We start from the raw sequence: 69,177 nt of genomic DNA, 5'->3' as shown, positions 1-69,177 counted from the left end.
GTTTATGGAGTTATATTTATCAGAAGAATATTATATGTATATATTCTTATACATAGGGGGCAGTATTATAGTAGTTATATTCTTATACATAGGGGGCAGTATTATAGTAGTTATATTCTTGTACATAGGGGGCAGTATTATAGTAGTTATATTCTTGTACATAGGAGGCAGTATTACAGTAGTTATATTCTTGTACATAGGGGACAGTATTATAGTAGTTATATTCCTGTACATAGGGGCAGTATTATAGTAGTTACATTCCTGTACATAGGGGGCAGTATTATAGTAGTTATATTCTTGTACATAGGAGGCAGTATTATAGTAGTTATATTCCTGTACATAGGGGGCAGTATTATAGTAGTTATATTCTTGTACATAGGGGACATTATTATAGTAGTTTTATCCCTGTACATAGGGGGGCAATATTATAGTATTTTTATCCCTGTACATAGGGGGCAGTATTATAGTAGTTATATTCTTGTATATAGGGGGCAGTATTATAGTAGTTATATTCTTGTACATAGGGGGCAGTATTATAGTAGTTTTATCCCTGCACATAGGGGGGCAGTATTATGGTAGTTATATTCCTGTACATAGGGGGCAGTATTATAGTAGTTATATTCTTGTACATAGCGGGCAGTATTATAGCAGTTATATTCTTGTACATAGGGCGCAGTATTATAGTAGTTATATTCTGGTACATAGGGAGCAGTATTATAGTAGTTATATTCTTGTACATAGGGGGCAGTATTATAGTAGTTATATTCTGGTACATAGGGAGCAGTATTATAGTAGTTATATTCTTGTACATAGGGGGCAGTATTATAGTAGTTATATTCCTGCACATAGGGGGCAGTACTATAGTAGTTTTATCCCTGTACATAGGGGGGCAGTATTATAGTAGTTATATTCCTGTACATAGGGGGTAGTATTATAGTAGTTATATTCTTGTACATAGGGGGCAGTATTATAGTAGTTATATTCTTGTACATAGGGGCAGTATTATGGTAGTTATATTCTTGTACATAGGGGGCAGTATTATAGTAGTTATATTCTTGTACATAGGGGGCAGTATTATAGTAGTTATATTCTTGTACATAGGGGGCAGTATTATAGTAGTTATATTCTTGTACATAGGGGGCAGTATTATAGTAGTTATATTCTTGTACATAGGGGACAGTATTATAGTAGATATATTCTTGTACATAGGAGCAGTATTATAGTAGTTATATTCTTGTACATAGGGGCAGTATTATAGTAGTTATATTCTTGTACATAGGGGGCGGTATTATAGTAGTTATATTCTTGTACATAGTGGGCAGTATTATAGTAGTTATATTCTTGTACATAGGGGGCAGTATTATAGTAGTTATATTCCTGTACATAGGGGGCAGTATTATAGTAGGTATATTGTTGCACATATATATATATATATATAAGGGTAGCACAGGCACAGGAGGAGCAGGATCCCACAAACTCCCGAACATCTTTGACCAGGTTGGGCCACCAGTAGTAGCGGGAGATGAGGGCCACAGTGCGTTACACCCCAGAATGCCCAGCCACACCGGAAGAATGTCCCCAAGACAGAATCCTCTTCCGGAGAGCAGGTCTAACATATGTCTTGCTGAGAGGTAGCTGCCGAAGATCCACCAAAGCTGCAACAACAAACTGGTAGGGAGAAATTATGTGCTGAGGAGCCGGTTCTTCTCTAACTAAATCCGAAGCACGCGACAGGGCATCAGCCTCGACATTCTTGTCAGCCGGACGAAAATGAATTAGGTTGAAGCAGTAAAAAAATAAAGACCATTGGGCCTGCCTAGGATTCAGGCACTGGGCTGTCTGGAGGTACAGTAAGTTCTTGTGGTCGGGGTACACACTCACGGGATGGAGAGCTCCCTCCAGAAAATACTGCCATTATTCAACAGCAAGTTTGATGGCCAACAGCTCTCTGTCTCCAATCGAGTAACTTCTCTCAGCTGGAGAAAAGGTCTTGGAGAAGAAGCTTCATGTGGAAGTTCGGCCCTTGGACCCTTTCTGGGTGAGCACTGCTCCAGCTTCTACAGAGGATGCATTCACCTCAAGACGAAAGGGCTTGTTAGTATCAGGCCCAGTGAGTACTGGAGCTGAGGCAAAAGCGGACTTCAACTTGGAGAAGGCCTCTTCAGCCGTAGGAGACCAGGCACGTGGATTGGCACTCTTTTTGGTGAGTGCCACAATGGGAGACACCAGAGTTGAGACATGTGGAATAAACTGCCGGTAATAGTTCACAAAACCCAGGAACCTCTGTATGGCTCGGAGGCCTTCTGGGCGTGGCCACTGAAGAACTGCAGACAGTTTTGCAGGGTCCATCTGGAGACCACTGTCAGAAATTATATAACCGAGGAATGGAAGGCTGTGTTGGTGAAACTGGCATTTTTCTTACTTGGCGTAGAGATGATTGGCACGAAGTCGACCAAGAACTTGACATAGGTGTGTCTGGTGGGATTCAAGGTCTGGAGAGTACACCAAAATGTCATCTAGGTAGACCACGGCACACGTATAGAGAAGGTCCCGGAAAATGTCATTAACAGCAGGGGCATTACACAGCCCAAAGCGCATCACTAAATATTCATAATTCCCGTCACGGGTATTAAACGCCGTCTTCCACTCGTCCCCTTTGCGGATCCGGATGAGATTGTAAGCAATACGGAGATCCAACTTGGAGAACACCCTGGAACCTCGCAGGTGATCAAAGAGTTTCGTAATCACCGGCAGTGTTTTTTAACCTTGATCTTGTTCAGCCCACAATAGTCTATACAGGGACGTAATTAGCCGTCCTTCTTGGTGATAAAGAGGAAACCTGGGCCAGCCGCAGAGGAGGACTTGCGTATGAAACCCCTCTGCAGGTTCTCCTTGATGTATTTGGACATGACAGCCGTCTCGGGAACAGAAACCAGATAGACACGACCTCTAGCAAGAGTGGTACCCAGAAGTAGATCCACAGGGCAATCATAGGAACGATGAGGTGGCAAAGTCTCTGCTTGCTTTTTACAGAAGACATCCGCAAAGTCCCCTTAACAAGCTGGCAGACCCTCCAGAGACTTGGAAGACACAGAAGAGATTAGGACCGGAAGTGGTGCCACTATGCATCGAGATTGGCATTCTGGGCCCCAACGCAGGATCTCACCAGTCTTCCAATTGAGGACTGGAGCATGGAGTTGAAGCCAAGGAAGACCCAGAAGAAGAGCTGATGTGGAGCGAGGCAGGAGACCAGTCTATCTTGAAGGCGGATGGGTTAAGTGCGGTACCGGACCAGATCGGAAAGAAGCTGTCCACTCACGGAAGAAATGACCAGGGGTGACTTGAGGGGAACCACCAGAATGTGATGCTGGGAGACCAGAGCGGCATCCACAAAGTTCCCCGCAGATCCAGAGTCCAGGAATGCTGAAACTTGCAAGGGAGGGCCGGTACCGACACCGAGGAGCACTGGAACAGTTAGGCGTGGAGAAGTTGAATTCACACCTAAGGACGCTTCTCCCAGAAGCCCTAGGTGCTGGCCTTTCCCAGACATTGGGGATGGACTGGACAAGTCCCGATGGGGTGCTTTTGGGGTGCTTGGGACTGGCACAGTACAAGCAGAGATTTTATTTGAACCGTCTGGATCGTTCCCCAGGCATAAATCGGGCTCTGTCAACCTGCATAGGTTCATCTGCAGACTGTACGACCAGAGGCGTGGAAGCCGGACTAGAGGTCACTCGTGCCGCAACTCTTAAGCTCGTTCCAAGAACCGCATGTCTATCCAGGTGGCCAAGGTGATAAGACCACTCAGAGTAGCTGGCAGATCACGGGCAGCCAATGCATCTTTAACTAGTGAGCACAGTCCTTTCTTAAAGGTTGCACATAAGGCCGCGTCATTCCAACAGAGTTCAGGCGCCAAAGTGCGGAACTGGACAGCGTATTCACCCACAGATGAGTCCCCTTGGCGTAGGTTCAGTAGCGCAGTTTCAGCTGAGGAAGCTTGTGCTGGTTCTTCAAACGCGCACCGGAACTCCGCCAAGAAAGCGGTATGTGTGGCCGTAACAGGATCATTCCTGTCCCACAGAAGAGTAGCCCAGGCCATGGCCTTCCTGGACAGGAGGCTGATGATGAATGCCACCTTGGAGTACTCGCTGACAAACTGAGATGGCATTAACTCTATATGCAGTGAGCACTGGGTGATGAATCCTCTGCACAGTTTGGGATCAACATCGTATTTATTAGGCATAGGTAGTGTCACCCTAGGCTCTGGTGCCGTTGGAGAAGCCGGGATGACAGGAGAAGTCGCAGGGGCAGGCGCTGAACTGCCGCAGGAGTAGTCACAGGGGCCTGATGCTGAGGCTGAGTTGAGCAGCAGTTGGAGAGCGGAAGCGACTTGGCCTAAAAGTTCTCCTTGGGCAGAAATCTGCTGCAACTCCTGGGCGACAACACCAGAAAGTTCTGCCAGTATCTGACGTGGCTCCTTGGCGGGGTCCATGATCTTACTGTCAGGGGTGGTACTAGACGACACCTGGGACTAGAGGCTAAGTGGCACCTGGCCTTCACTAAAGCCCGCCGCAAAGCAGGGTGGTCTCGCTGCGGCGGGGTACCACCAGGTCGTTCCACAGGTGTGACTAGCCCGCGGTGGCTGCCAAGGTAGTAATGCAGGAGACAGTCTGTACCCAGGGTGATAGTGGGAGAACAGTACAGGCAGACACACTAGTACTCACGTCAGGAATCGCAGGAGCTAGCACACGGATCAGGAACACAGCAGCGGACTGGCACACAGATCAGGAACACAGGAACGAACTGGCACACGGATCAGGAACACAGGAATGGACTGGAACACAGATTAGGAACACATTAACGAACTGGCACACGGATCAGGAACACAGTAACGGACTGGCACACGGATCAGGAACACAGTAACGGACTGGCACACGGATCAGGAACACAGTAACGGACTGGCACACGGATCAGGAACACAGTGACGGACTGGCACACGGATCAGGAACACAGTAACGGACTGGCACACGGATCAGGAACACAGTAACGGACTGGCACACAGATCAGGGACACAGTAACGGACTGGCACACGGATCAGGAACACAGTAACGGACTGGCACACAGATCAGGGACACAGTAACGGACTGGCACATGGATCAGGAACACAGCAACGGACTGGCACACTGATCAGGAACACAGGATACACAGGAATCTTTGTAATCTTTCTTTATTATCTGATTTTCTTAGCTTTTTATCCCTCTCATTCCAATGAAGCCTCATTACTGCATCATATGACCATTTAGGTACATAACCCTCTCTAGTGGGGGTATGCACTGTGATTATCCAAAATACTAATGTGATATATCATGTGATGTATATTTTATCTTTTGGCTGCAGTGTCCCATTTAGGATTTGGGAGTAGATTTCCTTCCAGGTCTCCTTGTAGTTGTTGTTCCTGCTCTCAGGGAGTCATCACTGGGTGTGTTACACTGAATGCCCGATGTGTCAGATCTGCAGTATCTCTGCACTCCAGTTTGACAGCTGAAAGCGGCTGATGTTACACTGCAGGAACTGGTTTGGATGCAATGATTTCATGATGTGCCAAAAAAAACCCGGGTCATGTCACATTGGCTTGGGCTGTGCCACTTTTCATTGACTCTAACTACAGGGACTCCTTGCCTAATATTCTAGATATTATTTCCTGATATCGGATTCCTCATATCTAAATATCACTACTGGGGATCCAGTACCCCCGTTCTTGTGATCTGTATGATACCATCACTGAGGCCCCCACCGATCAGCAAGTTTGCCCCTATCTTGTGGATAGGGCCTTAATTGATTCATAGGAAAACCCCTTTAATTGTATGGTTTATAGAAAACCTGTCAGGTCGATTTGCGATCCTAAACCAACTACAGGTCCTTATGGACCTGTGACTTAGGGTCCCAAATCGACTTGTATGAGGGTTTTATGTGATGAACCCCTTTGCTTTGTTGGCTACTTATGTGGCAGGGTCTCCTTTTCTTGGTTATTAATCATCAGAAAGGGGCACTGAAGTGTAGGCACAATGGACCATTCCCACATCCCACTGGGGGACTGTATGTTGCAGTGGTGCATTGTAGTGTCAAATGAATATGAGGTGTACTTCTGGCCATTATATGACTTGCTTTCTATATATGTTATCAGTTTTACCCTCTGCAGGCTCTACCTCTAATTCTCAGATGTCTCAGAGTTGGTGGCCGGGGACTAGCTGCTATCAGGTCTCCTTTACACTGCACACAGAGAGTGGAAGAGAATCTGCAGTTATCATAATTGGGCACTTTGTGTTACATAAGCTCCAGCAGCCTCTTCTGCTCCTGTGTCTCTCCTCTCTGACTCTGCCCCTACTCTGTCCTCCCCCTCCATAGATGTGTATGGGCACATATAACGCACTAGTAGTGGTAGTGAATAACAGCCCGTCTTATGGGAACCAAGATGAACTCAGGAGAGATTTTAGAGTGAGTGGGTAGATGAGGGAAAAAGCCTACTAATTGCAAAAAGAAATACTTTGATAACATAACTTATGTTTCCTATATTCATTTGAGCTACTAATTTATACAACTTAGTGACCATTTAAATGTTTTACCTTGCACAATATTCTCCCACATATACGTTTATGTAATTGATTGAAAATTATTTGGAAATTAGATCGGCAGCAACAATTGCTTCTCTAAGATCATTGCGGATGTGTTACCTCCTTGGCATTGTGTTGACGCAAGCCTGAATGCTCCAGGCCAGCAAACTGCCGTAACTTCTGCTGTTATAGAGGTGGTCACACTTGCTGATGATCATTTGATAAAGAGAGTTCAATTGGAACTCTCTGGCTGCTACTTACCCTTTTAATTCTTATGGATGCATTAAGGATGTACTTTTCTTCACACATTGGGACACATTTACTTACCCGTCCCTGCGCGATCCCCTAGGTGCGTTCCCCGACCAGAATGCACATCTGCCGCAATTTACTTGCCCGATATCCTGCATGTGTCGCTTCCCCAATCAGGCCCACCGGAGTTCACCTTCTTCTTCCTGGTGCATGTAAGTGCTTGGCTTGCGACACAATTTGAATGTTAAATCCCACGCTCAGTTCGAATCAGTCAGAACGTCCGACAGACCGCCCCCCCCCATTTCTGTCGCATGAAAGCTGTGGCCGATGCACCAAAATCCGATCGCGTGTGCCAAAATCCCCTGTTAAATGCGGCGCAAATTGGGAATTGTCGGAATATTCGTTGATAGTGCGGTCCGCAGACCCTTAGTAAATGAGCCTCATTGTTTCTGAATTGTGGCTTTATTTTTGGTTTACACAGCATTCAGGTTCTAGCTAATAGGCAGATAAAACTGAAAATATATCACTTCAACACTTTGTATGTCATTCATACAGAAATATAGATGTGGGATAGATATGTTATGATAGATAGTAGTTAGATAGATAGATAGATTTGAGATAGATAGATAGATAGATAGATAGATAGATAGATAGATAGATAGATAGAGAGATAGATAGGATAGATATGAGATAGATAGGAGATAGATAGATATGAGATAGATAGATAGATAGATAGATACTAGAAAGATATTGGATGGTTAGATATATAGATAGATTGCTGTGCTCTACAGTAAAGCAGAATTTCTCTTCTAGTCATCCGTCAGATGCAGCTATAAATATATCACAGGAGCCGCAGCCTCCATCGCTTTGGATGTGATTTACAATGGAATGAAGAATAAGCCTCTCAGCTGGATGAAATAACTGCATCGCTGCTAATAAATGGAAATCTCCGGGTGTTTATTCTGATGCTGAGAGGCCGAGGGCCATCACTATTATTTATAGAGATACATCACTCGGGAATTGGATTATAGTGGAGAGAATGTAAACACATTAAATGGGTTTTCCTGTTCTTTACAATCGATGGCTTGTCCTTAGGATAATTCCTTAATATTAGATTGTTGAGGGGCTACGACACTTGGGTGAGTGTCTTGCATCTTCTGTATACCTCAGTGCTGTACATGTTGTAGCGGCTTTGGAGGATTTTCTAACTTTGTCCATAAGCAGTTCAGTAAGGAATTATACAATTTTTGGTGTTCTATAATTTTAGTTCAAGTTTAGTTTGTTCAGGCTACAGCATTAAGCAGAAATGGGCATTAGTTTGATATCTGCCATGTCACCCTTATCTTCTTTGCAATGCGGACGACTTATGAACCTTCTGTTGATCTGGGGCTACTCCTGCCTTTATTGTCCCCTGCTATTCACTCTTTAGCCTTGGTACAGAAATGTGGACTTCACATGAAACCTGCAGGTTGCCATCTCTATAGTTGTCCCAGTACAGTGATACACAGACAGGTGTAAGCTCGTCAGTGCTTGGCACCAAAGGGACAGCTAGAGAAGTTGTCGGTAAACAAGCCAAGGTCAGGACAGACAGAGTTCTTTCATAAAAATATATCAAGCTAGAGTTCAGGGCAAATGAAACAGGTTCAGGCATTGGACGGACATCTAACTCCTACTGTAGGACACTTGTACCCTACTGCTCAGGCACCTTCTCTTTGGAGCCAATTCATGGCAGGTAGAGACGTCATCAGTAATCAAGCCAAGGTCAGGACAGACAGTAGCACCAACAAACTATGGAGATAACTTACGCACATTTTATCCGTTATTAGCCTGAGAAAGAGGCAAGGTTAGCCTCGAAACGCGTTGCTTAAGGATTTTATATGTATTCCAAATTTTATATTTTTTATGTTGTATATTTTTATTTACAAATAAATTAAGCTACATTTTTGGAAAGAAGATCGAGCTCTTGATTTTGGAAGTATTTCAAAACTAGGAGCGCTCTGTTGGATCTCCAAATTTTTCCTACATACTATCGACGTGACAGGCCCGATCGAGGATCCGAGGAGAGGAGCAGACCTGTGATAGCAACCACTTCCTAACACATACTGTAAACCCACAAAGTTGTTATGCACCTAGCATAACTACACCAGATTTTTACCTATCACAAACGGTATTGCCCTATGTGCCCTATTTTCCTTTTCTTCAGCTATGCACAGAGTTCTTAGTTAATAGTGCAAAAAGTTAGAGGTCAGGGCAGACAGAATAGGTAAAGACATGGGTAAAGAAGCCGAGCACAACTAGTGTACAGACATCTAACTCCTACACCTTCTCTTTGGAGCCAATTCATGGCAGGTAGAGGTGTGATCAGTAAACAAGCCAAGGTCAGGACAGACAGAGTTCTTATATAACAGTGCAAGAAGTTAGAGGTCAGGGCAGACACAGTAGGTTGAGACATGGTAAAGAAGCCGAGCACAACTAGTGTACAGACATCTAACTCCTACTGTCGGACACTTGTACCCTACTGTTCCGACACCTTCTCTCTGGAGCCAATTCATGGCAAGTAGAAATGTGGTCAGTAAACAAGCCAAGGTCAGGACAGACAGAGTTCTTACTTAACAGTACAGCAAGTTAGAGTTCAGAGCAGATGGAACAGATTTATGCATGGATAAAGAAGCCGAGCACAACTACTAGACAGACATCTAGCTCCTACTGTAGGACACTTGTACCCTACTGCTCAGGCACCTTCTCTTTGGAGCCAACTCATGGCAGGTAGAGATGTGATCAGTAAACAAGCCAAGGTCAGGACAGACAAAGTTCTCTCTTGACAGTACAGCAACTTAGAGTTCAGGACAGATGGAACATGTTCAGACATGGGTAAAGAAGACAAGCACATGTAACTCCTACTGTAGGACACCAGAACGTTACTGCTCAGGCACCTTTCTATATTGAAGGTGCCATAAATAAGCTAGATGGACAGGGGATAGGCTGACAACAAAACACAGGGTAAAAACAGGAGGAGTGCAGGGATCAGTGAAGAGATAGCCCCACCCAGTGACAAGTGGAAATACTGGTGCCTAGGGGTCACCAGTGCCATGTTCTATATAAATCCTTAGTCCTTAGTCCAAAAAGCTGGGGGCAGTATACAAACAACGTATTATTACATTTCACAGAGATATATCCACAATCCTAGAAATAGCCATAGAGGTGCATCATCTGGGAACATTCCTATTAGATAATAGGATCAGAAGCTCGATGTGAGTCTTTTATGTCCTTTAAGGGGGATTTCAGTTTTTTCTATTGACTCGGTGTATTCCCTTGTGACTCATTTGTGCACACTTCTCATTTTCAATGGTGAAATTTCGATTTGAGTCAAATCAATGTTAGTTCCCCATTGTACAATGATGAAGGCTGTTCATTAGGCGCCATCACCATCCAGGATACACTTGTTGTGCAATTGTCAGATAGTCAGTGGTCAGAGGCAGCTTTGATATGTCAGTAAATGCAGAGATGAAAACGGGCAGAAATCCACTTCAAGTAATTCTAATACACATAGGGGCACATTTACTAAAAAATCGTGCTGTCTGTACTATGTGCAGTTTGCCTGTGTAGTGTGCAGGGGGAGCCAGATCCATGAACTAAAGCTCCCTGAACTGCTCCGATGGACTGCACCACTCTTTTTGGTGCACCTTAAACTTGGGCCGTGCAGCACAATTCTGTTGCATGATAAATGTGGCACAAGGTCCGACTGTGCACCGGAACGCCCCCTTCAGGGCAGAAATTTGTGTTGCGCCGGGTATGGTGCAGCTGTGACACAAGGGTGATTGAAGTCTAGGGAATATCTTAACCCCTACGCGCACCTGGACGTTATAGTAAGTCCCTGCGAGAAGATCCCGCACAGGAACGTTCTATAACATCTAGCTTCTGACACCGGTTCACGAACGGAGCCGGCACCAGAAGCAGCGGCTGTCAGCTGTATATTACACCTGACACCGCGCTCTAACACCTGCGATCAGAGCATTCCTCAATCTACGGCGTCTAGTCCAAGCCCTCATGATCTCTCGCATGGGCTACTGCTTCACTCTTCTCTGTGGTCTCCCAGCTAACTCTCCTTCGAACCACAAAACCGGGTGAGAGTACAACCACGTACTGGAGAGTTGGAGGGATAAGCGCTACTCATCCCTTCTCCATAGCGAGGCATGGTGTCCGGTCATAAACAAGGGAAAAGATAGAGCATGTTCTATCTTTTTCCAGTGCGGTACAGTGGCACATGTTTGTGCCAAATTTGTGTGATCGGATATATGTCCCCGCAATGTACATGTGAAAGGGGCCTAAGTCTGCTGATGGCTCATCCATCTATCTCCTGGCTAAAGCAAATACCTCCATACCTGAAAAACCCTTCATTGACCTCTTCACATATTCCTGTTAACATTTGATATCTTTTCATAATTGTAGGATATGTGATCCGTGCCGTCTCTTATCCTCTGCAATATCCTATGCAGGACTCCTGGCCCTCCCCTGTTACCTGGCGGGGACCGGCTGTATATTATTACTTATAGTAAGGTCACCCGTCTCGCAGTGTATCGATAGTAGAGGTTGTGCCTCCGTCTATGACGTCCCATTCTCCAGCAGTTCCTGTCTCCTCTCCCTGTCTGTCTCACGTCTTACGACTAAGATTACATTTCCACTATTCTGAGTGTCCTTCATTCCCTGCAGATTACATGAGTGTGAACCAGGACCTGGATCCTATCGGAGTCTGGAGGTCACCACTCTGGCTGCGACCTGGGTCATATAAGGACATAGCCTCCAACACCCCACTAAGGTCTCCTCTGTGTCTCCGCAATGAAGAGATGGTAGGAAAAAAACACTTCAAGACTTGTATAGTTACAGTTTTTGATCATGAAAAACCCTAATAAATAAAAAACGGCACTCTATACTACAAAGAAATAATACAGCAAAACAATCCATGTCCCAATCGTGCCCCAAACATTTGTTGTGCTTCAGACAGTATTAGGGCACCATTAGGTCTAAGTGCCCCCCCACACACACATCTATTATTCTATAAATGGATTTTTAATTCAAATGTTTAATTCTGATGTAATAATATTTTTTACATATGTGCCCCCCACACAATAATATTACGGCTGTATACAATAATGCCAACTGTTGTGTCCCCTACAATGTAATAATGGCCATTTTTGCCCCATTGCACCCATCTGTGCCCAATAAACTGTAATTATGCTCACCTTTTTGGCCCACACAAAGTAGTAATGACTTCATTGTGCTTTGCAGACTATGGTAAATGGTGGCAGTTATATTGTGTGGGGCACAATAGGGTTTTATTTCTGCTTTGGAGCATTAGAAGATTGTGAGCCCCATTGGGGACAGGGACTAATGTGACAAGCTTTGTGCAGCGCAGTGTAATCTGTGTGCGCTATATAAATAAAGAATTATTATTATAAGGAATTATTTTATTATTTTTTTATTTTATGATTATTATTCATTTGTATTTTATGCTTTTAAAAAAACCAAACTATTCCATCATGGAACTCTCTGGATCATTTACAGTGTCCTTATGATTTATAGTGTCCCCACATAAATAGTGCTCCTTTTTCAGTTATAGTGCCCCCTTATACACAAAGTTCACTTTAATTAGTCATAGTGCCCCTTTATTTTTTATAGTCCCCCATAATACCCATAGTGCCTTCTCATTAGTCATGGTGCCCCTTTATTGGTTACGCTGCCCCCTCATACACATAGTGCCCTCTCACTAATGATAGTACCCTTTATCTGTAAAAGTGCCCCTTCATAAATATAGTGCCTACTCAATCATAATGCCCCCTAATAAACATAGTGCCTCTTTCACAAATATATCAGTTTTATCAGTTATTGTGCTTTCGCATCAGTCACAGTGCCCCCTCAAAAACAAAGTGCCCTCTCCTCAGTCATAGAGCCCCTATATCGGTTATAGTGCCCTCTCCTCAGTCATAGTGCCCCCTCAAAAACAAAGTGCCCTCTCCTCAGTCATAGAGCCCCTATATCGGTTATAGTGCCCTCTCCTCAGTCATAGAGCCCCTATATCGGTTATAGTGCCCTCTCCTCAGTCATAGAGCCCCTATATCGGTTATAGTGCCCTCTCCTCAGTCATAGTGCCCCCTCAAAAACAAAGTGCCCTCTCTTCAGTCATAGAGCCCCTATATCGGTTATAGTGCCCTCTCCTCAGTCATAGAGCCCCTATATCGGTTATAGTGCCCTCTCCTCAGTCATAGAGCCCCTATATCGGTTATAGTGCCCTCTCCTCAGTCATAGAGCCCCTATATCGGTTATAGTGCCCTCTCCTCAGTCATAGTGCCCCCTCAAAAACAAAGTGCCCTCTCTTCAGTCATAGAGTCCATTTATCGGTTATAGTGCCCTCTCCTCAGTCATAGAGCCCCTATATCGGTTATAGTGCCCTCTCCTCAGTCATAGAGCCCCTATATCGGTTATAGTGCCCTCTCCTCAGTCATAGAGCCCCTATATCGGTTATAGTGCCCTCTCCTCAGTCATAGTGCCCCCTCAAAAACAAAGTGCCCTCTCTTCAGTCATAGAGCCCCTATGTCGATTATAGTGCCCTCTCCTCAGTCATAGAGCCCCTATATCGGTCATAGTGCCCTCTCCTCAGTCACAGAGCCCCTATATCGATTATAGTGCCCTCTCTTCAGTCATAGAGCCCATTTATCGGTTATAGTGCCCTCTCCTCAGTCATAGAGCCCATTTATTGGTTATAGTGCCCTCTCCTCAGTCATAGAGCCCCTATATCGGTTATAGTGCCCTCTCCTCAGTCATAGAGCCCCTATATCGGTTATAGTGCCCTCTCCTCAGTCATAGAGCCCCTATATCGGTTATAGTGCCCTCTCCACAGTCATAGTGCCCCCTCAAAAACAAAGTGCCCTCTCTTCAGTCATAGAGCCCATTTATCGGTTATAGTGCCCTCTCCTCAGTCATAGAGCCCATTTATCGGTTATAGTGCCCTCTCCTCAGTCATAGAGCCCATTTATCGGTTATAGTGCCGTCTCATTAGTCGTAATAACCCTTTATCGGTTATAATACTCCCTCATATATTATAATCAGATCTAGTGCTGCTTCTCAGTTATAAAACCCCCTTCATAAGTGCCCCCTTTATAAATAATATTTCCTAGGGGTCTCCACTCCAGATCCCACCCTAAGAGCCAGAATGGAGATCGTCTTCGCGGTAGTAACGCTATTCTGGTGACATTGAACTGACTTTTCCCTTGTTGAATGAAATTTCTGGCAAAATTCTTTGGCAAAATCAGCTTTTTCACCGCCTTTCACACTGCCCAATATACGTCCACATAGACGGCTATGGTGCCCAGTGGCAGGACAGTGACCAACACGTGGGGCACCGTAATATGCACAGGGAAACGGTGGACTATCTAATGCATTCACATCATCAGTAGGTGTAACAGAGTCCTCACAGATAATCACTGGGTGTGCAGGGCACATAATAACACCATACACTTCACTTATCCGAAAATAGAAGTTCACAGATAATGGAGCAGCAATAAACAACACAGAAGTCCAGTCTGTGCAGCCACCACTGCTAACCCTTCATTTAATAATAATTCTTAATTTATATAGCGCACACAGATTATGCAGCACTACACAGAGTTTCCCAAATCAGTCCCTGTCCCCAATGGGGCTCACAATCTAATCATCCTACCAGTATGTTTTGGAGTGTGGGAGGAAACCGGAGGATCCGGAGGAAACCCATGCAAACACAGAGAGAACATACATATCTTTGCAGATGTTGACCCTGGGACTTGAACCCAGGTCCCTAGCGCTGCAAGGCAGCAATGCTAACCACTGAGCCACCGTGCTGTCTTACCCTGGATCAGACTGCCGAGTGATGGACGTGGTATAAACAGTGAATGTGAGGAGCCATGTCACTTCCCGGGCACCAAATAAGTAATAAAACTGGTGATTCCCTGACCAGGGAGCAGAATTGAAAGTTATATTTTCTGGTTTTGTGTTTGTAAGGAGGGGAGAGCGCAGAGAAAGACTGTAACCTCCAGGGGTTACATAAAGAACATATGTGCTGCAAGTTTCCCACAGTGGGATTAAAGGAAATCTACCATCAGAATCCATCCTGATAAACCAGGGACATTACACATAGATCCAAGCACCGGGACTGTGGTATCTTCTTATATTTCTTATCCATGGCCTCCTTCCTAATAAACTTTTATAATGATGCTAATGGGACAGAAATGCTTCAAGGGGTGTTACCAGAGCCCTTCCGTGCTCTTAGACTTTCTCTCCTTCCCCCTGATCCCTCAGCGTAACTAGTACATCTGAGTTGGCGTCTTCCACTGCTTCATTGTTTGAAAAAGGGTCCTGCGTGATCCGAAACGCGTTACATAGGACATTTTAATCCTTTGTTTACATTTAGAGAATAAAGTAATTTTTACAAACTTACTTAGGAGTGTTTTGTTCAGTTTGACTCCATTCCCCTTTTAAGTTGGTTTGAGCCCTATTCGTTTCTCCTTTTTCCCCTTCGTTTTTGCCGAAGGGAAAACATTCTGCCGCCAATGCCATTTGTGGCATTTACATGCCGGAGGCGCGTGTGTTGCTGCCATTTTCCTTAGGAATGTCGCTCCCACGATGAAGTCAAGACTCTGCCAGCGGCATTTAAAGGGTTAACACCCGCGATCAGTGCTGACAACTGGCGTTACGGTGGACGTTTGTGTTCGAGTACGGGTAAAGGGAACTTAAAACAAACTTAGGCTGGTGCCACACGTGCCAGTTTGTCTGCGTTTGTCGGGCTCATTCCCGATTGCAGGCGTTTCCATAGAAACGCCGATGCGATCGAGCCGTGGCCCGCCCCGGTGGGTGCGGCTTTGTCTGCGTTTGCGTCACGTGTGGCACTAGACTTAGCCGGAACTCGTGTGGCACGTGTGGTACCAGACTTAGCCGGAACTCGTGTGGCACGTGTGGCACCAGACTTAGCCGGAACTCGTGTGGCACGTGTCGGCACCAGACTTAGCCGGAACTCGTGTGGCACCAGACTTAGCCGGAACTCGTGTGGCACCAGACTTAGCCGGAACTCGTGTGGCACCAGACTTAGCCGGAACTTGGTGAACCCGAACCTTAATGGATCCGCTCATCACTAGCCAGGAACTGATGTTATTGTATGTAAAAGTTAAAGTCCCCTCCAACATGTAGAATGTGCTCACCTTATGACTTGTCCTGCCCTGGTCCTGAATCACCTCCATCAATGATAGGAAAGTAGTGAGTCTTCCTAGATCTGCTGCTGCTGTGGAATATGATGGCGTTTTCTCTATATATATTTATACGGTAATAATAATGATTATATATAATAATGATTTATTATTTATAGAGAAGATAAAACTGTGTACATTCGGTTACTTGGATGTCCCAGCCAGAGACTGGGCAGGAGCGGGTTAGTGTCCAGTCAGGACAGTAGACGCCTTTATCGTCTGTCCTCTATGATTGATGTTTCCTCCTCTGGCATTTAGTGAAGGGCAGGAAAGCTGCGCCCATCTCTCAGCCTGTACTTTAAGGGTGAAGACACACGTGGCGTTTTGGGGCCGTTTTTAGTTAGTGCGTTTTCAGATTGTAAAAAACGCATGTGTCCGTTTTTCCGAAACGGATGCGTTTTTTAACGCATGAGTTTTTTACAATCTGAAAACGCACTAACTAAAAACGGCCCAAAAATGCCACGTGTGTCTTCACCCTATGGCATATACGGCTCCCTGACCACAAATGCTGTCGTCCTGCAGTGTGCTCTGCGCCATAGGATGATTGGGAAGTAGTAATAATAATGCATCCCACACAACTGCCAGGGACTTGCCGACCATAAGTCCCTAACACCTTGCCATGGTGAGGTTTCATTATTTATCCTCACAAGTCACAACTCGCTGCAGTCCTACATCTAGCAGAGAGCGGGCGAGTGTGGGCGAGGGCCAGGAGTTTTATAAACTTTGCTCTGCCTTATACCATTTCAGCAAATAAATGTTATTGTTTCAACTTAGGAAAGTTATACGATTTTCCAAGATACTTTCTGTATTAATTCCTCACGGTTTTTTAAATCTCTGCTTGCTGTCAAGTTATGTGCAGCGCTGCGTAATCTGTGTGCGCCATATAAATAAAGAATTATTATTATTCTATAGAAAGCTTCATTGTTTACAGAAACTGACCCTGGTCACACAGATGCACGGCTCGTTAGTATCACAGAGGGTAATCAGAGCTGTGTGATATAATGAGCCGTGCACCTGTGTGACCAGGGTCAGATTTCTATCCACTGGAAGTAAACATAGAAGCTTCCTATAGAATGACAGCAAGCAGAGATCTAGAAAACTGTGAGGAATTGATACAGAAAGTATTTTGGAAAATTGTCTAACTTCCCTTAGTTCAAACAATAACATTTATTGCCAGAAATGGGAACACCCCTTTAATGTTCTCCATAAGGGACCAATAGGAGCGGTTGTTACTGCTTCCTCCCAGCTGTACAACTTGTACAATAGTTACAAAGAGTGACAGACATTGATTAAGTTACAAAAATTATAAAGTTGTTTTGTTACTTTATGTAACATGGCGTGGATGTGGCACAGACGTTATTATAATCGCTGGGACACATTTACTAAGAGCAGTGCACTGTGTACTATGTGTGGTGTGTACTAGATGCAGTGTGTACTATGTGCAGTGTGTACTATGTGTAGTGTGTACTATGTGCTATGTGTATAATATGTGCAGTGTGTACTATGTGTAGTGTGTACTAGATGCAGTGTGTACTATGTGCAGTGTGTACTATGTGCGGTGTGTACTATGTGTAGTGTGTACTATGTTCAGTGTCCTGTGTACTATGTGCAGTGTCCTGCGCAATGTGTACTATGTGCGTTGTGTACTATGTGCAGTGTGCACTATATGCAGTGTGTACTATGTGCAGTGTTCTGTGTAGTGTGTACTATGTTCAGTGCACTGTGTACTATATGCAGTGCGAACTATGTTCAGTATGTACTATGTGCGGTGTGTACTATGTGCGGTGTGTACTATGTGCAGTGTGTACTATGTGCAGTGTCCTGTGTACTATGTGCAGTGTCCTGTGTAGTGTGTACTATGTGCAGTGTGTACTATGTGCAGTGTCCTGTGTAGTGTGTACTATGTGCAGTGTCCTGTGCAATGTGTACTATGTGTGGTGCGTACTATGTGCAGTGTGCACTATGTGCAGTGTTCTGTGTAGTGAGTACTATGTGCAGTGCACTGTGTACTATATGCAGTGCGTACTATGTGCGGTGTGTACTATGTGCGGTGTGTACTATGTGCGGTGTGTACTATGTACGGTGTGTACTATGTGCAGTGTCCTGTGTACTATGTGCAGTGTCCTGTGTAGTGTGTACTATGTGCAGTGTCCTGTGTAGTGTGTACTATGTGCAGTGTGTACTATGTGCAGTGTCCTGTGTACTATGTGCAGTGTGTATTATGTGCAGTGTCCTGTGTAGTGTGTACTATGTGCAGTGTCCTGTGTACTATGTGCAGTGTGTACTATGTCCAGTGTCCTGTGTAGTGTGTACTATGGGCAGTGTCCTGTGTAGTGTGTACTATGTGCAGTGTGTACTATGTCCAGTGTCCTGTGTAGTGTGTACTATGTGCAGTGTGTACTATGTCCAGTGTCCTGTGTAGTGTGTACTATGTCCAGTGTCCTGTGTAGTGTGTACTATGTGCAGTGTGTACTATGTCCAGTGTCCTGTGTAGTGTGTACTATGTGCAGTGTGTACTATGTGCAGTGTACTGTGTCCAGTGTCCTGTGTAGTGTGTACTATATGCAGTGTCCTGTGTAGTGTGTACTATGTGCAGTGTCCTGTGCAGTGTGTACTATGTGCAGTGTACTGTGTACTGTGTCCAGTGTCCTGTGTAGTGTGTACTATATGCAGTGTCCTGTGTAGTGTGTACTATGTGCAGTGTCCTGTGTAGTGTGTACTATGTGCAGTGTCCTGTGTAGTGTGTACTATGTGCAGTGTCCTGTGTAGTGTGTACTATGTGCAGTGTGTACTATGTGCAGTGTCCTGTGTAGTGTGTACTAAGTGCAGTGTCCTGTGTACTATGTGCAGTGTCCTGTGCAGTGTGTACTATGTGCAGTGTACTGTGTACTGTGTCCAGTGTCCTGTGTAGTGTGTACTATATGCAGTGTCCTGTGTACTATGTGCAGTGTGTACTATGTGCAGTGTCCTGTGTAGTGTGTACTATGTGCAGTGTCCTGTGTAGTGTGTACTATGTGCAGTGTCCTGTGTACTATGTGCAGTGTGTACTATGTGCAGTGTCCTGTGTACTATGTGCAGTGTGTACTATGTGCAGTGTCCTGTGTAGTGTGTACTATGTGCAGTGTCCTGTGTAGTGTGTACTATGTGCAGTGTCCTGTGTACTATGTGCAGTGTGTACTATGTCCAGTGTCCTGTGTAGTGTGTACTATGTGCAGTGTCCTGTGTAGTGTGTACTATGTGCAGTGTGTACTATGTCCAGTGTCCTGTGTAGTGTGTACTATGTCCAGTGTCCTGTGTAGTGTGTACTATGTGCAGTGTGTACTATGTCCAGTGTCCTGTGTAGTGTGTACTATGTGCAGTGTGTACTATGTGCAGTGTACTGTGTACTGTGTCCAGTGTCCTGTGTAGTGTGTACTATGTGCAGTGTCCTGTGTAGTCTGCAGGGGGCGCCATATTCAGGATTTCTAGTGCCCCTTCTTCATGAATCTGGCGCCCCCTGCAGTGTCTCGACAGACTGCACTTATTTACCTCCAGACTTCCATACCCTCCTCCAGTGCTTCCATTGTTGTGGTGTGAAGTAACAAACTCTAGTGACCTGGTAACACCCAGATGTTAGGTTTTAAACATCTCCACGAGGTATAACAGAGGAACCGCATAAAACTATAAGAAATGATTGCAATATTGTTTTGTCACCCAGCTTTCTCAGAAACTCCACATTGACAGATGTTTATCATATTTTATTAGACTCTTTTGTTGTTAACAACTTCCTTTTTGGTGAAGAAACAAAGAAAGGCTGAAATCGATCAGAGTTTAGAGCCATCAATCTCTGTACTTCCGTGTTCCCCTGACACCCTTATATATTATTTACACCCTGATGATTAGTGTTGCTGTATACAGTGCAATTACCCATATGTCATCATCCTGCTGAGATCACTGGTGCATCCCCTGCAGCCTCTGCATGACATCATCCATAGATTCTGGCAGTGTGCAGACTGATGGCGCCATCTAGTGTTCTGTTTGAAGCTTTACATATGGAAAATCCAATGATATAAATTCCAAGATAAACCCTTTCTATGTCAGCACTGTCCTTTTTGATATTAAAATATCAATTTAATTTGTGTTGTAACATTTTCATAAATTCAGAAGAGACGTTACCTAAATTGATTGCTTAACTAGTGAGTGTAATATTGTATTTTGGCTTAGTCTAATGCAAGGTGTCTCGCCAGGTTTATATACATGACGAGTAGTGGCAGTTAAAGTCACTAAGGTTGGAGGATGGAGAGCTGTCAGAAGATAGTCCTGTGTGATCCAACATGTACTCTTCCTGAACCTAAGTCCCTGATCCAGACATACTACATGTAGGATGTCCAGGAAGTTTCACCTTTTTCTGGGAAAGTCCAAGACTTTCCAGGATTTTTGTCTAAGATACTTAGTATTAAATAAAGTTGGATTTCTGTAAACCTACAGATTCCTCATTCCTGATTTTCTGATATATTTCACAGCTATAACTGACTTCAACCATTACATAATCACAGCAGATGCAGAAATAGGACAAACCAGGGAGATATGGAAAATATATATGATTAGAAAAATGAAGATAAATTCTACAACCTGAAAAAAAGAATGAAAGCCACATTAGATTTCTCTGCTGCGAAAAGCCTCTTTCAGACTGATGCATTAAAATACAGATTAAAAATAATATAGTCCAAAAAAAAAAACCTCAAGCCCCCCCCCCCCCCCATCATTTTCCACTCAATACCCAATAATGATAAAGTGAAAGCAGAATGCAAGAAATGTTTACTAAGCTATTGAAAAGAAAAAGAATAACATCCTGCATTGACCTAAGTGTTCAGACCCTTTGCTGAGGACTGGATACAGTTTCCAAGCTTCTTGATTATAATGGAAAAAATAATTTATATTATTATATTGTATTATAATGATATAATACCAAGGATTTCACATTCTGTATTTTGAAATTTACTGCAGATCCCCCTCAGGAAGGTCTGGACCACTTAAGGACATTCACAAAGCTGTCACAAAGTCACTTCTGTGTTGTCTTGCCTGTGTGCTTAGGTTTACGGTCTTGTTGGAAAGTGAATCTTCACCCCATTCTAAGGGTCCATAGCACTCTGGATCAAGTTCATTAAGAATACTGCTCCTTTCCTGTATATATGGTCACAGCACAGTACTACTACTCCTATCCTGTATATATGTGTACAGCACAGTACTACTAATCCTATCCTGTATATATGAGCACAGCACAGTACTACTACTCCTATCCTGTATATATGGGCACAGTACTACTACTCCTATCATGTATATATGGGCACAGCACAGTACTACTACTCCTATCCTGTATATATGGGCACAGCACAGTACTACTACTCCTATCCTGTATATATGGTCACAGCACAGTACTACTAATCCTATCCTGTATATATGAGCACAGCACAGTACTACTACTCCTATCCTGTATATATGGGCACAGTACTACTACTCCTATCATGTATATATGGGCACAGCACAGTACTACTACTCCTATCCTGTATATATGGGCACAGCACAGTACTACTACTCCTATCCTGTATATATGGTCACAGCACAGTACTACTAATCCTATCCTGTATATATGAGCACAGCACAGTACTACTACTTCTATCCTGTATATATGGGCACAGTACTACTACTCCTATCATGTATATATGGGCACAGCACAGTACTACTACTCATATTCTGTATATATGGGCACAGCACAGTACTACTACTCCTATCCTGTATATATGGGCACAGTACTACTACTCCTATCCTGTATATATGGATACAGCACAGTACTACTACTCCTATCCTTTATATATGGGCACATCACAGTACTACTACTCCTATCCTGTATATATGGTCACAGCACAGTACTACTACTCCTATCCTGTATATATGGGCACAGTACTACTACTCCTATCCTGTATATATGGATACAGCACAGTACTACTACTCCTATCCTTTATATATGGGCACAGCACAGTACTACTACTCCTATCCTGTATATATGGGTACAGCACAGTACTACTACTCCTATCCTGTATATATGTGTACAGCAAGGTACTACTACTCCTATCCTGTATATATGAGCACAGCACAGTACTACTACTCCTATCCTGTATATATGGGTACAGCACAGTACTACTACTCCTATCCTGTATATATGGGCACAGCACAGTACTACTACTCCTATCCTGAATAAATGAGCACAGTACTACTACTCCTATCCTCTATATATGGTCACAGCACAGCACTACTACTCCTATCCTGTATACACGGTCACAGCACAGTAATACTGCACCTATCCTGTATATATGGATAATGTGCAGTGTTAAAAATATATATATATATATATATATATATATATATATATATACACTCACCGGCCACTTTTTTAGGTGCACCATGCTAGTAACGGGTTGGACCCCCTTTTGCCTTCAGAACTGCCTCAATTCTTCGTGGTGCTGGAAGCTCCTCAGAGATTTTGGTCCATATTGACATGATGGCATCACACAGTTGCCGCAGATTTGTCGGCTGCACATCCATGATGCGAATCTCCCGTTCCACCACATCCCAAAGATGCTCTATTGGATTGAGATCTGGTGACTGTGGAGGCCATTTGTGTCCAGTGACCTCATTGTCATGTTCAAGAAACCAGTCTGAGATGATTCCAGCTTTATGACATGGCGCATTATCCTGCTGAAAGTAGCCATCAGATGTTACAGGGTACATTGTGCTCATAAAGGGATGGACATGGGCAGCAACAATACTCAGGTAGGCTGTGGCGTTGTACCAAGGGGCCCAAAGAGTGCCAAGAAAATATTCCCCACACCATGACACCACCACCACCAGCCTGAGCCGCTGATACAAGGCAGGATGGATCCATGACACCACCACCACCAGCCTGACCCGCTGATACAAGGCAGGATGGATCCATGCTTTCATGTTGTTGACGCCAAATTCTGACCCTACCATCCGAATGTCGCAGCGGAAATCGAGACTCATCAGACCAGGCAACGTTTTTCCAATCTTCTACTGTCCAATTTCGATGAGCTTGTGCAACTTGTAGCCTCAGTTTCCAGTTCTTAGCTGAAAGGAGTGGCACTCGGTGTGGTCTTCTGCTGCTGTAGCCCATCTGCCTCAAAGTTGGACGTACTGTGCGTTCAGATATGCTCTTCTGCCTACCTTGGTTGTAACGGGTGGTGATTTGAGTCACTGTTGCCTTTCTATCAGCTCGAACCAGTCTGCCCATTCTCCTCTGACCTGTGGCATCAACAAGGCATTTCTGCCCACAGAACTGCCGCTCACTGGATGTTTTTTCTTTTTCGGACCATTCTCTGTAAACCCTAGAGATGGTTGTGCGTGAAAATCCCAGTAGATCAGCAGTTTCTGAAATACTCAGACCAGCCCTTCTGGCACCAACAACCATGCCACGTTCAAAGGCCACAAATCACCTTTCTTCCCCATACTGATGCTCGGTTTGAACTGCAGGAGATTGTCTTGACCATGTCTACATGCCTAAATGCACTGAGTTGCAGCCATGTGATTGGATGATTAGAAACTAAGTGTTAACGAGCAGTTGTACAGGCCAGGGCCGGCGCTATGGGTAGGCAAAGTGGGCAATTGCCCAGGGCCTGAAAGAGGAGAATCTCTTCTTTCAAATGATTCTTGAATGGTGTTTCTAGGTGCTATGGATCCAGAGATATTCAGGTTTAAAGTGAGAATATCAGGTGCCATTTTTATATATATAAACATCACTTCTGACGGCAGTTTAACAGTTAATACCATCGTTTTCTTGACACTTAGAAACATAAATTTTGATTCATATAATAGAGGAGACTCTCTTCTTTCATAGAAAAGAAGAAGTGAGGTTCTATGTGTCACAGAGCCAGAGATACAGCCCCCTGAAGTGTCCCCCCCTCCAGATTCTTAGCCATCAGGATACAGGAAGAATTTGCTGCACACAGGAGCTGCTGCACCTCACAGATAATGGAAACAATCACTTTATATGTTACTACATTCTGAGAAGGAATAATATCAACTAATATTCATGTTTTTAATAATTCTCTATGCAGAACTATCTAAGAACACACTTTTCTCTCTTATTGCTTTTTATTTCGCGACAGTTTTTTTTTTTGGCAAAAATTTACTAATACGATGAACAAATATATATTAACAACCCAGAACATGTCCATAAAGTTATATGTAACACCAAAAACACACACATGTTCTGGAATAAAGTTTTTATTTCCCCCCATCCTCCATTATTTATACCCATGTTATGATGTTTTCACTCTCATTCTTATGATCCGCGGAGGGTTCTGTTATTGTGCGGATAATACAATGGCGAACATCTAAACGTGACTTTTGCTATCTCATTAGCTTGGTTTATGGATGTATAGTTAATAATTTGGGTTACCATTGTCTAAGGTAGCATACATTGATACTGTAGATCTATGTGAAGCTCAGTAAAATTTTCTGCAAAAATAGTTCGGTGTCCCCTGTGGATTTAACGTTCCCTTTGCTGCATATTTAGGTGAATATATTGGTGTGGGGTCTGTATGATCTCCTCACATCTTGCTGTTTTATGAAAGTATTTTTCTTTATATAAGTACCGTATATACTCGAGTATAAGCCGACCCGAGTATAAGCCAAGACCCCTAATTTTACCACCAAAAACTGGGAAAAACTACTGACTCGAGTATAAGCCGAGGGTGGGAAATGCATTGGTCAAACCCCCCCAGTAGTATATAGCCTGCCAGCCCCCAGAAGAATACAGCAGCCCCTAGTAGTATACAGCAGCCCCCAGTAGTATACAGCAGCCCCCAGTAGTATACAGCAGCCCCCAGTAGTATACAGCAGCCCCCCTGTAGTATACAGCAAGCCCCTAGTAGTATACAGCAAGCTCCTAGTAGTATACAGCAAGCCCCTAGTAGTATACAGCAGCCCCTAGTAGTATACAGCAAGCCCCTAGTAGTATACAGCAGCCCCTAGTAGTATACAGCAGCCCCTAGTAGTATACAGCAGCCCCCCTGTAGTATACAGCAAGCCCCCCTGTAGTATACAGCAAGCCCTTAGTAGTATACAACAGCCCCTAGTAGTATACATCAGCCCCCAGTAGTATACAGCAGCCCCCCAGTAGTATACAGCAGCCCCCAGTAGTATACAGCAGCCCCCAGTGGTATACAGCAGCCCCCAGTGGTATACAGCAGCCCCCAGTGGTATACAGCCTGTCCCTAGTAGTATACAGCCTGTCCCTAGTAGTATACAGCCTGCCCCTAGTAGTATACAGCCTGCCCCCACGGCCCTTAAAAAAATAAACTTAAATACTCACCCTCCGATGTCAGCGCGACTTACCGATGTCCCCGATGTCAGCGCTTCCCGTCTTCTTTCTTCTCCGCGGCTCCTCTTCACTCTTCTCGCGCCCATGCTTTCTTCTAGCAGGCGCATACTATGACGCGGCCGCTGCTGACGTCATAGTATGCGCGGCCATGAAGAAAACATGGCCGCGTCGATGATAGAAGAAAGAAGAGTGAAGAGGAGCCGCGGAGAAGAAAGAAGACGGGACGCGCTGACATCGGGGACATCGGTAAGTCACGCCGACATCGGGGAATCGCGCTGACATCGGAGGGTGAGTATTTAATTTTATTTTTTAAGTGGGTAATTTTTTTGGGGTAATACACTTGTGTATAAGCCGAGGGGACGTTTTTCAGCACATTTTTTGTGCTGAAAAACTCGGCTTATACACGAGTATATACGGTATACTGGATTTGTACATATTCTAGGGGAAATTTTAATGTTAATTACTAGAGATGAGCGAACATACTCGTCCGAGCTTGATGCTCGGTCGAGCATTAGGGTACTCGAAACTGCTCGTTGCTCGGACGAATACTTCGCCCGCTCGAGAAAATGGCAGCTCCCGCCGTTTTGCTTTTTGGCGGCCAGAAACAGAGCCAATCACAAGCCAGGAGACTCTGCACTCCACCCAGCATGACGTGGTACCCTTACACGTCGATAGCAGTGGTTGGCTGGCCAGATCAGGTGACCCTGGGATAGACTAGCCGCTGCCCGCGCTGCTCGGATCATTCTGTGTCTGGATGCCGCTAGGGAGAGAGCTGCTGCTGGTCAGGGAAAGCGTTAGGGTGTTCTATTAGAATAGTGTTAGGCAGGAGTGATTCTCCAAGAACCCAACAGCCCTCCTTAGGGCTACAATAACGTTCTACTTTTTTTTTTATTTATTTGCATCTAGTACCATTTTGTGAGGAATTAGCAGGGGGACTTGCTACCGTTGTGTTTAGCTCTTAGTGGCACACATATCCACCTCAAACACCAAAGTGGGAAAATTTAGTAGGGGTTGGATTTCAATTAGGCACAGTCTGCCATTTTTCCTTTTTTATTTTACGTTTATTTTGTTTAATAACTCAGTGTCATCTCATCTGGCATAGTAGTGTGCTTTCATACTTGGCTAGAAAATAGCCATAGGAGAATCCAAACGGCTTACGCCTACAGTAGCGTTATATATTTGATTTCTGGTTGATCTGCTGGTGGCTGTACTTGCTGCAGTGCATCTACTAGCCAATTGTGAGCAATTTGTAGTGAGACTTGCGACCGCTGTGTTTTGCGCTTAGTGACGCACATATCCATTGCAAAGACCGAAGTGGGAAAATTTAGTAGGGGTTGGATTTCAATTAGGCACAGTCTGCCATTTGTCCTTTTTTATTTTACGTTTATTTTGTTTAATAACTCAGTGTCATCTCATCTGGCATAGTAGTGTGCTTTCATACTTGGCTAGAAAATAGCCATAGCAATAGGATAGCATCGTTTGGTTTTAAAAACTCAAAAACAGTTAAAAAGTTAAAAAAAAATTAAAGCTATAACTCTCATTTTAAAAATGTTTAACCCGAGGGCTAGGGGTAGAGGACGAGGGCGGGGACGTGGGCGTCCAACTACTGCAGGGGTCAGAGGCCGTGGTCCTGGGCGGGGTGAGACACCACCTGCTGATGAGGGAGCAGGGGAACGCCGCAGAGCTACACTCCCTAGGTTCATGTCTGAAGTTACTGGGACTCGTGGTAGAGCACTGTTGAGGCCAGAACAGTGCGAACAGGTGATGTCGTGGATTGCGGACAATGGTTCTAGCCATTTGTCCACCAGTCAGTCTTCCACGCAGTCCACCCATGTCACCGAAATCGCCACTCCTCCAGCTCCTGCACCTCAGCCTCCTCCCCCCCAGTCTGCCCCCTCCCAGGAAAATTTGGCATTTGAACCGGCATACTCTGAGGAACTGTTTTCTGGACCCTTCCCACAGTCACAAACCACTTGTCCGGTTGCTGCTGAGCAATTTTCCGATGCCCAGGTTTTCCACCAGTCACAGTCTGTGGGTGATGATGACCTTCTTGACGTAGTGGAAGTGTGTAAAGAGGTGTCCGACGATGAGGAGACACGGTTGTCAGACAGTGGGGAAGTTGTTGTCAGGGCAGGAAGTCCGAGGGGGGAGCAGACTGAGGGATCGGAGGATGATGAGGTGACAGACCCAAGCTGGGTTGAGAGGCCGGGTGAACACAGTGCTTCTGAGACGGAGGAGAGTCCTCGACCAGAACAGGTTGGAAGAGGCAGTGGTGGGGCCAGACGGAGAGGCAGGGCCAGAGCTGGTGCATCAGCGCCAAATGTGTCAACTAGTGAAGCTCCCGTGGCGAGGGCTCTTGCGGCGAGGGCTAGATCTTCAGAAGTCTGGAGGTTCTTTAAGGAAACACCGGATGACCGACGGACTGTGGTGTGCAACATTTGCCAAACCAGGCTCAGCAGGGGTTCCACCACTACTAGCTTAACTACCACCAGTATGCGCAGGCATATGAATGCTAAACACCCCACTCAGTGGCAACAAGCCCGTTCACCTCTGGCCGTGCACACCACTGCTCCTTCCCCTGTGTCAGCTGATAGTCAGCCCCCTGCCCAGGACCCTGGCACAAAAACCCCATCGTCGCCTCCACGATCCTCCACAGCATCCACCAGCGTTCAGCTCTCCATACCCCAGACGCTGGAGCGGAAACGCAAATATAGTGCAACCCACCCGCACGCCCAAGCCCTTAATGTGCACATCTCCAGATTGCTTAGCCTGGAGATGCTGCCCTATAGGCTAGTAGAGACCGAGGCCTTTCGCAACCTCATGGCGGCGGCCGCCCCTCGGTATTCGGTCCCCAGCCGCCACTACTTTTCCCGATGTGCCGTCCCAGCCCTGCACCAGCACGTGTCAGACAACATCATCCGTGCCCTGACCAACGCCGTTTCTGACAAGGTCCACCTGACCACGGACACGTGGACGAGTGCTGCCGGGCAGGGCCACTATATATCGCTGACGGCACATTGGGTTAACTTGGTGGAGGCTGGGAGCGAGTCTGACCCTGCGGCTGGTCATATACTGCCGACGCCGAGGATTGCGGGGCCTACCTCGGTCCAGGTGTTTCAGGCCTACTATGCCTCCTCCTCCTCCCACCCCTCCTCCACCTCCTCCTCCGAACTACCATCCGTGGGCACGGCGCCATCAGTCGGTAGCTCTAGGCACAGCAGCAGTGCCGTCGCTAAGCGACAGCAGGCGGTGCTCAAACTGCTGAGCCTAGGCGATAAAAGGCACACCGCCCAAGAGCTATTACAGGGCATCACGGCGCAGACTGATCTGTGGTTGGCACCGCTGAACCTGAAGCCAGGCATGGTTGTGTGTGACAACGGCCGTAACCTGGTGGCGGCTCTGCAACTCGGCAGACTGACACATGTGCCATGCCTGGCCCATGTGTTAAATCTGATAGTTCAGCGTTTCCTCAAGACATACCCCAATCTGTCAGATTTGCTCACGAAGGTGCGCCGCATCTGTGCGCATTTCAGGAAGTCCAGCACAGATGCTGCCACTCTCAGGGCAGCGCAGCGCCGCCTCCAACTGCCCGCTCACCGACTGTTGTGCGACGTGCCCACGAGGTGGAATTCAACACTGACCATGTTATTCAGAGTTTACCAGCAGCGCCGAGCGATTGTAGACTGCCAGATGTCAACTTCCACCAGAACTGGTAGTCAGGTCAGTCAGCTTCCTCAAGTCTACAATGAGGAGTGGACGTGGATGTCTGATATCTGTCAGGTGCTGAGTAACTTTGAGGAGTCAACACAGATGGTCAGTGGCGATGCCGCCATCATCAGCCTCACCATCCCGCTGCTTGGCCTGTTGAAAAACTCTCTGATCAGCATGAAGTCGGAAGCTTTGCGCTCGTCACAAGAGACGGGGGAAGAAGATTCCCTTGTTGATAGCCAAAGCACCCTCAGGTCTGTTTCTCAGCGCATATCGGAGGAGGTGGAGGAGGATGAGGAGGAAGAGGAGGAGAATGTTGGCGAGACACAAGAGGGGACCATTGTTGAGTCCTTCACTGTTCAGCGTGTATGGGCAGAAGAAGAGGAGTTGGAGGAGTTGGAGGAGGAGGAAATGGACAGTCAGGCCAGTGAGGGGAGTGAATTCTTACGCGTTGGTACTAGGCTGCCTATCCCGTGACCCTCGCGTTCAAAGAATTTATTCCAGCACCGATTACTGGGTGTTCACTCTCCTGGACCCACGGTACAAGCAAAATCTTTCCACTCTCATCCCTGCAGAGGAAAGGAGTGTGAGAATGCATGAATACCAGCAGGCCCTGGTGCACAAGCTGAAACAGTATTTCCCTTCTGACAGCGCTAGCGGCAGAGTGCGTAGTTCAGCGGGACAAGTAGCGAGGGAGAGTAGGCGAGCAGGCAGCTTGTCCAGCACTGGCAAGGGTACGCTTTACAAGGCTTTTGCCAGCTTTATGTCACCCCAGCAAGACACTGTCACCTGTCCCCAGTCTCGGCAGAGTAGGGCTGATCTTTACAGAAAGATGGTGAGGGAGTACGTAGCTGACCATACCATCGTCCTAAATGATCACACAGCTCCCTACAACTACTGGGTTTCAAAGCTGGACATGTGGCATGAACTGGCGCTGTACGCCTTGGAGGTTCTTGCCTGCCCTGCCGCTAGCGTCTTGTCCGAGCGGGTTTTCAGTGCAGCTGGTGGCATCATCACCGATAAGCGTACACGCCTGTCGACTGACAGCGCTGACAGGCTGACGCTTATTAAGATGAATAAAGCCTGGATTTCTCATAATTTCCAATCTCCACCAGGTGAAGGAAGCTCAACCTGAATAATTGATCCACTCCTCCTCCTCCTCATTTTCCTCCTTCTCCTCCTCTTTGTACAGTAAAGCAGAGGAAACTGGCTATTTTTTGACAGGGCCCACTGGCTCTAGCTATAGTACTTTATGCATTTAATTTTTCTGGAGGGCCACCGACCCGGTCCTCTGTTTTAAACAATTTTTGGGAGTGCCACATACAGGCACTCAATCTATTCAATTTTTCTGGAGGGCCACCTACCCGGTCCTCTGTTTTAAACAATTTTTGGGAGTGCCACATACAGGCACTCAATCTATTCAATTTTTCTGGAGGGCCACCTACCTGCTCCTCTGGTTTGAAATTTTTTTTGGACTGCCACATACAGGCACTCAATCTATTCCATTTTACTGGAGGGCCACCTACCTGCTCCTCTGGTTTGAAAAATTTTTGGGACTGCCACATACAGGCACTATCCAAATTAAATTGTCTCCATAGCAGCCTCCACACGTTGTCTCCATTGCTACCTCCAAAAGTCGTCCATATAGCTGCCTCCATACATCGTCCCTTTATCAAACGAGGTGTGTCAGGCAGAAATTTGGGTTGTTTTCATGGATTCCACATCAAAGTTGTTAACTTTGTCGCCACCCTGCTGTGTTATCCACAAAATATACTGGCAAACTTTTATCATTTACCAATATTATTTCAGCGCTTCTTGCGCATCTGTTTACATTCCCCTCACCTGGCATATCCTAAACTTATAAGAACGCTACTACACTTGATCTTATACAAAAGGTTCTTAGAAGTGCTGTTTGGGGAGTAGCCTAGAGACAGGGGCTTGGATTGGCGAAAGCTCGCCTGGCAGCGGAGCGCCAGCTCCATGCGCATCAGCCGCTTCTTGCGCATCTGTTTACATTCCCCTCACCCGCCATATCCCAAACTTATAAGAACGCTACTACACTTAACTTGGTGCAGGCTGGGACCGAGTCTGACCCTGGGGCTGGTCATATACTGCCGACGCAGAGAATTGCGGGGCCTACCTCGGTCCAGGTCTCAAAGGTCTAGTATACCTCCTCCTCCTCCCACCCCACCTCCTCCTCCTCCGAATTACCATCCATGGCCATGGCGCCATCAGTCGGTAGCTCTAGGCACAGCAGCAGTGCCGTCGCTAAGCGACAGCAGGCGGTGCTCAAACTGCTGAGCCTAGGCGATAAAAGGCACACCGCCCAAGAGCTATTACAGGGCATTCCACATCAAACTTGTTAACTTTGTCGCCACCCTGCTGTGTAATCCACAAAATATACTTGCAAACTTTTATCATTTACCGATATTATTTCAGCGCTTCTTGCGCATCTGTTTACATTCCCCTCACCCGCCATATCCCAAACTTATAAGAACGCTACTACACTTGATCTTATACAAAAGGTTCTTAGAAGTGCTGTTTGGGGAGTAGCCTAGAGACAGGGGCTTGGATTGGCGAAAGCTCGCCTGGCAGCGGAGCGCCAGCTCCATGCCAAGATCCAACTAACATAGTTTTAACTGCAGCACCTTTAATCTACTACTAGTTCACTGCCTCCATACATGGTCCCCTTATCAAACGAGCTGTGTCAGGCAGAATTTTGGGTTGTTTTCATGGCTTCCATGTTAACTTTGTCGCCACCCTGCTGTGTAATCCACAAAATATACTGGCAAACTTTTATCATGTAGCGATATTATTTGAGCGCTTCTTGCTCACCTCCTTTGGTTCCTCTCTGACACCCATTGGTTTGAAGCCTGAGTCCATTTAGGGTATGTCGCCATGCCACTCTCTAGCCTTCCGCTGCTGCCGCTGCCTCTGCATGCCGTCCCCTATAGTGTCAGGGTCAATTATTGGATGTTTTAGATGCTATCTAGCTTCATTCTGTCACTCTGTCATGGCCATGCTGTTGCCCATAATTTTGGCATAATGGTGCGATTAGGCAGCCTCAGAGGCATCCATGCATGCTGCCCCTGCTGTTTCCTGTCCATTTCCGTGGTGTTTCCATCCTTTTCTGAGGTTCCCAGGTGTTTGGCCAAGCTTCCCTGTGCAGAGCCTTGGTCCCCTTGAAAAATGCTCGAGTCTCCCATTGACTTCAATGGGGTTCGTTATTCGAGACGAGCACTCGAGCATCGGGAAAAGTTTGTCTCGAATAACGAGTACCCGAGCATTTTAGTGCTCGCTCATCTCTATTAATTACCAAATGCATCGCCTGGTTTCAAAATTCTATAGGTTTTATGGCGCCTTTTACTTTTTATTCTGTTTTATTGCTATATTTTACAGGTTGTGACTGTTTAAAAATTTCTAGCTGAAAAGCAGATATCTAGTTATTACAGTTTTAGTGATATTATGTGGATTTATTTATGTGAACATATCAATATGGGACATTTGTGACCTCTACACATGTCCATCTACTACATTTAGGAGTTGTGAAGGTAAATATTTTCTGTTTGGAGCACATTTTTTTCCATCAAAGTCAAATTTAAATTTTTTTTTAAATTTTTTTATAAAGTGTTTCAGTTTGAATCAAAATTGCATGAAGGCGCCTATGTCTATAAAATCTTTAATGCAATTTTGAAAATGGGGCAAGTGTCTGCTTACAGAAAAGCTGTGGTTGGTTGAGTTTACTTTAATTCTTTTTGCTGTAATTTTAATTTTAAACGTCAAAATTGTAAAAACATCCAGAAATGCCCGGCAATGGAATGGTTAATACCCCTTGGTTGAATTCCCTGGTGGAGATGCTTATCATCTATCTCTAGTTATCTACCTCATACATATCTCACTTTTTCTCTTTCTATTTATTAATCAATCTTATTTTTCTCTTCTACTGTATTTATCTCTCATATCCGTCTACTGTATATATCATCTACTTTATAGCTTTGCATCTAGAAATCTCTATCATCTTTCATATTTTTCTTTGATCATAATAATTATAATTAACAATTATTTTTTTATATAGTCCACATAGATTACGCAGCGCTGCACAGAGCTTGCAGATCAGTCCCTGTCCCCATGGGGATCACAATCTATTCAACCTACCAGTAATTTTTTGGAGTGTGGGAGGAAACTGGAGGACCCGGAGGGTCATATAAACTCTTTGCAGATGTTGACCAGCGCTGCAAGGCTGTAGTGCAAACCACTGAGCTGCCCATCAATCTCCCTATCATCTGTCTCCTATAAAATTCTCCCATATTGAAGTTTGTTTTACCATACTAAAGGGAGGCTCTTGCTGACTGTGACTGGTAATAAAATAGTTTTATTTTGGGGCCCCACATTTAGTTTTGCCCAGGGCCCCACTTTGTCTAGAACCGGCCCTGGTACAGGTGTACCTAATAAAGTGGCCGGTGAGTGTATATAGTGAAAGATATATTTCTCAACATCCACCATTTTTATCCAATCGGACGCCATCTTGTCTTAACTGGGTGTCATGCTGATGTCATGATTCAACATCATTTTGTGTAAACTGTTTAGAAATTTTTTCGTCCTTGCTGTTGTTTACCTTATCTTATCTGTAGCTTCTCTGCTTGAAGTCCATGTTGTGACTTATACAGAGCTAACACAAGGACAATTGGTATACACATTCTGTTTAAATATAAAAAGGCCTCTGGAAGAAACAGTGCATAGTTCATTAACATTTTGGGAGAATGTCTTAATGGGGAGGTTTTGGTATATTCAAGCTGGCCTATAGCATTGCAGTATTTTATCACCTTTTCATGCCCTATGCAGATCATTGTCTGTGTTATATATATGCAGCTGCGTGCTAATAAACATTGTTTGCATTTTCTTAGAGACGTGTGTGTGTGTCCTCGTGTCTGCTCTCATCCCGATACCGGTAGCCATTTTGGTTTTATAGCAGTTAATATGGAAGTCACCTTACAACTGATAAGGGCTGATGAAGCCCTAAAGATCTTTTTCAATATATATATATATATATATATATATATATATATAGGACAAAGCACAGTACTACTACTCCTATCCTCCAAACAAAGACACAGTGCAGTTCTAATACTGTTATCATGTAAAGTACTGCTACTTCTTTGCCCCGGGTGTCAAACACAAGGCCCGCGGGCTGAATTCGTCCAGTGGCCTTGTGTTATCCGGCTCGGCTCTTGTGTCCCTGCCTCTTTTCTGCGCTCGTTGGGAGTGCATAATATAGACAGAATCTGATCCTCACCTTGCCTCGCTCCCACAAAGCAGCACCAACGGGCGTCTTTTCTTTAGCCTTGCTCCACGTGTAATCGCGTCATGTCTGCCGGCTCCAGAGCCATTACGTACAGCGGACAAAAGCTGAAGGAAGAAGATGGCCGCTGGTGCTGCTTCGTGGGGCAGAGGCAGGTGAGTAAAATGTTGTTTTTTTTCTCACAGTGGGACAGGCGAGTGACAGTGCCTGCTCAGGGGAGGTGAGGTTAGCTGTTACTGCTGGTGGGGGCTCTGTTACTGCTGGTGGGGGCACTGTGGCTACTGGGGGAACTTTTACTGCTGGTGGGGGCACTGTTCTGCTGGTGGGGACACTGTGGCTACTGGGGGCACTGTTACCGCTGAAGGGGGCACTTTTACTGCTGGTGGGGACACTGTGGCTACTGGGGGCACTTTTACTGCTGGTGGGGGCACTGTGGCTACTGGGGGGCAGTGGGTACTGTGGGCAGCACAACTACTGGGAGCAGCGCGGTTACTGGGGCGAATGTAACTGCTAGGACCAGTGTGGCAACTGGGGGCACTGTAACTGCTTGGGGGCAGTGGGTACTGGGGGCAGTGTGGCTACTGGGGGCCCTGTGATTGCTGGGGGGGGGCAGTGGCTAAAGGAGGCACAGTGCTAGATAGGCATTGTGATTGCTGGGTGCAGTGTGGCTACTGGGGGCACTGTGACTACTGGGGGGCACTGTGGCTATTAGGCAGTAGTGGCAATTGGGGGCACTGTGGCTAATGAGTACTAGGGGCAGTGTGGCTACTGGGGCCACTGAGTACTGGGAGCAGCAAGGCTACTGGAGGGCAGTGTGACTGCTAAGGGCAGTGTGGCAACTGGGGGCACTCTGACTGCTTGGGGGGCAGTGGGTATTAGGGACAGTGTGGCTACTTTGGACCCTGTGACTGCTGGGGGGGCAGTGGCTAAAGGAGCCACTGTGACTACTGGGGAGGCACTGTTGCTACTGTGATTGCTGGGGGCAGTGTGGCTACTGGGGGCACTGTAACTGCTGGGGGGACAGTGGCTACTGGGGAGCAGTGTGGCTAATGGGGGCCCCGTGGCTCCTGGGAAAGCATTGTGGCTACTGGGAGCAATGTGACTGCTTGGAAAGTTCAGTTTTGTGTTTGCCCTCAAATGGCTGATTGTAATGGTAATTCTGTATAAATGTAACTACTAAATATCTCAAGTTAATATATTTATACAGTAATAAATGACAGTCGGCCCCTTTAAGGCAACCACAAGGCTGATGTGGCCCCGTGAGAAATTTTGTTTGACACCCCTGTCCTAAACTATATATGGGTACAGAACTACTTTTATGTATATATGTTTTTTCCCTCAGGGAGAATATGGAGCTCACCAATATGTTACAAAAGACACTGGATCGGATATATTGTAGGCAAAGTTCAGAGAGGAAGTTAAAGCCACTTAATACTAGGAAGATCAATATTCCAAAGAACAAAAGTTCATGAACAGATCTGTGATAGGACAATAACAGTTCACACAACTTGTACAAAACAAGAGGTCTAAAAGGAAATGTGTGTTAGGAAACAGCAGCAGGAGACCCAACTTTCATTGGCTAAACATCTAAAGTTTGTGTAGTATGTTATTTTACTATAAAAAGCTTAAAATGAGAAATCCCCTTTAAGCAGGACATAGATGAATATCAGTTTTTTAAGTGCTTCTATTTTCCCATAGTTGTAAAAATCCAACCAATGTAACAAAATACAAAATTCAAGAAAATCTCCATCTGCCATGTTGCTTTTTTTCACCCTGTACTTAGGTGTACTATCTATAGAATGATTGTCCCATTGTTAAATTAATTTATTTGTATTTTCCAGACAGAGTTGCTCATACTATGCTCATAAGTTTAATTACATTTAAATTCTGTAACCACATATACAATATTTGTTATAAATATTACATACATTGTAATCTGCATATGCAATTTAAACCCCCCCCAAAAAAGTAAAAAACTAACAAAAAAATTAAGTTATAAAAAATGTTAAAATCTGCACCCCCCAAGCACACAATTATAATGTTAATGGCTGTTAAACCACATCTGTAACAACTGGATTTAATGTAACAATGTAATGACTGATTTTACTTAGTGAGACAGTGGGGCTCATTTACTTACCCGGTCCTGTCGCGATCCAGCGGCGCATCCAACTTCCTGCAGGTGTCACTGCAGCGCTGAGGTCCGCCGGTGTTCACCATCTTCTCCCCATTGCATGTGAGTGTTTGATTTTGCGACACACTTTTTTTTTTAAATTCCACGGTTTTCCCGAATCCGTTGGGTTTTCTGACGGCCAAACCCCCTGATTTCTGTCGCGCCGAAATCCGATCATGTGCGCCAAAATCCCATCAGGATTCGCGCAAAATGGAAAAAGGTGGCAAACCCGGCCGCGGAGCCCTTAGTATATGAGCCCCAATGAGTTTGTCCTGAGTTATTATATCATGTATCATTTATACTACTGGTCTCCAGGTATTGTTCACACCTTCTCCCCTACCTTAAACAGGTTTTCCATTGTAATAGGCAAGATCATACCCTCCCAACTGTCCTGGATTATTGGTTCTGTCCCAGCAGTGGGAGGTATGTCTCAGGCCTCCACTCCTCAGGGCACTGATAGAGCTGAATGCAATGGTGAAGCAAGGAGCTGACAGCTCCCCTCTCCACCATAGAGCCTCTGTCACTGCTCTATGATTGTACCTACCAGCTTCCGAGCAGCTTACGTGTCAGAGAAGACATAAGAGCTGAGGAAGGGTAACGGTGAAAGGTGATTTCTTTCTTCACATTAAAGTATATCTGTAATTGGGGTGATACAAGAGTTATTGCGAATGGCCGGGAGGAAAAAAAAGTATTGTTTTAAATGTGGGGTCTACATGAAGGGGCCCTAAAGGTGGAGACTTCAAAAAAGGGGATGTCACAGGAAGGGGGGATTATACTATGTGGGTGTCACTAAAGGGGGCATTTTATAGTGTTGGGCCAGAAAGAGGGGGTTATAATTTGTGGGCAGAATAGAAGGAGGGGTTAGGGGCAGGACAAGGTTGGGGCTATAGAACTATCATTTTATGTCCCTCTCTCTCATTCCAAAAGTAGAGAGGTATGAAATGAAGGTTATGTCCTACACTTCTGGCCCACCTGGAGGGAGGTAAATACCTTATTTTTCCAGCCACCAATTCCTATTGTCCTGGGGTTTCCCATTCTAATTGAAACCCCTTTAATTCATGCCCCATTTTGGTCTCTGCCCAGTTGACCCCTATCTGCATACTCCAGAATGGAATGGTGAAGCAGGGAACCACAAGTGCAATGTAGGAATGGGGAAATCTAAATAACAGGTTGGTAACAGCTTTTTTAAACATTTTGGCTGTGGTCATGCGTTCCATCAGCAATGCGCTTTGAAATGCAATTCAATCGGAATGGGGAGTGGCTTATGCCGATCGCATCTGCATTTCAGAGAAAACACATGTGATTGGTAACAACCACCATGGGGGAGATTTATAAAGATTGTAATTTATAAAAATGTGCGATTATAACAGCGACTACACCATGTAAGCGTGGGGGGAGCGCAGAAGGGTGTGGTGGCTGCCAGAGTGGGCACAAGGGGGCAATATACAGTTTGGGGTGGGTGGCCATGGGCCACAGGACAGGCATTATACTTTAGGCGGTATTCACACAAAGGTACAAAACATTTACCTTTTTTCTTTACAGAGATAGTAACTTGCGGTATATCGGGAGTGACGGAGGAGGTGACCTTTGTTTTTGTGAAAATACCTCCCCAGCCCGCCTGCAGGATTTTCAAAAGAGTCGAGCAACCCCTTTAAGGATGCATGTAGAGGGCACAGAGGGTATAGTCGCCAGTGGCATTTAAATGGTGATCGGGGGACCAACGATCCGTTTCCATGACAGCCTGGAGTCTTTAGATGACTCCAGTACAGTGTCCATTTTAGGACATGGTCAGAAGTCAGAGTCATAGATCATATAATGGTATATTTGATACCTAACACTGACACCTGAGACTGACACGTGAATCAATGGACACTGTACTCCAGCACATGTCAATGAGAGATCTCCCACCTCCAATACTGCCATCTACTGCAATACAGTAGTCAAAAAAAAGAAAAAAAAGAAAGAAAAATGTAAAAAAAAAGTAAAAAACCTAAAAATTCAAATAACCCCCATTTTCCTAGAACTGATATAAAAATAAACAAAACAAATCATAAACACGTTAGGTATCACCATGTCCCAAAATGTCAGATCTATCAAAATTTAATAACGGTTATTCCCAGCCTTTAACCCCGTAATGGAAAATGTCAGGATACGGGGTCAGTGAACCCCCTGGACAACCGCGGGAGATGGTACTAGCCAACACCTGGGACCGGAATCTAAGTGGCCCCTGGTCTTCACCAGATCCCGCCGCAAAGTAGGATGGACTTGCTGCAGCAGGGTGCCACCAGGTCGTTCCACATGTGCGACTTGTCCGCAGTGGAAGCCAAGGTCGAGGTACAAAATCTGAGTCCAGACTCATGGTCAGGTCCAGGCAGGTTGTCAGGGCAGACGGCAGAGGTGCAGAGTCAGGGTCAAGTCCGAGGTCACAACGGGAGAGCAGAACAGGAACACAGGTGGGAAGCTTTCTCTGAGGCATGAAGAACAACGATCCGGCAGGGAATGATGGGAGCGGCTGGTCTTTAAGGAAAACCCGGAAGTGGCCAGCATCAATCAGCGGTGCGTTGGCCCTTTAAATCTCTAAGTGCCGGTACACGCGCGCCCTAGGGAGCGGGGATGCGCGCGCGCCCTAGCCAGGATCGTGGAGAGGTAAGTGAGGGCTGGCGGCCGCCGTGGAGGGGGGCATGGGTGGTCCCGCAATCCGTGACATGGATCGTTGGGGCACCCGTGACAGAAAATTGCGCCCGAATGTCCAAACACTACTTTTTCCACATTTTGCAACATATAAAAAATGTATTAAAAAAATTAGTGAAAGGCCGCACAGTCCTCAAAATGGTAGTGATAAAAATGTCATCTCATCTTACACAGCTCTGTACACTGAACTATGAAAAAGTTATTAGAAGCAGCAGATGGCGAAACAACATTTTTTGTGTTCGTAAAAAAAAAATGTTTTAATTTTTTTAAAAATGCATTAAAACAGCTTAAAACCTGTATAAATCCGGTTCCCCCATTATCGTACCGAAACAAAGAATAAAGGAGGCTTATTATTTGGAGCGCATAGGGAAAGCAGTAAAAACAAGAAAATTATGCAAATGCATTTTTTTTCCACCAATTTGATTGCATTTGGAATATTTTCCCCCCTTACCAGTACACGTCGTGGAATAATAAACATCATTGTTAAGAAGTAAAATTTGTTACACAGAAAATAACCCCCGACACAGCACTGTACATGGTAAAATGAAAAAAATTATAGCTTTTTGAAGATGGGGAGCGAAAATTTTATTAAAAAAAAGCTGCGTCCTTAAAGGGGTTACACCGAAAATGCTGTTTTTTTGTTTTGTTTTTTTAGTTATGTTACAATAAAGTTTTTTTCTGGCAGAGAAAAAAAAAAATACTACGTGTTAATATAATAAAGTTTCAGTGAAAAAAAAAAACTTGATGCGCACGCGCGGTTGTGACGCGCTGCGTCCCCCTGTGTGTGTTACGTCACCGTGCGTCGCGGGCGGGCTGTGACGCAGCGGCTGCCGTTCGGCAGGTGCGGGGAGCATGGACTTGGGGTTGGAATACACCGGCAACGGCGGCAAGTAGCCCCGGGGAAGCGGGGGCCCTGCACCCACCGAGGAGACCCCGCAGCCGCCCCCATCCTCGTAGCCCATGGCGACGCCTCAGTTAGTGGTGGGTCAGCGGGTCCGGGCCGTGCTGGATGTGGCCCTGCGGGTCCCTCCTGTCTTCATCATTGATGCCATTTTAAACTGTTCCAATGATGGCTCGGCGGGGTACGTGTCCCTCCTGGTGCAGGTCATCCTCAGGCTGCTGGGTAAGAGCTCCACACACTGACTGCTCCTGGGAAAGCTGGGTGACAGCCAACATGGCCGCACTAACACCCAGCTTTCCCTGTCTTCTGCATGATAAATATGCCCGGGGGTGCAGTGACATGGAATCTGATGTGTACTGAACTTTCCAGGAGGATGGGAAGGCTGGTGTCAGGTGTTATAGCTGCAGCTACATCTGAGACCCAGCTTTACCTGTCTTCTGCATGACAAGTGTGACCAGGGATGCAATGACATGATAATATGTGTACTGAACCCTCCAGGGAGATGGGAAAGCTGTGTGATAGGTGTTTTGCCTGCAGCTACATCTGACACTCTGCTTTCCCTGACTTCTGCATGATAAATGTGCAGAAGGATGCAAGGTCATGGGAATCTATTGTGTACAGATACTTTCAGGAGGGTGGGAAAGCTGGGTGAACTAGTTGCATATACACCTGACCTAAACATCTGTATGTAGTGCTGCCATCAGAGCTGGGTGTGTACGGTTTCCATTCAGCAGCCAGGGAAAGCTGGTTGTCGTCCAGTATGACTATTACTTGTCCTTTAAGCAGACACCCAGCTTTCCCTGTCTAATGGGGGAGTAGATTGTATCATACCAGTCTGGAAAAGCTGAGTGAAAAGTGTGCGCTGCAGGCTTCATAGAGGCTGACACTCAGCTTTCCCTGACTTCTGAATAATACAATGATACAAGGGCACGATGTGTATTATATCACGTTCATCTGGGAAAGCTGTGTGACAACCAATATGGTCGCCGATCCAGCGTATAATGATGCAGTGTCATAGCTGCGTGTTCTCTACAATTGCAGTGCTCAACAGAATTACCATTCGGGGGCCTGATAAAGCTGTGTGACATCTGTCTCAAGGGCGCACACCCAGCTGTGTGGAATATGGGTAGGGGGAGTAATAGTACAGCCACCGCAGGAAGGGCGGCCATGCTGGTTGTCAGCTGTGCATCGGCTTCTTGGAGATTTTTACAAGTAAAGTTTCTTCTGTACAGTCACTCGTCCTATTTATAGTTTCTGAAAAACAGAATTGAAAGGTGACGACCTCCGGAGCGGCAGGTCATGTGATCATTGTGGGTAACATGGAGGACACCAGCTAGTAACCGGATACAAACATCTACAGGGATTATGTAGCATCGCCTAGCGCCCCAACCCACCCCCGTTGTACAGAGGGGGACATAACACCACCCCAAAATCTGACCCCTAACAGTCATAATGACACGTGTTAGTCAGATGCCATCACTTTAATGACTTCTCATTAGTAACGGTGAATAATGGATGATCCAGTTTTATAATCGGATGGAGCCAGAAGCCGGCACTGCTCTCATTCACTGAGGCTGCAGTGAGCGGGGACGGCCACTATTCTACCGGTGGCGCTGTCTGTTTCCTGCTCTGTACAGATCATTGTCATCCCTACTAGTTCTCAAATAATGGGTATAACCCCTGGGGGTCCAGGGTGGGAAAAATTAGCTACTTATCCCGATCTGGTTCCCACATCTCTGGTAATATTGGTTTTTAGACCTGCGCCTGGCTAAGCTCCAGTGGGTGACGGGACCTGCTCCAGCCAATCAGTGGCTTCCTAGGCCACTTCCGTCTTCCAGGGCCCTTCACTTCCTTTTTTTAGTGGTGGCCACTCATTGGGTGAAGTGGGTCCCGTGACCATACCCTGCAACCCCTGAAATTCCAGCTTGGTGCAGGCTCGATACTGGAGTAACTCTGGGATCCCCTCTTAAGCGCAGGTTATAGAAGGAAATCTCCCATCACAATCCATCCTGATAAACCAGGGACATTACTCATTGATCCCGGCACCGGGACTGTGGTATCTGCTTATATCCATGGCCTCCTTCCTTCTAAAATCAACTTTTAAAATTGTATGTATATATATGTCTATCCCAATTCTCACTCCTAAAAACCTAAAATATATGGTTCCAAAAGTGGTATTTCTCACCACTCCAGCATACCAGAGCTTCAATGTGCTGTAGCTTTACAGGCTGTTAAACTGTACGGGGGCGTGCCCCATCCCTCTTCCTACTACGTGAGATCACAGCAGGTAGGGGGAGGGGAGAAGTGCTGAGGGAACAGGGGGAGACAGTGTAACAGCCTGCAAAGCTATAGCACCGAGGAGCTCTGGTGATGCCATTCCTGTGGCTTTCTGGCTCATTAGCGCAATTTTATAAGTTGATTTCAGAAATAAGGAGGCCATGGATAACAAATATAAGAAGATTCCCACAGTCACGGTGCCTGGATCTATTGTATTGCAGTGTGGATTCCCGCTCTCTTGTATGTGGTGCCAGCGTCGCCAGGAAAAGAACAAGTCATTTTTGGAGTCTGCCCGGGTGTTGACAGATATACTTAGACCCCATTGGGCATCACCCCAAAACGTGTCATGTGACCTAACGTCTTCTCCAGATGCTGGGTAGTTTGGGCAGACGCCACATCCCTGGGCAGTGAACCCGGGCTTTATAATTAGGATGTGAGCTGCGTCCTTGCCGCGTGACAGTACCAGAAGCTGAGTGTGAATACTCCCATTGCTTGTGACTGAAGCTGCTGCCGTTATTATAAGGTTATTTATATTGCTGCCTTTACTTGGATGGGATATTTGGCAATGTCATTACTCAGTCGGTGTCTTTGCCCTCCAGTTGTTTGCTGTCGCTTCTCTATTTACCAGTCTGTACCCTGCAGCCTATGATAGCGGGCTGCGCGCTGCTCCTCCTGCTATGTACTTTACGCCGTACATGTACATATGATCTATAGCTGTATCTCTCCAACCTTTACACCCTGACATAGATGTGCATTAGCCATTCCCGATAAGGTGTCACTTATCAGACTGATGGGGGATGTGATTGTACGTGAGAAACTTGTAGGTGTATCTGTGCACAGTTATTTGGGAATGCTGGGGGTTGTAGTTGTGCAATAATAGATGAGCCATAGGTTGGTGACACTGACAGTGTATAACGTGGGTAGAACATAAAGCAATCTATCTTTTATGTCTAGTGAGATGCTCCAGGGCCACTTTTTTTGGTCCTAATTAATCTTACATGGAGCCTATCATTGGCCTCAGCTGATGGTGTAACTGCTGAGGCCATTGGTTGGCTGCAGAGCACAGGTGACTTGTGGCTTTGCTACAGGAGTTATAGGGACCCCCAGAGCATTGGATGAGAGTCAGTTATTTTATACCATGTTCTTGTGTAAAATGTTCAGTCTGTAGATGTGAGATGCTTTCCCTCCCCCCAATATCCTGAGAAGAAGTCTATGGGAAACCCCATGGCCATTTCTGGATTACAGAATTACAAATATCTACTTTCCAGAACTGCCTTCCCCTCTGTCCAGTGTCTGGGGCATTTCTGTAATACATTATTAAGATGCCGTCCCTGCCAAGTAACCAGACCCCTGGGGATTGCTTTCTAGCGTTTCTGTAATTACACCTGGGACTTTTATACCTAAACTTTGAGTATTAATCCCACCAGCAACTCATTTACAATAAAGGGTTTGTCCATTTAAAAAATGTGGTCAGCCAAAGTGATTTGTGTCACAAGTTGGGAACAGATGAAGAGGAGTAAAGTGTAGAATCAGACTTGGAGGCTTGTTTGGTGATATACTGGTCGGTGTAGGAATAATATGTTCAATTCTATGATGGAGATGCTTTTATTCTTTATTCTATATGATAGAGGTAGTGAAATAATGGCGCTGTGTACTAATGGCTCCCCCGTGTTTGTTTTCCAGGTGTCCTGGCATCCGCCGTAGTGCTGGTGCTGTCCAGGAGAGCACTTTTCAAGTTCTACACCATCACCATGGCCCTGGTGGTTGCAGCCACGTCAGTGTTGATCAACTATTATACCATTTTGCACATCACCTCGAGTTCCCCTTACAGACTGGCAGAGTTGCCCCTCAGCGGATCTTCCCTGTGGATGCCTCTGATCATCTTACAGCTAGTATTCGGCATTGGATTCATCAGTCTGCTTGAGATCCAGTCTAGGTACTCCCACCTCATCTTTGTGAATATGCTAGTCCCTACCATTGGATCCATCGTTGGACTTCCATTCGAGGTGCAGGAAACGCTTGTGATCATTTCTGGCCTCCTGCTTGCCATCTACACTACAGTATGCCTGTCCCTCCGTTTCAAATGGTTTTACTACTCTACAAAATACACCTTCCTGCTGCTGAAGCACATGTACCAGGTTTACGGACTGCAGGTCATGTTGGAGGACGCCTGGAAAAAAATCCACTTCCCCGATGTATTACGGGTGTTTTGGTTGACTAGACTAGCCACTCAAGCAGTGTTCTTGGTCTACATGGTGAGGCTATCCAACGCAAATACCGGAGAGGACTCCTACCTGCAGTGGAGCGAATTCTGGGAACTCGTCTGCCACCTCATTATCAGCGGCTGCGACTCCACGTTGACTGTATTAGGGATGAGTGCGGTCATCTCCTCCATAGCGCATTACCTCGGACTTGGTATTCTTGCCTTCATTGGCTCCACTGAAGAAGAAGACAAACGCCTTGGCTTTGTAGCTCCCGTCCTGTTCTTTATTTTAGCCCTACAGACTGGCCTGAGCGGACTCAAGCCCGAAGAGAGACTTATCCGCCTTTGTCGGAACATGTGCCTTCTGTTGACAGCCATTTTACATTTTATCCACGGAATGACGGACCCAGTGTTAATGTCACTCAGTGCCTCCCACGTGTCTTCTTTTCGCAGGCATTTCCCAGTGCTCTTGGTCTCGGCGTTCCTCTTTGTGCTTCCGATTCTCCTCAGCTGCGTCTTATGGCACTACTACGCCCTCAACACCTGGTTATTTGCCGTCACGGCTTTCTGCGTTGAACTTTGCCTTAAAGTCATTGTTTCCCTGACGGTGTACACGTTGTTCATGATCGACGGCCACTACAGTGTAGTGTGGGAGAAGCTGGACGACTACGTGTACTACGTGCGCTCCACCGGCAGCATCATCGAGTTTATCTTCGGCGTCATTATGTTCGGCAACGGAGCCTACACAATGATGTTCGAGTCCGGGAGCAAGATCCGAGCTTGTATGATGTGTCTTCACGCCTACTTCAACATCTACCTGCAAGCTAAGAACGGGTGGAAGACGTTCATCAACCGTAGGACAGCCGTCAAAAAGATCAACTCTCTTCCAGAGGTTAAAGTCTCAGATAGGGAAATCGACGACGTTTGTGCCATCTGCTATCAGGAGTTCCGTACGTCCGCGCGGGTTACGCCTTGCCACCATTACTTTCACGCCCTCTGCCTTCGGAAGTGGCTGTACATCCAGGATACTTGTCCAATGTGCCATCAAAAAGTCTACATAGACGACGACCCGAAAGAAGCCACTTCTTTTTCCAACAACAATGGACTGGTGGTGCCAAACGAAGAACTGGCACAAGATCTGGCCGATGGGGAACCAGAACGGGAGCTGGACGGCCACGAATTGAGCGACGACGAGAGCACTGAAGACGAAGAAGAGTGGACGGTCGAGCAGCACCCCCCCACCCCAGAGGAAGAAGTACTTCATGAAAATGAGAGGGCTTAAGCTTTATTTATTGGTTTTATTTTATTTTTTGTTCTCCTCTGCTGTTGTGTGTGTGTCTACTAATAAGACGTTTTAAGGTGGATCTGAGACCGGGAAACTTCTTTACGTTTTGTCGTTCTGAAAGCACAATGGGAATCCTGCAGCGAGGTCTGAACGGACGAGTGTCTTCTAAGTGCTACTGTAAATATCTCTTGGTCTCTTTTGTGACCTAATTAAAATATGTACATTCTTGTACATGAAATTAAAAAAAAAAAATTTGATTTTGCTTACATTTGCCTATTTCACAGCCGCAGTGAGGGCTGTGGCGTTTCACCTATGGTGGTTGTGCGGTTTTGCAATGGAATAAGTGATTGTATACACGGTAGTTACATAGAACAGCACAGACATGAGGCATTCGCACTGCACATACAGTGTAAGGGTTCATTCACACACGGTTTGCCGAGGTGACTCGTCATCCCTCCATAGGAAACAGCGGCCGCACACTAGGGGATAGGTAGAGCATGCTGTATCTTTTCCTGGTGTATGGTGCGGAACAGCCATTGCCGTCTATGGGGATGTATATGCGGCTGCAAATTTCTGCCGCATGTACGTCCCCCCAGACGGCCATGAACCCTGAAGGCAAACGTTTATATTTGTTCTCTGTCAGGTAAATGGGGTAAAAGCTCCTTATGTCAAACTGTGTAAATACACCCAAAATGACCTAATTTCACTCTAGGGCTACATCCATGTCAGGAGAGAGGATCAGCTTCTGTTTAGCTATATATTCTCAATAAAACCCTCATATGAGTTAATCACTTCCTGAATGCAATCTGTATAATGGTCGGATTTTACAGACCGACCACATTGCTGAAGATGGGAATCCAAGCATCATAGTGATATGATGATGCAAGGACTTCCTGCTAAACAGCAGTGCTGGGCTTTTGGAAAGCTGAGACATAATATATAGCTAAAAATCTGTGAAAATTCCCTTCCGTGCTGACCTACGTGTCCATCCTTACAAACTGTGTGATCTGGGCCAGGCTTGTTCTTATTCCCTTGTGACTACAGGATGCGGTTGGCTGTAGCTCATTGGCCTGCAGTAGAGCTGCATACATAACAGCTGTAGGTGCTTCAAACTAGAACCAATCAGTACTTACACCTCTGTAACCCAAGACCTGCATTGGCCCTGATGTTTATGGTACATAAGATCAATTTAAGGGCCTCGTGTCAGATTGTGTGTAACCAGAGTCCAAAGTCTTCACCTGCTGCCCAGCGAAGAAGGTGAAAGGCTGCAATCTGCTGGATGCTGTCAGGCCGCTCCGATACACTAAACCATCTACAGGTCCATAAGATTAATGGATTGGGACGATTCGCCCATTCACAAATCTTCATATGCTTTGCAGATGTTCATAAAGTTGCTTATATGTGACTATTACATATAATGATGAGTGTCCTTGTGTGAGGTAGTTATAAAGCTCTATGGACATGTTGGGGTTTATTGCAGATATTGCATCTGATCCCTACATGTCACTAGACACCAGGTACCTCATTCAGATGAATGGAAAAGTAACTGAATTTACTGTAACATATAGTATGGGGCCCCAATGTAACATGGGGAGATAATGGTCCTGTCCTGCTGTATGTGATGCTGTGGATCCAATCAGGGATAGTCAGATGCTTCAGTGATTAGGGGATCGCTGCCTGACGAAACGTCTGCACGCTGGTGTCTTTATGTCTATTAGTAAGGCAATGGGCGTCTCCTAAGCAAATTCAGAGGAAGGTTCTGCATAGGAGCTGGTAGTAGCTGCTCACACCATGTTATATTTACATGTGATACTATACAGATGAATGTAAACCATTGTACGTTAGAGGAAATCTGCTGGTGATGGGACTGGATGATCCTGCTCCACCACAACACACGGTACAGGCAACGACTCCACCCCAGGACTGGTCCTACTGATCCAGTTCTAGGACTAGTATCTAGGACTAGTTAGGATAAGTGTATGGACCAGATATCTCCACATTGGGAGAGGGATTTATCAGGACTTATACCTGTGTACAGTTGTCTGGCCCCATGGTGGAGAACCGGATCTACTAAGAGGCTGGAATCTCTTGATGTGTCCGGTGTGACCTACGAGACGAGATTCACATCAGGTGCCAGTGCAGGATACGCCAGGGCTTGATGAATCTCTCCGTGCCACCCCATGTTTGTTATCATGAAGTCACACACAGCAGATTTGATTTAAATGAAAATCTCTTTCAGTTCTGTGACATCTGCAGGCCCCATTGAGACACAGGACAGTCACTGACTAATCTGGCATGTGACTTTCATGTCTAGATTAACCGGCCTGAACCTGACCCCTGCAGCTCAGACGAGTCAGGTTTGGGCAGGGAAATCGTGCCGACACACAACCAGTTTGACTGCCACACAGGAGTCTATATAAATACATATGGTCTGCAGGTGATGTTACGCGTCCGGGAAGAAGACTTTGACTGTGTTGTTGTACAGAGTCTTGGCCAACTCCTCAGGTTCCTCTTCTCTAGCTGCTGCCATTATCTCCAGCACTTGCCTGCAATATATATGCAAAATAGATGGTAATTAAGATACCCCATTTAGAGAGCGTCCACATAAGACAATGCCATGAGGCTGCCGGTACTAGCCAAAGTCATCACCACACTTCTACTATACATCTCACACATGCTCATTGCTCTTCTCTTAAAGGGAAGCTGTCACCACCATTTTCCTACCTGAACTAACTGCTATGTTCTGTAGGGCTAAGACCACACAGACCGCTCAGCACCTCAGGACTCCATCGCAACAACTCGCACAGCACAGAGGGAGTCATGGTGCGCAGAGGTCGCATTAACGCCTCACCAAGCGTCATGATGAGGCGCCATTACTCCCCAGAATTATTTCAACCTGCTCAGCACATAGTGTCCACAAGACCAATAACAAAGCTCCCTTCAGGCAGCATGTAAGGGGCTTTGTTATTGGCTGAGTTCACTGGAGTCTGCACGTGTTTCATCAGTTTATGCAGCTGCCAGACTTCAGCCACACACGCTCCCCTGATCCACAATTCAGCAGAACCAGGTTAAAAAAATAAAATCACCTGGCCCGATACTGTCTTCCAGCCCAACCAAACCCTGCTCCATTCTGCTGTATGGCACTAGCTGGCCTCGTTCCTCCCCTCCCCCGGACAAGCTGCCCCCATCATGTCCCTCCAGCCACAGGAGGTGATATACTGGAGGTCGGGGTGAAGGCCGACTGTGCAGAGCTCCTTCCGTCCTACTGCTTCTACCGCTCCCTCACACACTGAGCGCAGCATCAGCGATCATCATGGCAGAGGAGCAACAAGTTGTGCAGAAGCTCCCTCAGCTGCCCCAAGCACCCTCAGCTGCCCCAAGCACCCTCAGCTGCCCCAAGCACCCTCAGCTGCCCCAAGCACCCTCAGCTGCCCCAAGCACCCTCAGCTGCCCCAAGCACCCTCAGCTGCCCCAAGCACCCTCAGCTGCCCCAAGCACCCTCAGCTGCCCCAAGCACCCTCAGCTGCCCCAAGCACCCTCAGCTGCCCCAAGCACCCTCAGCTGCCCCAAGCACCCTCAGCTGCCCTCCTCGTCACCGGGGGCACTGCCAGCTCTGGTGATAGGACTGCAGGGCACAGAGGCCAATGCATTGCAACAGAAGATCAAGAACCCCATCTGGTAAGCTGCAGAGCCCTGTGTCCTGTCATTTATCTAGCATGTTCTCTCTGCCATCCTCCCTTACATGTGACTGACATGTATGACATGTACTTGGACAACACACGTCAAAATATCTTGTGTGTATTTTGTACGCATGTCACTTCATGTATGTGTAAGAATATTGGATACATGTCTGTGCGTTTGTGTAAATACACTGGGTCACATTTACTAAGGGCCTGCGCCGTTTTTTTGTTGGACTTTGCCCGTTCTTTTAGGTGCAAACTGCTTGCACATGTAGTGTAAGAATTGTATGCGCCACATTAATGTCGCACGCGACCGTTTTGTGATGCGGCTGCACTTGTCTAACAACAACACAAATTTCTGCACTGAACGGGGCGTTCCGGAGCTCATTCGGACCGTGCGCCAGATTTATCATGCAGAGTCTGACAGAAGTGTGTTGCACGCCCATCTTAAAGGTGCACCATGAAAAAAGTGGCGCACTGCGTCAAAGAAGTGCAGGGGGCATCAGATTGACGCCAAAAATCCTGAACCACTGAAAAAAGAAAAAGTGAGAGCCATTAGCTGACAAGGAGGGCCTTTGTGCGATCACATACGTGTTTCAGCTGAAACGTGATCCGTAAGGGTGCGGTCACACATACCGCTACCACTACATTTACAAACACAGCACTAGCGTACGGGGACGATAACCTATACGTTTCTATGGTGTGTGCTCCTTGTCAGCTAAAAATACTCCTCCAAAATGCCAAGAGGAGTATTTTTACTCTGCCTTGAAAAAGTTAATGCGACCTCTGATGGTGCCTGGATCTATGAGGAAGTGTCAGGTGCCATAGCTGCTATGACTCACCGCTCCCCCCTACTATCTCCATAGACTTCTATGAAATCTGTCTGTTTTGCTAGCAAGAAATTATTCTGATTTTATAGTGAAAAACATTAGGTAGAAAGGAGGGGGGATGAGAAAGTTTCTTGTAGTCACGTGATACATTATATATTGATCCTTGAAAAAAATTATACTTTTTTTTGGTTCTGAATAACAGCATATGTGTAAAGCGTGGGGGAAGATCCCTGCAGTCTGCGGCCCGTGCTGTTAGGCCACATTCACACGACCGTATAGGGAACGTATGTATGGCCACAAGCTTGCAGCTGTACATGCATTCCCCATAGACAGCAATGGCCGCACGGAGCGATAGGGGGCTGAACACACGTGGCACCGCCCCCCTCCGTACACGGGGAAAAGATAGGACATGTCCTATTTTTTCCCCGTGTTGCGGCCCATGCGCCATGCATTTCTATGGAGAGGGGAGGGGGTCACTCCTCCTCCTCTCCATCGCGACAGACATAGGTTTGTGTAAATTCAGCCTTATGTTCCGGATACTCACACGATGTGGCAGGGCTCGTTCCTGTCCTTCAGGCAATGTCCGGATTCCCACTTCTTTTTGGTCGGGAAGGTGGTCTTCACGTACTTGGAGCCGGCGTGAGTGTTTTTCACCCCGCACCAGGGGGCATCTATCAGGACACAGGAGAATAGTCCTGTACACGGGTGCTCACAGCTCATCCGCTATGAAATCCAACAAGTCATTTATAGAAATTCCCCTATGACCCCCAACCTGAGGCCAGGACCCCACTGAGCGATGGCGTCCCGGCACCTACCGGTCTCTATCATCAGCCTCTCGCTGGGGATGGACTTCAGCACTTCCAGGTTGGACTCTGTTTTTAATGAGCTGGAAGAGAAAAAGCAAAGAATCGGGGATCAGCTGCTGATCGCTGGGGGTCTGCCCTACACCTCGGCCACTACAGAGAACAGGAACCTCTTGTACCCCCCGAATGAATGGTGAGACTTGTCACTATGGCACTGCCAGAGGTGACTGAGGGCTGGCGTCTACTTACCAGCCATTAATACCGATATACAGATCTAAGCCAATCATCGCTTCTGCATCTTCTTTTGTGCCATCAAATGAATGAACCTGCAAGAAGAGACACAGTAACAGCCTCATAATCAGTATATACCCTACACAATGTATACAGGCAGCTATGTATAGCACAGCACATGTCACACTGATACATCCTCTCTACCTCCACTGCCCCCTGCTGTGCAATACACAGAGTACATCTGAGAACAGCACAGCAGTGTGAGGACCCGCACACAGAGTACATCTGAGAACAGCACAGCAGTGAGAGGACCCGCACAGAGTACATCTGAGAACAGCACAGCAGTGTGAGGACCCGCACACAGAGTACATCTGAGAACAGCACAGCAGTGTGAGGACCCGCACACAGAGTACATCTGAGAACAGCACAGCAGTGTGAGGACCCGCACACAGAGTACATCTGAGAACAGCACAGCAGTGTGAGGACCCGCACACAGAGAACATCTGAGAACAGCACAGCAGTGTGAGGACCCGCACACAGAGAACATCTGAGAATAGCACAGCAGTGTGAGGACCCGCACACAGAGTACATCTGAGAATAGCACAGCAGTGTGAGGACCCTCACACAGAGTACATCTGAGAATAGCACAGCAGTGTGAGGACCCGCACACAGAGTACATCTGAGAATAGCACAGCAGTGTGAGGACCCGCACACAGAGTACATCTGAGAACAGCACAGCAGGGGGAGGACCCGCACACAGAGTACATCTGAGAACAGCACAGCAGTGTGAGGACCCTCACACAGAGTACATCTGAGAATAGCACAGCAGTGTGAGGACCCGCACACAGAGTACATCTGAGAATAGCACAGCAGTGTGAGGACCCGCACACAGAGTACATCTGAGAACAGCACAGCAGTGTGAGGACCCGCACACAGAGTACATCTGAGAACAGCACAGCAGTGTGAGGACCCGCACACAGAGTACATCTGAGAACAGCACAGCAGTGTGAGGACCCGCACACAGAGTACATCTGAGAACAGCACAGCAGTGTGAGGACCCGCACACAGAGTACATCTGAGAACAGCACAGCAGTGTGAGGACCCGCACACAGAGTACATCTGAGAACAGCACAGCAGTGTGAGGACCCGCACACAGAGTACATCTGAGAACAGCACAGCAGTGTGAGGACCCGCACACAGAGTACATCTGAGAACAGCACAGCAGTGTGAGGACCCGCACACAGAGTACATCTGAGAACAGCACAGCAGTGTGAGGACCCGCACACAGAGTACATCTGAGAACAGCACAGCAGTGTGAGGACCCGTACACAGAGTACATCTGAGAACAGCACAGCAGTGTGAGGACCCGTACACAGAGTACATCTGAGAACAGCACAGCAGTGTGAGGACCCGCACACAGAGTACATCTGAGAACAGCACAGCTGGGGGAGGACCCGCACACAGAGTACATCTGAGAATAGCACAGCAGTGTGAGGACCCGAACACAGAGTACATATCAGAACAGCACAGCAGTGTGAGGACCCGCACACAGAGTACATATCAGAACAGCACAGCAGTGAGAGGACCCGCACAGAGTACATCTGAGAACAGCACAGCAGTGTGAGGACCCGCACACAGAGTACATCTGAGAACAGCACAGCAGTGTGAGGACCCGCACACAGAGTACATCTGAGAACAGCACAGCTGGGGGAGGACCCGCACACAGAGTACATCTGAGAATAGCACAGCAGTGTGAGGACCCGAACACAGAGTACATATCAGAACAGCACAGCAGTGTGAGGACCCGCACACAGAGTACATATCAGAACAGCACAGCAGTGAGAGGACCCGCACAGAGTACATCTGAGAACAGCACAGCAGTGTGAGGACCCGCACACAGAGTACATCTGAGAACAGCACAGCAGTGTGAGGACCCGCACACAGAGTACATCTGAGAACAGCACAGCAGTGTGAGGACCCGCACACAGAGTACATCTGAGAACAGCACAGCAGTGTGAGGACCCGCACACAGAGTACATCTGAGAACAGCACAGCTGGGGGAGGACCCGCACACAGAGTACATCTGAGAATAGCACAGCAGTGTGAGGACCCGAACACAGAGTACATATCAGAACAGCACAGCAGTGTGAGGACCCGCACACAGAGTACATATCAGAACAGCACAGCAGTGAGAGGACCCGCACAGAGTACATCTGAGAACAGCACAGCAGTGTGAGGACCCGCACACAGAGTACATCTGAGAACAGCACAGCAGTGTGAGGACCCGCACACAGAGTACATCTGAGAACAGCACAGCAGTGTGAGGACCCGCACACAGAGTACATCTGAGAACAGCACAGCAGTGTGAGGACCCGCACACAGAGTACATATCAGAACAGCACAGCAGGGGGAGGACCCGCACACAGAGTACATCTGAGAACAGCACAGCAGTGTGAGGACCCGCACACAGAGTACATATCAGAACAGCACAGCAGGGGGAGGACCCGCAGTGCAGGGCTGTGGTGGCCGCAAGCCAAACATTTCACCGACTCCACAGTCCTGATCACTCTAGTTGTTCTCAAATCAAGATTGGTCACCTCTGGCCTCAATCTTTAGATTGGAATAAAACAGACATTTAAAGAGGTTCTCTAGCAACATACAAGTTATCCACAGGATAGGGGCTGGCTTGTATGTCACTGAAGAGCCCCTTTAAAGGACTTTACATAATTTTCCTAAATTCTTTTGAAAAAATATCCAGCACATACAACATTGATCAAACTGTTCCAATTTATTATATATTTCCACAGCCCTGCCCCAGGACACTTGGTAAAAGCTACAATCCTGGAATCCATATATCACAGTCCTGCTGCTATAAACTACCCATACAAAGGTCTGATTACACATCTCTCCAGGGACATTACCTAACATTGGCTGCACAGATTACAGCAGTGTGAGGACACGCCCCCAGTGCACTTTGAGAAGCTACAATCCTGGAATATAAGTCCATATATCACAGTCCTGCTGCTACTAACTACACACACAAAGGTCTGATTACACATTTCTCCAGAGACAATACCCAACACTGGCTGCAGTCTACATGATCTACACTACTGATCTCTTTGAACCTGGAATAGTTGAGTAAAATGACCCTCGTGTCACATGACACAGGTACTTACCACTCCTCCGACACATCGCTCTCGATTTCTCTGCATTATCTCTGAAATGGAGGAACCAAATATAAAAGTAATAAAAAATAATATCACATATCGTCCAAATCTCTGGTCAGGAACTCATGAGCTTCCGGTGGTAGTTTCCTTGTGGACGCATCGTCGCTAGTTTGCAGTCTTTGTCTTAACGAAACATTATTTTATTAATATGCAAATTAGCTGCAGAGGCTCTGTGAGCTCCGCATGATAAGGCTACTCCACGCCCTTTTAGTCTCCTCTGCAGACCCCCCTGCGTGGTCATGCAGCTTGTGAACGGAGCAGCACAGGAGCCAATGTGAAGCCAGCAAAGGACCAGGGGCTTCTGTGATGTGCAGGACTCCCGCTGGGTGCCACTGGACCTGCAGGGTCTGTGCTGCTGTGTTCAGTTCACAAACAGCGCGGACCTGCGGGGAGGCCAATCTGCAGAAGCTGCTCAAAGCGTGGAGTAGCCTTATCCCCCGGAGCTCACAGAGGCCACTCCCCGCCGCATGTAGCCATAATTTGCAGCTAATTTGCATATTAATACAATACATTTTTTGGGGGGGACAAAGGCTGCATAAAAGGGAATATAGAAAAATATTTAGGGTTGATGCAGCCACAAGGAATCTACCAGGGATCTTTGCAAGTACATTCCCGATGGTAGATTTCCGCTAATACAAAAGGTACAAGAACTTTCAACCCTAGAATGAGTTAATGGAGTCCCATTGGGGACAGGGACCAATTTGGGAAGCTCTTTGCAGAGCTGTGTAATCTGCGTGCGCTATATAAATAAAGAATTATTATTATTGTGTCCAGCTGATACGTGAGGCAGAAGGGAATCCTTGCATTACAAATCATCACCATGCACTGTGGTCGGTGTAGGAAACAAGACCCCATTATTAACAAACCACCCACATCCCTATCTGTAACCAGATCCTCTGATAGCCACCCCTAGGGGGAGCTCTCTGCATACAGCTTATTGTTATACTGAATTCTCTATGATCTGTATAGGTCTTTTGTCAGTGAGCTCCCCCTAGTGGTAACTTATCAGCTAAAATGTTAATTTTTAAAATTGTTAACCATGTGAACAGAGGCTGGAGGTGAAGTTTAGAGTCAGAAAAGCTGAGCTCTCGCCCCTGTGTAGATTATTATAACGTCATTATGAAAAAAACTATCCACAAAGTATATAGACCGTACCTAGAAACTCCTTGTGTGCATTCCTACAGTGCAGGAACATGGGCAGCTTACACTTCTCTGCCAGGGAGAACTGCTTCTCAAAATACCTGCAGGAAGAAGGAGAATCAGAACGAAAGGGGTGGATGGCCTCACATTATCACAAGTCATTAATATCAGCCGGGTCCTGCATGATCAGCACCAGTCCACCAAGCACAGGGGTCTCTTCACTGTTTACCAAGCACAGCGCCATACACTGTATAGTGGCTGTGCTCGGTACTGCAGCTCGACCTCGTTTACGTGAAAGGGATTGAGCTGCAACAAAGTCATATGACACATAAGATTGTCCCGGGATGTGGAGCACCACAACTACTCATCACGGGGGAGGCAAGCGCCAATCTGACGATCATTTATCCTTCACTTTAGAGGAGAAACCCTTTAAATTGAAGCTTAAAAGCTTAGAATTTTATCAAGCTGTGGAGGTCTTGCACTAAGCCCCTATCACATCGGATCCGGTCAGTCGGTGGACGCTACAGCCCCCTGATGTGTTTCCATTATTTGTGATCTTAGCGACAGCTGGGGAAATATTTCTTACTTCAGTTGCGTTTCCTTTGGACAAAACTCCAATCTATCGAAGTCTGCAAGGAAAAAGGGACACAAATGGTTAAAGTTTTCAGTTTAACTTACATAAGATATATTGTTGTAGGTTTATCCTCAATAAAACGTATTTAAAGATATTTGCACCTTGTTATCCCAGAACTATGGCGGCAGATAGTATTAGGGGGCATTTGGGCATTAGGTTTTAGGGTCCACATGATTCCAGGAAGGAGATGTCCATCTCAGGATTTACAATGTGTCTATAAGATATGGGCAGCCCGGTGGCTCAGTGGTTAGCATTACAGCCTTGCAGCGCTGGGGACCTGGGTTCATGTCCCAGGGTCAATATCTGCAAAGAGTTTGTATGTTCTCTCCGTGTTTGCGTGGGTTTCCTCTGGGTCCTCCGGTTTCCTCCCAAAACATACTGTAGGTTGATTAGATTGTGAGCCTCATTGGGGACAGGGACTGATTTGGCAAGTTCTGTGTGCGCTATATAATGGAATTATTATTAATTATAAGTGAGGACCTTCCTTCCACTTACCCAGGCCGCACTCTCCAACTGCCACAACCTTCCCTTTATTGTCGTCTATCAGCGCCTGCAGATCGGACAAGTACTGGTCGGGGTCTGTGGCCTCAAACTCTCCGCAGCGGGTGGGATGGCAGCCGACTGTGCTGAAGAAGCGATCTAGGAGATTCAGGGAACGGTGTATAAGTTACACGGCTTCATCTTGTTACATGGTAATTCCTATGGTTATTACTGGAAACAGTTCATGAATGGACACAATGTAACAGTTTAGCAGAGTCACTGGACTTAGAGAAATCTGCAGACACTGAACCAGCAGGGAATGAGATTTTAGTTCTGAATTCAATCAGTTCTGAAACTCAGGATCAGCGCAATGTAAGAGTCTCAATATTTTAGTCCTGGTAAAATCATTCCACATCCCACAAAGTTTACAATGGAAGCAGAACCCTCTAGTCATGGAGGCTAAAAGTACAACACGGAGTTGTATACCTATAAAAGTTATTGGAACATCCGTTCCTGTGACAGCTGGGGGTCCCTGCTGGTGGACCACCATGAATCAGTCTTATTCCCGATCCCCTGATAGTGAGCTCCCCCTAGTGGTGGCTGTAGACAGCCAGATTTGTAATCTGTAACTATGGCTAACACTTACACCAACCCTCATCAACATATATTATTATTTTTTGCTGTAAAAAATGACACTTTAAAAGGTTTCTATAGAGTTTGAATCATGTATAGTCACCATTGGTCCGGCCCATCTCTATCGCTTCTTTGCTTTCGTGGAGGTTTCCTCCTGTGATCATAAACTAACGAGACAAAAAAAAAATCTGGGTAAGTTTTAGGCGACATCTGACAGAATGTATGGAAGCTGGATAACAAAAATGGCTCCTTATACTGCCACACCTGCTCTCAGGCTGCGTGTAGTACTGCAGTTTGGGCATGTTCAATTCAATGCTGAGCTGTAGTACCAGACGCAACCTATGGACAAGTGTGGAGCTGTTTTCTAATCCTGCCTTTAAGGTATATTCTAATTCTGTAATGAATCAATGAACTATGTAACAGATCACTTGGCTATTACTTTCATGACAGCAGGTGCTGGGCGCAGCGCTCACCTTCTCCACGCCGATCTTCACAGCACGTTCAATGATATCGGCAAAGTCATCTGTAATGGGAGAGAGATCAGGAGATGGGAAGTCAAGGGTATATATGGCTGAGGGGTCAAGTGTCGCTCATGATGTATGACAGAATCTCAGTCCAGTTCTGGAATATCTTATATCTACACATTAATCACAGAAAGCCACTGACTATACACCTATGGTACAGGGAGAGGGCGCTATATATTTGGAAGTCTATTGATTGGCTGCTCAAGTTCCTTCTAGGATGAGAGCAGATAGGGGTCGTCTACCTCTGACTTTAGTCTCAGATTTGCTGCACTTTCTATGGTCATCGCTCTGAACAGTGCTCTGTATGCAAATGAGCCTCAGGGGCTCCGGGTCCATAACGCCTATGGAGCCTGGAGCCTCTCAGGCTAATCAGCATACAGTCCTTCATCCTGGTGGTAGATGCCCTTTAAGGATGTTTGCATGCAGTTGGCTCCCCCTAGTGGCAGTGCTAGGGTACTGATGTACAATATGGCGGCGTTATTGATGTGCACTGTATGGCAGCATTAGTTATGTACCTTGATGCTTCTTTGTGCCTCTGTATATTCCTCTGAACATGGGATCAGTGAGGTTTATTCCAATATCTAAGAAAAGGTACAGAGAAGAACATTTAGTGAAACGACAACATCCCTAGCGTATCGATAACAAATCTGTGACGCCATTGAAAGACGACATCCAAGCGCAGCATTGGCAAGGATTCAAATTAAAGTGTCATGTGGATTTACAAGAAAATAATAAAAAATTACGCTCACTAAGGCCGGGTTCACATAGTGCGTCTAAAATACGTTCCGAAAGCATTTCAACTGCGAGGGGGAGGAGCTACTAATTAGCACATCGGCGTTTTACACCTATAAATATTAGATCGGGAACAAGCTCCATGGGTTTAGTAAAACATGGCGGCTTTCTTCTAAAAACAGCGCGACAGATAACGATGGTTTGTGCTGCTGCTGTACCTCAGCTCCATTCAGCCATGGGCATGTGTGGAAGAAAGCAGCCATGTTTTTTAACCTCCGGAAAACCCCTTTAAGACACAGGAAACATGTGACAACAATATTATCCGCATTCGAACTCACCGCACCGTAGTGATTCTACATAGCACCAGATTATTTCCTACATCACGTTACTATAGTACCTGAATGGTGCGGGCTCAGGTGTCCACAGCAGTGGATTATAATATAGGTGGTTAGGAGCCATTTCAGGACCTTTGAAGGTCCTCCAAAGGTCCTGAAACCGCAGATTGAAAGCAGCAGAAGGGACTCATCCTCCATTCCCCAAGAAGCTGATTCTAGCACCAGATGTAGGAAGTGACCCCAGACTTGTAGGGGCCATAATATTCATACAGCCCAGGAACCATGGTGGTCTTATACCACCCCTGGGTGTCCTTAGCCTCTGTCACATACAGTCTATACCCTGTGGCAATGGCTGAAACCAGTCATTGAGGCCCTCAGATACCACAACACAAGTGATATTTCAGTCAATCAGTGAGTTCTGGTTGCACCTCTCAGATATCACCCTTAGGCTAATGCCACACATGGCGTTTTTGGTCTGTTTTTTGGTCCGTTTTTCCCAATTATCTTAATAGATAAACAGGTTGTAAGCAGCCAAATGCATGGTAAACTGGAAAAAACGGACCATAAACGCCATGTGTGACATCACCCTTAGCCCGCGTTCACATGTTGCAGTTTCCATACACTGGGAAAGACGCTCCTGTTCCCCTTCCATTTAAATGCATCTTTTCTGCCCTTCTGTCTCTATGTTGCGTTTTTGCTTTGGTTTTGCGTTTTTGAAAATCTCACAAACTTCTAAATGCGTTGCGTTTTGTGATGCGTTTTGCTCTGAAACAGTTTCCCTTAAAAGTCCCAATTTCTTATACGTTTTTAAGGGTGGAGAAGACATTTGCTTTCAGATGATTCGGATTATAAAACGCATTTGATAAAAATGGTCTTTTGGCAGCGTTCAAAACGGAATCACGTGTGAATGCGTCCTGAGACTACCTGCACACGACGAGCCGGATTTTCTACATCTCGCACACGTCCTCATTTGCTTCTACGCCCCGTGCACGCGAGGAATTTTCAATGGTCATCAGCCCGTGACCGGAGCTCACACACAGGATCCACGCACAGGTCCTTGTTTGTGTCCTGTACACAGGCGGTCCCCTACTTAAGAACACTCGACTTACAGACGACCCCTAGTTACAAACGGATCTCTGGATTACTGTACTTTAGCCTTAGGATACAATAAACAGCTCTAATAATTATCAATGGTGTCTGCAATTAAGAAATTAATAATAAATCTTAAGTTCTTATGAGAATCCAACATTTTTTAAAATCCAATTGTCACAGGAATCAAAAAACATTTGGCAGGGGTTGCAATTATAAATACACAGTTCCGACTTACATACAGATCGTGCCGGTAGCTTAAAGGAAACCTACCACTTTAAAATGACCCTTCTGACCCACAAATACCTTAAGCTAGCTCAGGATGAGCTGATGCCGGACCATATTTTCAATTAAACCAGAAACCGCTGTATTTGTAGAAAAATTCTTTTCTTGTGGTAGTAAAATCTCCCTTCGGCGCTTCTGTAAGCGTCATACGGCGCGCACCCCGGACCCTGCTCCGCGATCACGCTCTCGTCAGCGCCGCTCCCGTCACTAATTTTGCTGTGCCCGAGAGCCGGTGACGTCACTGAGCTCTCGGGCACACTAGCGCATGCGCACCACCTGCTCCCGGCGCGCCGCGGCCGGATCCTATTGCGCATGCGCGAAGTCCCGAAGCCTCGTAGTATCGCGATACTACGAGGCTTCGGGACTTCACCCATGCGCAATGGGATCCGGCCGCGACGCGCCAGGAGGAGGTGGTGCGCATGCGCTAGTGTGCCCGAGAGCTCAGTGACGTCACCGGCTCTCGGGCACAGCAAAATTAGTGACGGGAGCGGCGCTGACGAGAGCGTGATCGCGGAGCAGGGTCCGGGGTGCGCGCCGTATGACGCTTACAGAAGCGCCGAAGGGAGATTTTGCTACCACAAGAAAAGAATTTTTCTACAAATACAGCGGTTTCTGGTTTAATTGAAAATATGGTCCGGCATCAGCTCATCCTGAGCTAGCTTAAGGTATTTGTGGGTCAGAAGGGTCATTTTAAAGTGGTAGGTTTCCTTTAAGGAGTTATAAACAAACCCCAATTTATACATTGCATATGTTTTATCCATATCAATCATGTAATCTGGGAACAATACGACTCATCCCACAAAAAACAAACCTCTGATACGGCGAAAACAACCCTGCAGTGTCCGTAGCTGTTAATAAGTAGCTCTCCTTTAACCCTTGTGTATCCAGGTTCCCATCATTCCATTCATTCTGCAAACATTGATGCAACATAGCAATACCATATCATTATACATCACATCTATACATACAGGGAGGGTTTGTGTTACTTGGTCTGCAACCAGTGGCGTAACTAGAACCTGAAGGGCCCCAGTGCAAAATCTGTGCCCGGCCCCCGACTATAATGTATGGTTTATAGTAATAGTCCTCTCATATGGGAAAGTGACACCATAAGAGCCCCCTAAGCCTCTTGGGCCCGGGTGCGATCACAACCTCTGCACCCCCTCAAGTTACGCCCCTGTCTGCAACTGTAGGGGAACCTGCAGGGAACTACAATTCCCAGAATGCCACCTGTCAAGGCTTTCTGTGAGTTGTAGACCCATTACTGTGGCAGGGCAGACACATGCAGGATGTTGTGGATATAACATATAATAATACGAGGAATGGAATAGATTGGGGGTCAATTATCATCTCACCAATGAATCTGAAGACTGACATATTGGCTCCAACGTGGTTCAGCCTCTCTCCTTTTCCCAGCATGCACTACAAGCCATCAATCATCTTGGTACACCCTTCAGAAGCTTTATCTCGCCATCTTGCTACACCCAAAAACCTTACATAAAAAAATAAGCATAACGCCATAACAAATATCGCTACAACGTATATATAATTATAAAATATATAGCCATTCCCTTATGGTTTATCAATTCGTTTTCCTTATTGATGACATTTTTTTTATTGACTTCCGGTATATTTGGTCTCTGACAAAATGGCCGCGCCTTTCCTCTAGTGCTGAAACGACACGGGGAATATGTGACGTAGCGCGCGTTCTGTTCGTCACGTGGTGCATAGCCGACCAATCGCGGTAGAGCACGGCGTGACGCCCCGTGTGAGCTGCCAGTGTCTGCTGTCCTAGGCTGGAGGAGGGGGTGGTAAGATGGCGGGGCTGCTGAGCCACCAGCAGAAGGTGCTGCGGCTGTTCAAGAGGTCTATGCGGCACCTGGAGTCGTGGACCGTCATGAGGTATTAAGAAGACGTAGATGTACGGGGGGGAACCTGCAGGAGGAGGCGGCCCGGGAGGCTCCACGTCCCGCCCGCTGCAGCCGCTGTCCCGGGAGAGGACACTCAATGACAGCCGGGATAGCAGGGGGGCACTTACTTCTACTCCTTCCCAGCATCCTCTGGGCGCGCTCTGTCCCTTCAGTCCCTGTTATATTCAGGGTCAGGCCTCAATTCTGCACAATTTTCTGCCCTTTGCACTGAATTGCACCAAATATCCAACTTTTTTTGTAAGTTTTCTGGGATTTTGCGGCTCTTGTAGCCCCTATTTATGATTTTAATCGATGCAACTGCCCCAGGTTTTAAAAACATTAATATTGCAGTTGGGCAGCGTTCACACACAGAGATGAGCGGCGCTGGAGATTGTTATCCCCATGTCATGTGTTGTGTCATACGGCTGCAGAAATCCCATCTGTACGTGTTATATCGGCCGCAGGAGACGACGCGCAGCCTTGTGCTGTGACTCTGGGGGTTCAGACGTGGATTTCACGTTATTGTGTAGAGGCAAAATGGATCCAATTGTAAGGAGAGCAGATACAGTAACAAATAGACAATTATGTTATAGTCGGTTTGGGGTGGTAGCTCTGGGGCCCATACCTTCTAGGGGGCCCATGGCCACCCATCAGATGTTATACTGAGAAGGACGTTCACCATGAAATCCTTGTACATCAGTTCCTGCTCTCAATAGACATAAACACAAGAGCCTTTTCAGGACCTTGGAAGGTCCTCCAAAGGTCCTGTAACCGCAGATTGAAAGCAGAAGGGACACATCCTCTATTCCCCAAGAAGCTGATTCTAGTATCATACAATGTGTACGGAAAGTATTCAGAGTTCAGTATAACCCTTAGGCCACATTCACACTGTCGTATGGGGGGCGTATATACGGCCGATATACACTCACTGGCCACTTTATTAGGTACACCATGCTAGTAACGGGTTGGACCCCCTTTTGCCTTCAGAACTGCCTCAATTCTTCGTGGCATAGATACAAGGTGCTGGAAGCTCCTCAGAGATTTTGGTCCATATTGACATGATGGCATCACACAGTTGCCGCAGATTTGTCGGCTGCACATCCATGATGCGAATCTCCCGTTCCACCACATCCCAAAGATGCTCTATTGGATTGAGATCTGGTGACTGTGGAGGCCATTTGTGTCCAGTGACCTCATTGTCATGTTCAAGAAACCAGTCTGAGATGCTTCCAGCTTTATGACCTGGCGCATTATCCTGCTGAAAGTAGCCATCAGATGTTACAGGGTACATTGTGCTCATAAAGGGATGGACATGGTCAGCAACAATACTCAGGTAGGCTGTGGCGTTGTACCAAGGGGCCCAAAGACACCATGACACCACCACCACCAGCCTGAGCCGCTGATACAAGGCAGGATGGATCCATGCTTTCCACGTTGTTGACGCCAAATTCTGACCCTACCATCCGAATGTCGCAGCAGAAATCGAGACTCATCAGACTAGGCAACATTTTTCCAATCTTCTACTGTCTAATTTCGATGAGCTTGTGCAAATTGTAGCCTCAGTTTCCTGTTCTTAGCTGAAAGGAGTGGCACCCGGTGTGGTCTTCTGCTGCTGTAGCCCATCTGCCTCAAAGTTCGACGTACTGTGCGTTCAGAGATGCTCTTCTGCCTACCTTGGTTGTAACGGGTGGCGATTTGAGTCACTGTTGCCTTTCTATCAGCTCGAACCAGTCTGCCCATTCTCCTCTGACCTCTGGCATCAACAAGGCATTTCCGCCCACAGAACTGCCGCTCACTGGATGTTTTTTCTTTTTCGGACCATTCTCTGTAAACCCTAGAGATGGTTGTGCGTGAAAATCCCAGTAGATCAGCAGTTTCTGAAATACTCAGACCAGCCCTTCTGGCACCAACAACCATGCCACGTTCAAAGGCATCAAATCACCTTTCTTCCCCATACTGATGCTCGGGAGAACTGCAGGAGATTGTCTTGACCATGTCTACATGCCTAAATGCACTGAGTTGCCGCCATGTGATTGGCTGATTAGAAATTAAGTGTTAACGAGCAGTTGGACAGGTGTACCTAATAAAGTGGCCGGTGAGTGTACGTCCCCCATAGATGGCAATGGGCCCACGGCGCCCTACGGGAGCGGTATGGTGCATGCGCCATAACTTCCTCCTCCTCTTCCCGTGCACTGCCGTTGCCCGGTATGGTACGGGCGGGCAACGGCAGTGTGAATGTAGCCTTAAAAACTTTCACTCTTTGTTTCATTGCAGCCAAGAATATTAAGAATTCTGTTTTTTTTCTGTCAAGAAGTGTAACAATGCAATGCGTTACGTTTTTTTAATGTGTTTTTGACGCATTCAAAAGGCTCCAGCCTTGATCACATGATGAGGTTACACTGCGTTCCCACTGAATTTGCTAAAACGCAATGTAACCTCTGCATGTGATCAAGGCTGGAGCCTTTTGAATGCGTCATCGTGTGAACGCGCCCTTAGACTGCACGTTAATGAGCAAAAAAACTTTTGATCTTCGCAATTGGCTTCAGTGAAGAGTCAAAAATGTAAAAGGGTCTGAATACTTTCCGCTCCCTCTGTATATAGGGGGGGACTGCAGACTTGTAGGGGCTGTCATTTTCACACAGCCTGAAGCCCATGGCTGTCCTAATCTGCTCCTGACAGGACCCCATACACTGCTTGGTACCTGGGGCGAGTAGGTGGCAAAAATGTGCAGTGAGGTCCAACATTTGACAATCATTAACTGCAAAAAAAGTTTAAGAACATCTGAAAACACAAACTAAGATCCGTACCCCAAGAAGATCCATACAGTGAATGAGCAAGCGGCAAATACTACAGAACACCCCGGATATGACCTGATACAAATAGACTAACAAAATCCTACAGATTCTAGGAATGATGAGAGCGGAGTGTTCAAATATGAAATAAATAGCAAAGGTTTGAAGAAAATCTACAATTTGCTTTCATGCATTATTACACTGATTCAGAAACATATCTTGTTTAATCCCTGTGCTGAGTGGTTTTGCTGATGAAAGACCATTATAAAATTCAGGACCTTGGGAAAGCTGGATTGCTTGAGTCGGCTGTTCATGAACACATCACACTGAGCTTCCTGAACGGTGCAGACAGAACTAATCAACCTGCGCTGGATGACTTGTACACAGCAGCTGGGGGATGATGCAGTGGTTGATTACTTCTGCCTGTAATCAGGGATAACATGGCGATTACATCCTTATGGAGCCAGGCAAAGGAGTGCCAGAGCCTCTGCATCAGTGTAGCTACAGATTTTACAAGGTATGTTTGCTTCATAATACCTAAAAGCAAATGGTGGATTTCCTTTAAATAGTGGAGAACAAGAGGATGAAGCGGAGGGGATTCCTGTGCATCGATACATGTAATACAGACGGTCCCCTACTTAAGGACACCTGACTTACAGACGACCCCTAGTTAAAGACGGACCCCTCTGCCCCCTGTGATCTCTCTGGATGTTACTATAGTCCCAGGCTGTAATGATCAGCTGTAATGTGTCTGTAATGAAGCTTTAGTGATAAAATGTGAAAATCCAATTTTTTTTTTGTCTGGATCTACAGTTAACCCTGTGTGTTCTTCTCCCGGTACAGAGACAAGTTCCGCTACGAGGCCTGCCTGCTGAGAGCGCGCTTTGATGAACATAAGAATGAGAAGGACATGGTGAAGGCTACACTACTGCTGAAGGCGGGCGAGGAGGAGTTCTTCAGACTCATGCACCCCCTGCCGTACATCTTCCCCGACTCCCCGGGAGGAACGTCCTATGAGAGATACGACTGCTACAAGGTCAGTCGCCATATAACCTGCCAGGGGCCTGTGGTCATGTGATGGTCTCGCATACATTACTACACTCATCAGCGATGACGTACAATTACTGACGGGACGTGTAGGAGGTGGAACATTGTGACATTGGTGTCTGTTCCATTCATGAAATCCATGTGTTTAAAGTGGTAAAAATTAACAAGTGTTACACTGACAAACCTTGAATGGTGAGATGTCCGACAGGTCTATGGACTGGAGCAGGTAGTCAGGAACTAACATGGTCCATAGAAGGGCAACAGGTGAACGGGTGATGGTCGTGGACATCCAAAGCTCAAGTCTATGCTGTAGGGTCCAATCTCATTGAAGATCTTGTGTAGTGTAACATTTCCTGACACAGTTTTCTGGTTACGAGGAAAAGTTGTCAGATCCTCACATATGGGCCCAGGAGTATCTGTACTACAGAGGAGAGGGGGAAGAGAAGGCACCTGCTCCGTATCGATGCGCTGGAATCCTCTGTTTCATCCCATTGTCTGCAGGTGCACATCCTACACATAATGGGGGCATTTATCATGCCTTGTACTCATGGCCAGGAATTGTCAATATTTATCCCCCTCATGTTACTTGAGGTGTGTCTTGAAGTCACTTTTTGAGCCTCTTAGTACTTGGGCTGCTTTGTTCCCCAGGGGGTTTCAGGACGGGTGCATGTTAAATCTGCCTCCACTGTATCGCTTGGGAAAAAGATAACCCAGTAAAGGAGGCCGAGTGATGTTCTGGGCTACGTCCTACTGTGTGACCTTTATTATATGGATGTTACGCTGAGTTATACCTATAGACAGACCACTGCCCTCTGTGCGGTGTCTTTTACCATGATAATGCCTGAGCCACACTGAAGTAACTCTACGGGAACATGACCAAGAGATGGAGGTGGTGACTGCTCCGTATTCCCAGATCTTCTGTGATCCTTCATCTGTGGGATGTTTCATCCACGGAGGTCGCAATAATATGGCAGCAGATAACACAGGACTCCTAGTGTCTTGTAGGGTCCGTGTATATACTATGGCTGTACATTACTTCTCCTGACTCCATTCCTTACCTACCAATGATTTCTGTTCTCCTCAGGTCCCGGAGTGGTGTCTGGATCACTGGCACCCCTCGGAGAAGGCCATGTACCCCGACTACTTTGCCAAGAGAGAACAATGGAAGAAGCTTCGTGAGGAAAGCTGGGACCGTGAGGTCAGTGCAGTATATTGGTGGATAAACCGGTTCTGACCCGGTCCAGCCATAGTTTTGAGATGATTTTATCATGATGATGCAGTACATTTATGCTCACAGCTGTGTATACCCACTGTCATGGGTGACTGATAGTGAGAGGGAACATAATAATACTATCATACAGAGGATCCTGGGAGCTCCATTACTTAACACTTTAAATCAACACTAATTGATACAGATAATTGGGTCCTTGCATCCTAGGAAGGTCGCAGTACCTTGAATGGTTACACAAAGTTAGTGGGCATCTATAGATCTGTCATTGATACCGGAGATAGAACGACCCCTTTAGCTATAGCCGGGCCTCCTCCTGGATCTCCCCGCTATGTAGCAGGAGCCGTGTCTTGCCATCCAGTGTAGTTGATACATTGTTCTTCCTATCCGCAGGTTCAGCAAATCATGGAAGAGACCCCTCCCGAAGGTCCAAAGACTGAAGCCCTGCCCCCGGCCCGCAGAGAGGGAGACCTCCCCCCATTGTGGTGGGACTATGTGACCAGACCACGTGAACGGCCCACATAAGGACAATGGCGCACATCGGGTTATGTTCTGTCACTGCTAATGTGATGTTTTCAGTATATAAATTAAATCTCTAGATAATTCTGGATGAATTGTTGTTGTATATAAAGGGGGGAAAGTATATGATAGATACAGGGGAGGTCATTCAGGAGAAGAGTAGGGTGCCCACATCTGATGCCCTAGGGTTCCCGAGTTCATCATTTGCTCTATAGGACTTCTTGCATGTTGGTGCTGGAAGAGGTCACGTGGCAGTTCTGGGGAACTTGAGGTTCTCTGCTATACCAAGAGTGTACAGTCCTGCAGTCATAAACCTCACAATCGGACATATATTCCCTTTTTAAGTACATTTTTCATGGTTTCCTCTGTGAAGGCAGCATGTTGTAGAGCAGGAGGAGCTGAGCAGATTGTACATAGTGTCCTGCTCTGCTCTTCCTCCTCTATAACATGCGGCCTGCAGATAGGACACTGGCCCATATTTAGCAAAAACAGTGCAGTCTGTACTATGTGCAGTTTAGTGTGCAGGGGGCGCCAGATTCATGAATTGTGGCGCTCGTTCTCCTGCACTGCCCCGACAGAGTGCACCAACTTTTATAAAAATGGGGACACTAGCTATCTGTTTGGCTCCTCCTGCTCTATAACATGCTGCCTGCAGATAGGACACTATGTACAACCTGCTCAGCTCCCCCTGCTCTATAACATGCTGCCTGCAGATAGGACACTGTGTACAATCTGCTCAGCTCCTCCTGCTCTATAACATGCTGCCTGCAGATAGGACACTATGTACAACCTGCTCAGCTCCCCCTGCTCTATAACATGCTGCCTGCAGATAGGACACTATGTACAATCTGCTCAGCTCCTCCTGCTCTATAACATGCTGCCTGCAGGTAGGACACTATGTACAATCTACTCAGCTCCTCCTGCTCTATAATATGCTGCCTGCAGATAGGACACTATGTACAACCTGCTCAGCTCCCCCTGCTCTATAACATGCTGCCTGCAGATAGGACACTATGTAC

General features: G+C 46.4%; 3 protein-coding genes across 5 annotated transcripts; 2 read left to right on the top strand and 1 right to left on the bottom strand.

Annotated features, from left to right (window-relative positions):
- The first annotated feature begins 40,120 nt into the window (after positions 1–40,120).
- RNF139 (ring finger protein 139) lies at positions 40,121–46,304 on the top strand. The gene is made up of 2 exons (XM_072151216.1): positions 40,121–40,499; positions 44,238–46,304. The coding sequence occupies exons 1-2, from the start codon at positions 40,337–40,339 to the stop codon at positions 46,037–46,039; spliced, it is 1,965 nt and encodes a 654-aa protein (XP_072007317.1). The 5' UTR covers positions 40,121–40,336; the 3' UTR covers positions 46,040–46,304.
- Positions 46,283–62,156, bottom strand: TATDN1 (TatD DNase domain containing 1). Of its 3 annotated transcripts, none has more exons than XM_072151217.1 (12): positions 62,018–62,156; positions 58,740–58,805; positions 58,174–58,223; positions 57,804–57,867; positions 57,083–57,226; positions 56,540–56,582; positions 55,969–56,054; positions 54,763–54,803; positions 51,605–51,681; positions 51,368–51,438; positions 51,097–51,223; positions 46,283–48,588 (listed from the first exon to the last, which is right to left on the bottom strand). In XM_072151217.1, the coding sequence occupies exons 1-12, from the start codon at positions 62,079–62,081 to the stop codon at positions 48,486–48,488; spliced, it is 936 nt and encodes a 311-aa protein (XP_072007318.1). In that variant the 5' UTR covers positions 62,082–62,156; the 3' UTR covers positions 46,283–48,485. The 3 variants fall into 3 exon arrangements, with proteins under 3 accessions (XP_072007318.1, XP_072007320.1, XP_072007319.1); XM_072151219.1 differs by lacking the exon at positions 62,018–62,156 and adding an exon at positions 61,477–61,548; XM_072151218.1 differs by lacking the exon at positions 62,018–62,156 and adding an exon at positions 60,216–60,367.
- A 203-nt stretch (positions 62,157–62,359) lies between these two features.
- On the top strand, positions 62,360–68,247 carry NDUFB9 (NADH:ubiquinone oxidoreductase subunit B9). The gene is made up of 4 exons (XM_072151220.1): positions 62,360–62,564; positions 66,208–66,400; positions 67,496–67,609; positions 68,033–68,247. Exons 1-4 carry the CDS (start codon positions 62,479–62,481, stop codon positions 68,162–68,164), a joined length of 525 nt encoding a protein of 174 aa, XP_072007321.1. The 5' UTR covers positions 62,360–62,478; the 3' UTR covers positions 68,165–68,247.
- The last annotated feature ends 930 nt before the right edge of the window (positions 68,248–69,177 follow it).

This window comes from Engystomops pustulosus, chromosome 5 (genome assembly GCF_040894005.1).
Source record: "Engystomops pustulosus chromosome 5, aEngPut4.maternal, whole genome shotgun sequence".
In the NCBI taxonomy this organism is placed as follows: Eukaryota; Metazoa; Chordata; class Amphibia; order Anura; family Leptodactylidae; genus Engystomops; species Engystomops pustulosus.
This window is presented reverse-complemented; position numbering and strand designations above follow the sequence as displayed.

Bases quoted from the DNA above. Each gene is read 5' to 3' on its own strand.
- RNF139 (XM_072151216.1), top strand. From the start codon at position 40,337: ATGGCGACGCCTCAGTTAGTGGTGGGTCAGCGGGTCCGGGCCGTGCTG. The intron at 40,500-44,237 runs GTAAGAGCTCCA...TTTGTTTTCCAG, and splicing joins GGTCATCCTCAGGCTGCTGG to GTGTCCTGGCATCCGCCGTA.
- NDUFB9 (XM_072151220.1), top strand. From the start codon at position 62,479: ATGGCGGGGCTGCTGAGCCACCAGCAGAAGGTGCTGCGGCTGTTCAAG. The intron at 62,565-66,207 runs GTATTAAGAAGA...CTCCCGGTACAG, and splicing joins GAGTCGTGGACCGTCATGAG to AGACAAGTTCCGCTACGAGG. The intron at 67,610-68,032 runs GTCAGTGCAGTA...TCCTATCCGCAG, and splicing joins AGGAAAGCTGGGACCGTGAG to GTTCAGCAAATCATGGAAGA.
- TATDN1 (XM_072151217.1), bottom strand. From the start codon at position 62,081: ATGCTGGGAAAAGGAGAGAGGCTGAACCACGTTGGAGCCAATATGTCA. The intron at 56,055-56,539 runs GTAAGAAATATT...TTCTTCCTGCAG, and splicing joins CCAAAGGAAACGCAACTGAA to GTATTTTGAGAAGCAGTTCT. The intron at 48,589-51,096 runs GTGAGTATCCGG...TATATATTGCAG, and splicing joins AACGAGCCCTGCCACATCGT to GCAAGTGCTGGAGATAATGG.